Source organism: Rhipicephalus sanguineus, chromosome 3, assembly GCF_013339695.2.
Source record: "Rhipicephalus sanguineus isolate Rsan-2018 chromosome 3, BIME_Rsan_1.4, whole genome shotgun sequence".
Lineage (NCBI taxonomy): Eukaryota > Metazoa > Arthropoda > Arachnida > Ixodida > Ixodidae > Rhipicephalus > Rhipicephalus sanguineus.
The window spans coordinates 22,376,116-22,448,204 of record NC_051178.1 but is presented as its reverse complement, the minus strand read 5'-3'; the positions used below and the strand labels follow the sequence as shown (position 1 = coordinate 22,448,204).

General features: G+C 47.0%; 4 protein-coding genes across 4 annotated transcripts; 3 read left to right on the top strand and 1 right to left on the bottom strand.

Moving 5' to 3' along the window:
• Positions 1 to 43,594: 43,594 nt before the first annotated feature.
• On the bottom strand, positions 43,595 to 45,503 carry LOC125757790 (uncharacterized). The gene is made up of 2 exons (XM_049413947.1): positions 44,446 to 45,503; positions 43,595 to 43,613 (listed from the first exon to the last, which is right to left on the bottom strand). Exons 1-2 carry the CDS (start codon positions 45,501 to 45,503, stop codon positions 43,595 to 43,597), a joined length of 1,077 nt encoding a protein of 358 aa, XP_049269904.1.
• A 2,214-nt stretch (positions 45,504 to 47,717) lies between these two features.
• LOC125757789 (far upstream element-binding protein 2-like) lies at positions 47,718 to 48,380 on the top strand. Its single transcript, XM_049413946.1, has one exon. It carries the CDS (start codon positions 47,865 to 47,867, stop codon positions 48,378 to 48,380), a length of 516 nt encoding a protein of 171 aa, XP_049269903.1. The 5' UTR covers positions 47,718 to 47,864.
• LOC119385316 (probable ATP-dependent RNA helicase DDX43) lies at positions 48,287 to 50,303 on the top strand. The gene is made up of 2 exons (XM_049413151.1): positions 48,287 to 49,775; positions 49,818 to 50,303. The coding sequence occupies exons 1-2, from the start codon at positions 48,419 to 48,421 to the stop codon at positions 49,850 to 49,852; spliced, it is 1,392 nt and encodes a 463-aa protein (XP_049269108.1). The 5' UTR covers positions 48,287 to 48,418; the 3' UTR covers positions 49,853 to 50,303.
• A 13,907-nt stretch (positions 50,304 to 64,210) lies between these two features.
• Positions 64,211 to 65,146, top strand: LOC119385314 (glycerophosphodiester phosphodiesterase 1). Its single transcript, XM_037652780.1, has one exon. It carries the CDS (start codon positions 64,211 to 64,213, stop codon positions 65,144 to 65,146), a length of 936 nt encoding a protein of 311 aa, XP_037508708.1.
• Positions 65,147 to 72,089: the final 6,943 nt, after the last annotated feature.

The following is a 72,089-nucleotide window of genomic DNA, read 5'->3' as shown; positions in this document are numbered from 1 at the left end:
GTCAACATTATGCAACAAGAACTATGGCGGTAATATTGCGCTGAGCGTCTTGGGTACAATGCGCAAGTATTTCTTCCTGTCCTGTTGTGCCGGAAATCGTAAGATACCGTGCTAAACACGCGGCTTGTGTTGAATATCATGCCTGCACACACACAGAAATACACTGCAGCGTCAGGGGCACTTTCAAAAGCAGGAGATTTGGACATGCGTCTTTTAAAGCCGGGCTGAAACCAGTGTTCCGGCAAATGAAGCAGTACAACTGCAGTTTGAGTAGCTCAACCCGCGTGAGCTTTCCTTAGATCTCACGCAGGTTTGGTTTGTGTGCCATATGAGTGCACCTAATTATTTGTAGGCCATTAGAAAAGACGCTTGTGCGCAGCAATGATGGCGCTGATTGGAAATTACCGGTGCATTCTCGTCGCATCATATGGGCGAATGCTGGCAGTTGACAGCTTCTACACTTCACAATGAAAAATTTCTTATCTTAGCCCTCTGGGCGTCGTTGTCACGCGCAAGTGGAGCTCGCCCGCAATCGAAGCAGCACTGATGTAATGTGCTGTCTTTGAGCCCCCCGCTAGCGCATTGTGCCGACCCCGTGCGCCTCGATCGCCAGGAAGAGCTCTTCATGTGGTAGCCATGGTCACAGCCCGGGCATTGTTGCTCGCGCCAGCCAAGCTTCCCCCACCCCGGCGTCTAGGTGTCCTGGTGTCGCACTAGCATACGTCGTTGCCTCACGCCCTTCCTTGCTGGCCGCCATTGACGACCTTCGGACCTCCTCTATCACTCTAAGCACGGTAACGTTTACTAAAGGAGCACATTTTCACAAACGTATGCACCTGTCAAATAGAAGTTATCCAGTAACCTTGCAAAATTAACCTTTATTAAAGGTACACAAGTTTTGCAGGGTATGCCAATAACCTTTAGCACCGGTTGACAACATCGAGCGTGCTCACTTAAAACTGTAGGTTACGTTGTACAGTACATGGTATACCGTTTACACAAAACGGCTTGCAGAAGATTTTATACGGCCACCGCTCTGCGCCTCTTCTTTCGACGCATTCCAGGAGGTTAAGCTCGTCGCATGCTTTGATCAGCCAGGTGTACCGCAGCAACGGAAGCACAGCTTTCCACTCCTTCGCGCTTTTTCTCGCTCTTTCTTGCACTTATTTCTGCGGTTTTATTACGCCGTTTATAGACTATGTTACGTAAGGCATATGGGCGCCGCCATCATCGGCTGTTTGTTAAAAGAATGTTTCCCTATTTTTTGTATATCTGACGCGATCTGATAATGTCAAGAAACGCCGAATGTACCAACCCGACAGTTTTCATGGGTATACGCCCACCGTAACACTGTTCGCTTAGTTGTTCAACATAAAACAGGGTAAGGTTAACAGCCCAGCATGGCGCCACCGAAACCCGTCCGTAAAATGCTAGCAAATGCGAACCTTTGCGGAAGACGTCACATGGCAGGCACTTCTCAGAACACACGCGCTGGTACATTGAAATAATTAGGCACGCGGCTTCCTATAGAACGTGACAATACTGGTGCAAGAGGTCAAACACGTTCCTTTCGCTCGTTACAACAGGTACCCAAAATCAGCCGTTGTTTCGTGCATATACCTCTTAAAGGAGAAGACGCAGTGGACATCCGTAGAGGTCAAACAGGGGTCTATCCAAATTTGTTGCGATTGCACAAAATTTTTCCGACGTTGTATGGGCGCGATTGTCCGTGGTGTCGCGACTCGCCACAAACCCTCTATCATATCTCATGGGATTGCAGTAAAAGGCCAAATAACCTCAACTGTCTACAGCATAAGTACAACATAGAAAACTCTTTGGAGCAATGGGAGGCCCTCCTCGCTAGCTCGGACCCGGAGGTGCAACTATCGCTTCTGGATCGGATCATGTCCGGCTGGTGGCACAAGGCAGTGGAGCCTTGGACATAGGGCCCCACCCATCTAGCTCCTAGACCCCTTCCCTTTCCCTCAATAAAAGTTATTGTTCTTATAAATGCGACGCAAACTACTATGTGCCTGATCTCGCTTATGGCTTTCATAAAAGCGATAGGGAGGGGAGCGGATGGGGAGAATGTCTGATGCGCTCGGTAGCAGGAACGACTCAGCGAGTGAGTGTGCGGCGCGCGCAGCGCAAGGAAAGGGAGACCGGTGGGAGAGGGGCGCGAGCGGTGATGCAGCGAGGGCCTTTCACGGCGGCGACGGAACGCCCCGCGCGGCGTTCGGCGCGCGCAGCGTTTCATTGTCTTTTTGCGCCGGCGCCGGGTGGGGAGACCGTCTGCCACTACCTTCGACAAAGCGCGCAATGCGCTAGAATGATGGTTGTCATTTCACAATCCATGATAAAGGTGGTGAAAGTGAAGACGACCACTATAGCCACTTCTGCACAGAGCTTATTTCTTTTAACCTCCAATATCAGGTGCGCTAGAACCAAAGCGCTACAGGCCTAAACATTTCCGATTAAATCACCGGCCACTGCAACCTAAAGCGATGCTTAATAAAAGAGCCCTTCGACAGCGCAGAGGAGTGCGGGCCTAAGGAGCTTCGCTTCCAAAAAAAAGAAAAACGGCAGATCCCACGCCTTTTGGGAAGCGGTTTCATGCGAATCAGTGAGCGAGTAGTTCTACGCTGCATTTTGGAGACGCGAGCGTCTCGGTGTGCGCGGTCGCATGCTACCTTGGCTCCTGCAATTTTTCTTTTTATTGCGATAGCAATTATGTGGACAGTCTCGAAGGTTTTTTGCCATCGCCTTCACCGTCATGTCCGTCTTGTATGAAGTCCAAATTGATAAAATCCCCTCGCGCATCGTATGTTCTACCGCGGGTAAAAGCGCGCGAGCGGGAGCGACGAACGCGGCCGAAGCAGAGATCAAACGAGCCGGGCCATTTCCGTCACACGGAGGGTCCATGCGATAACATCATTCCGCTCGGGAGGCCTGCCGTCAAAGCAGACAGGAAACGCCCCGCCGTCTTTAACGAGCATGAAAAGACGCATGCACCCTCCGTCGCTTGGAGGATGCATTCGCTCTGAGGGGTGGGGCGAGGAAGTGTCGCGCGAGCAGCAACTTTGAACTTTGAATCTAAGGGCGTAGTCGCGATCGCTGGCGCGCATGCTATCTCGACAGCCATCACAGCGGGCGACTCGTATACCCTTCCACGTGCTGCGCTCTCAACGCGAAGTGACTATGCCGAGAGCATCTCTCCCTGAAGCGGCCGTATTCTCTTACACCAGCATTTTGTAGTTACGCGATATTGGATACAAAACAGTTATTCGCAGTTCGCAAAATTGCGAATTTGCGAAAATCTCCAGTTCGCTCACACTGAGACGCAATTCACACCACGTGGTGCTGCAATCAAAAATCACCTTTGAACCTCAATCGAAAGCAAAGAAATAGTTCTTACATGGAAACTTTTATAATTACAATTTCTGCTTTAGCGATGAAAATACTTTTTTGAAGTTCCCGATTCACGGTTATGGACAACTTGAATGACGAAACAACAAAATGATAAGATAGCCATGAAGTTCGCTGTTAGGATTACTGTATCGCGGACGCGCGCAAATACAACACCAAAAGCGAATATCAAGGGTCGGAACGTCTATGTTTTAGCGAGGGATGCAATGCGTAATTCTTAAACATCCACATCATTGTACCAAGAGATCATCCGAATCTAACAGATGTCGCACAAAATTAATAATGCCTGTTAATCACCAGCTCTTCTTCCTTATCTCTTTAGGGCTGACCAAAAATTGAACGAGGCAACGCTGGTGGTCAGCGTTTTGTCGTTATAATGTTGGTAAACTCTGAGCCACCTCTAAAAGATACTGTTTTCTGTTTTTTCTTGGAATGAAGGAAACGGACACCTCTTTCCACGGGCACCGCAACTGTCGTGCTCTAAGCAGACATGTACCAGAATTATTCTAAAGCTCCAGCGCGTGCATTGAGGAAAGGCCTGCCGGCCATATGACATCCTCTGTGAAAGTTCTCATCACTATGTGTACTTAGTTGTCCGCTGCGTAACAAAGCCGCAGAAAGAAGTACGAAAAATTAGGCGTGCACAGCAAGAAGCACTAAAGGTAAAGCCGCGCTTACGTTGCTAGGCGACACTCTGCTGGGCCAATTATGCACGGAGCGACTGGTCCGGAATGTGCCACAGAAGAAAGATCGAAAGAAAAAAGAGGCAACTAACCTTTGTTAGACGACACCAGGGTTGGTTGAACAAGGGTATAGCGATTATACTGAGTCGAGCCCTCTGCAAATGATGGGTAATCATAATAGCCTTTTTCATAATAGTGACGTTTTTTTTTTCGTTTTTTTTTCAAGAAGAGCCAACTTCAGAAACCGAAACTGGGCTGAATCTCACGGAAGCGTTAAGCACGCCTAAGTATCTTAAGCTTCTAAAGCAGTTGGAATCAAAATGGTGTAATTCCTGATTGTAACGTTAAATCAAAAAGGCAGTTTCTAATAAAAAATCGGCCATATGCTGGATCTGTTTCACTCAAACTGAGCCACATACATTAAACCAGAGTTGCGTCAACAATCGTGACGAAACCAACCAACATGGTCTCATTCAATTTGTTTCATTTGTGCCCTAGTTGCTTTGGTATCGTGTTTACGTTTCACAAATATTTTTCTAGCCCTTTCAGCCCTGGATTTTTTTTATTTTTGTCGGAGACCTTTTTTGTGCGTGTATTCCTAATAGTTAAGACCTCAGAAGACAACAAACGAAACAAAATTACACCATCTCCCCCTAAAGGGAACCATGTGGGGATGCGAAGGAGCGCATGGGTCGAAGTTCCGTTCATCACGGGCACCTTGCCCGATGTTAACGCGTCCTTGCAAGTGGAGCATACCATGGATGCACTGTAGTTGCTGTTGCTGTTACTCGTCTCGAACTATTGTTGGAACACGCCACGCGGGTTCATCGCACATCTGCGAAATCTCGTTCTCCGACGTCATCACGTGATTGCTGAGAGACTGTAAGGGGGAGAGGCCACAGCGTCTTACCCAGCCCCTTACGCAGGCCCGAACGTGCTAGCGCGTGCCAGCACTCATGGTTTTGTCTGCGTCACGCCGAGCTAGGACAGCATAGGGCAGTCCGGGCCCCTAAAGTGCTCTGCACGTATCATGATCAAGGCGGTCGAAGAACAAGAGGAAGAAGACTTCTCCTTGGCGCGAGCGCGCGCTGCGCCACTGCTGCAGCGCAAGTAGGCGCATGCGCAGTGGAGCGCGGATGCCACCGCAAGACGCAGCCTCGAGCAAAAGTTGCTTCGCATCTAAAATTGAGCCAATGGTGCAAGTAATAATGAATTCACAGACATGACGTCAAAGTAGGTCATCCGGGCTCAGTGGTTGTGAATTGAGAAAAATCGTGTCTTTATCCCTGCTATTCGGTAGAGCACACAAAATGTGAAGCAAAGACTTAATTGGCAGTGTGATACTCCTTGAAACAGCTTCGTCACGTCGTCCAGAAATTGGCGCTTACCCGCCCAGCTGACCCGTCTCGGCGTCACCCATGATTTCTGTCAAGCTTCTTCTTCTTCTTTGCGGCTCCCAGCTCCGAAAACTTGTCGCAATTTTGATGTCAGTTGCAGTGGGGGTCATTGAAGAATTATTCCCCCAAAAATCAGCACTGTTGGTTTACTTTCCGAGGCGCTAGGGGAAATATTGTCTGGTAGTTGCCATTGACACCGCCAGGGCGGAAAGGGATGGGGCGTGTTGGCAATTACTGAAGGACATGGTCCTGTAGGGCAAAACTCGAATGTAAAGAGCGAGAGGCCAACTATCCTACTTTCTTGCCTTTCAGTGTTTCTTTTCGAATTTAGCGCTACAGTATCATGTCCCTGTTTCGCTCCAACACAGTATATTTGAAATAAAAGACATATGAAATAACGTATTGGGAACCGATCTATTCCTTGAAGGAGAAGAAGTGATCCAATACGGCGCGGCGTAAAACAAGCTCAGAATAAGAAGAGCCGGAGCACTTTTCAAGGCCTTCCATAGAGGGCAAGAACAAGCAACCCAGTCCAGAATAGTCCGCCTTTTGCCAGGAAGTACCACTGGGTGATTCCAGGAGAGATAGAACATGCCTGTCCGGTCGATATCTTTGTTTTCCATGGGTTTTTTTTATGTTGTGTGGGCACATTCATAGTGCACGAAACCGAAAATCTTATTTCCAAAAAACGCTCCCAGCGTGCCCAAAAAAATATTTCAAAGTGGCGGCGCGGGCGTCCTGATTTTGCTCACTGCAATGTTTTCGGATTTGACGGCCGAATTTAACGCGAACTATAAAGAATGTGTCGAAAATTTTTGCTGCTGGTTTTAATAGGTATTACTGTGAATTACATCCAGGCTTTTTTTATACTGTCCTCAAAAGGAAGAAAATGTGTAGAAATGGCAAACACGGGCGCAATCAACTAAGTGTCCTAAGTTTGAGGCGCGTTGGCGCCTCTCCTATTTCACACAGAGACTTCAAAACAGTGTCAAGTATAGAAAAGGGCATTTGCAACGTTTATAAGGAAGATTGTTTAACTACGGGCAGCGCAAAAAAAAAAAGAAAATAGGTAATGACGCGAGTTTTTTCAAACAAGCTCATTTCCGAAAAATAAAATTTAAAATAACCACAGCCTCAATTTTAACGACAAATTTTTATCGATGAGCGCTTGTCAGTGAAAACACGGTGTTAATATCTTATGTCCTCATTTGCTTTGTTCACGAGATTTAACGGACCACAATGATTCTTGCTTTGTGTGCTCACTTCAGTGCGATTGATGGTTGTCATCAGCTTGCATTGCACGTAAATCTACGGTTTTATTTATTTTCCTGAAGCAAATTTTTGCTGTGGTGTCTTGTCAAGAAAAATATATTCTCAAAATTTTTTTGTGTCTAGCTTGTGTGGAGGTGGCCTGCTTCCGCTCTCTAAAGGGCTAACGCCTACGCAGTTTGCAGCTTACAACCTCAACTTACCCCGCCATTATTCGCTAATCAGAAGCGCGCCTGACACCGCGAGCACACGGTTCAGGTGACTTTGACAAAACATGGCTGATCCCTCTGTCATAGGAATCGGTATAACACGAAAGTGAACCGTGTCTTCACTGAGGTAGTTGAGCGTCTGTTGTGCATTCTTTCGCCCCAAGGGCGAAGGAATGAATGCTACAGCAACAAATTGTAATGCCACGCGAAGAACGGCAAGAAGCTCGAAACTTGCAACCCGCTGCTCAAACGGAAAGGACACACGGAACAAACATACACACGATGAGAGCGAACTGTCACATTTGTAACTTATTTCTGCGTGAGCACCGCGCTCCATTCGCAAAAGCGGCCGCTGCAGTGGGCCAAGTGACCTTCGTGCTCTCAACACAAGACGTACGAACCACCGCGATCACGAGATAAGCGCACGCACGAGCGACCACGCCCTGTAGAGGCGGCCGCTCGTCCCAACGGCGGCGACTTTTAAAGCGCGCTCCTCGAGCCCTTTGCGCCATCGCGCTACTGATGACAAAAACACGCTGTAACACGGATCTCTGAGTATCGCCACCGGCAAATGGTGTATATAAATAGCTGCCGTTAGCACTGCGAAGAGCCTGCCGTTCATGGCCGAATCGTTTCGCGCTGCGGAGCGAGGGGTCGTGAGTTCAATTCCCGGTGACGGAACTTTGTCTTCTGGTTTTTTTTCTTTGCCCACTGTCATTCTTTATATTTTACAACGTCATATTCGTGACGTCAGTGGAGCCGTGGTGGACCCCGGCATAAAACACTTTCGTGTTAAAACTCGCCTTGCACACCTAACAAAGCATCTATATGCAGCGACAGGCCAGCTTAATCTGTAACTAAATGCCACAATCAGCAGGCGCGCTGTTATGCAATTGCTTTCTCACTGCCTGCTTGCTTCGCTTCCATTACGTGCATTGTACGCTGTAACCATCTTCCCCATTCGACGCACACTGCGCCTAAACAACATTTGCAAAAAGTTAGCTCAGTCATTTCCGAGCCGTTTATTTCGCTTTCCGCTGTCACATGTTTTCGGCGTCATAGATAACGTCTTCCTGTATCATCTCGACCTTTACCTCAGCGTTTCAGCAGCCAGAAGACGTGCGGTGCGCCATGATTAAGGCATAAGTGGCCGAAGCTGCCCAATTGATGATCTTTTGTCGGCACTTTACTAATGTGCTTTCCCACGTCGAGAACAGCAGAGGCCACTGATGGCGCCAGACGGACATTATTTTGTCAATGAGTGTGGCCTACAAATTGATTATCACAGCCCAAAGTGCATAGACACCCTGGATCATAAAATGCGAAACCGTGAGCAGTTCTGGAAACACATTCAGGACAGCAGCGCAGAAGTGAGAGAATGTGTGCAGTGCTGTTCAGTAGAAACGTTTAGACTTGGTCTAGCTGTTCACTAGACGCGATGCGTGCGGCCTATGGCTAGGTCCGAGTATTATGTGCTGATTATTTACGCGTTCGCGAAACGAAAATTGCTGAGAAAAACATTTTCGTTGCGTAAATATTTTTCTCGCTGCTGTTTTGTTGTTGCCTTTCTCCAAAAGTTACTGCCATAGGCTGAGGTTCTTCGCGATACTTGCGAGGTCTGCTGGCATTGCTTTGCGCTCCTCAAGGAAAACCTGTCTACATCTAGAGCCGCGATGAGGTAGACCAAGCATTTGTTCAGGAAGAGAAAGCGATTTATATCTTGAGCAGGCGCGCCCAGCTTTCCTCTGATGCTTGTAGGCGAGGTTGTAGGCTGCCAACTGTGCACAGGTTAGACCTTGAGAGGATGGTAGCAGCCCACCCCCGCACACGCTAGACCCAAATAAAATCTGAGAATACATTTTTCTTCATGAAAAGCCACCAGAGCAAAGTTCTGCTGCAGCAATAATATTAAAACTGTAGATTTACGCTCAATGCAAGCTGATAACAACCATCAAAGGCACTGAAGTGAGCGCACACAACAAGGTTCATTTTGACCCTGAAATCTCGTGAATAAAGAAATTAGGACGTATGTTATTAAAGCTGTGCCTTCATTGACATAAGCGCTCTTCGATAGAAAATTGTCGTGAAAATTGAGACCGCAGCTTTTTTTATTTCACTTTTTGAAAATGAATTTTTTTGAAAAACTCGCTTCAATAACTATTCTTTTCTCTTTTTTTTTCGCTGCCCGTAGCAAAACGTTCTTCCTTATGTTTCAAATGCCCTTTCCTATACTTGACACTGTTTTGAAGTCTCTGTGTGAAATAGGGGAGGCGCCAACGCGCCTCAAACTTAGGACACTTAGTTGATTGCGGCCGTGTTTGCCAATTTTTCACATTTTCTTCCTTTTGAGGACGGCATAAAAAAAACATGTAAGTAATACACAGTAATGCGTATTGAAACCAGCAAAAAAGATTTTCGACACATCGTTTATAGTTCGCCTTAAATTCGGCCGTGAAATTCGGAAAGATTGCACTGAGCAAAACCACGACGCCCCCACCGCCACCTTCAAATATTTTCTTGGCGCGCTGAGAGCGTTTCTTGAAAATAAAATTTTCGGTTCTGTGCACTTTGAATGCGTCCACATCACATATAAAACACCCAGGCAAAACCAAAATATCCACCAGACAGGCATGTTCGATTTCTCTTGGAATCACCCCAATCGCTCTTCAAGTGTAGTTATCACCATTACGTCCATGCGACGAAGGACGGCACCGATGGAAGCACAAGGATGACGTTAATTTTATCACAACACATTGCTATACCGTAAGTCGGATCGTTTTATTCTTCTTTTATGAGCTAATTCAAGACCAAATGAAATGTTCCAGTCTCTAGGAGTAAAACACAAATCTTACACCTGAATACCGACGATTGTGGGCTACATAGAAATTAGCCGCAATATAGATTTGAGGTACTTAGTGGACAGGAACACACTGGCAAAAAATTGTTCGAGCACACCCGACCATATTGCCAGTAGCAAAAAAGTGCGTTTTTCTCAATTTCAGTTAAAGTGCACTTGGCTCTTTTTGTTAGAAAACGCCACAATTATACTCATGTGTGCGTCATAGCATAACTGCTGGTGCGTACGCATAAGCAGGACGATGAAACGCAGAGGGACTCCAAAGAAAGCGTGGTTGTTATTCCTTCACTTTTGTTGTTGAAGCTGTGCGCAGTATGTGTGCAGTTCTGCAATGCTACTACCTCACTCAGACCACTCACTCAGCCATACATAAACTACGTATCGCATTACATGAACAACTCTTCTAGCTTTTTCCTCTGCTGAAATCCAAATGTCATTTCCTTATTTTGTTGACTGACGTGCTCTTCATTTTTCAACAGGTAACTCTGGCATAGTTTAGAAAACTGAAGCATCTGCCTGCACTATCACATGTAATTGTATTTGAAATGTATTAGATTTTTCTTTGTTTATGCGTGGTGTAAAAAATTAAACTGATAGCGGAGACAGCGTTTGCAATATAGGGGCAATGTTCGACTTCCCTTGGCAGGCGCAGTAGAACACGGCCTATGAAGGCGTACAAGGCAGTGTAAATAAACGAAATTTGTTCATGATTGATGCAGCGCTAAAGACGACGACTAAGACTAAAGGAACACAGAGTGCACAGGACGGGCCCAGGGTGCACTCTGTGTTCCTTTAGTCTGAGTCTTCGTCTCTAGCGCTGCATCAATCATGAATGCATTCCAACTAGCCCAACTTTCCTTTCTAAACGAAATTTGGTTATGTCAAGGAAATCTTCAAAAAGAAAACCACATGAAGCATTGTGCGAAATCCCTGGGCATAAGGAATTGTCTGAAATTGATAGAATATTGACGATTCAAAAAGAATTCGTATTTTATTGCTTTCACGCCTTCACAGCAGAAGACGTTAAATTGAGCGCGATAGTCATCAATGCACATATCAGTTAATAATTGCCTTGACAAATATTGAATCAGGGACTGGTCCCGCTGGCTGAAAGCCGCCGGTATTCAAAGCATGCCTCTTTGCAATCACCTGTAGTTATTACAAGTTTTGAGAAGCAGAGTCGGGATCTGCTGTCAAATCTCATTCTTGCTGCACGTGCAATCATGTTTGCTCAGTCAATATGCCACTTGTTAATTCCGCAATTTTATTGCTGTCCAGTGGATCCTGAAAGGAGAGAGCCGCAATTTTACACTATCGCAACGGTTAAGGCCGCGCTGCCCAAAACTGCTGATAACATGCAATGACTTACTTTACCCCACCCCCACCCTTTCCCCTAAAAACAAAAAAGAAATGGTGTCACTTGACCAATACTTAAGCGCTCCTCAAAAGCTAGTACATTCGTCTGTCCAACACGTTTAGCGGAAGACAAAAACTGTGAATTGAAAAGGCACACTTATCCCCCAGTTTACTTCTCTTCAGCAGACGAGCCAGCAGTACAATAATGGCAGTGGCGCTTTAGTAGCAGAAACACGACACCAGGTGATTATTTATTTATTTATTTCAGAAGTACTGCCAGCCTCTCACATGAGGCCCTAGGCAGGAGTGGGTGACACAAAAAAGGAAACAGCCATGGGAATACAACAGGAGAAGGAATCATATCACTACGTGCTACACCATCTAGGATTGATTAGTGCATCAAATTGAAACATAAACAATTGTAGTGAAGGTTACACAATCGTAGTGATTTACACGTACAGAAAAAAGTAGAAAAAGAACAAAACAACCTAAAAAATGACAACAGCCATCTGTTAATGCGCAACTAAAAACAAAGATCATATAACGGTTAAAAAATCAGCAAGATTTCATTATGCAACGCATTGATATAAAGAAGTGCTAATAAGTGGAACATAAATTGCTGGCTGTTCCGGATGCCTGATGGAATAATAGAGGGCGAAGCGCAAAGAAAGATGAAAGTCAAGTAGGTTGCTCGTGTTTAAGTTTTCCCATGAACGATTGAACAGTTTCGCAGTTTATCAGATCCGCAAAAAGGGCATTCAAACTAGTGACAGTGCGCGGAAAAAATGAGTTTCTAAAGGCTTTTGTTTTACAGGAATACTCCTTCAGTTTTTTTTGGATGCTCGAAACGAGTTGATCGGCGGTGAACCGTTTCTATGTACGCGTCCTTGTTTATGCGCAGCTTCTCGTGGTAAAGTAGAAACATGTACTTCAATCGATCGTGTTGCCGTCTTGCCTGCAATGTATCTAGTTGAGCTTTTTTTAGCAGTTCACTGGGTGACGTAAGAGCACTGTGGCGATTATAAACAAACCGGATTGCTTTTCTTTGAATCATTTCAAGTGTTTAATATTTACTTGGCTGTGAGGGTCCCAAACCACAGACGAGTTCTCGAGGATCGGACGGATAAAAGTTTTATAAGCAAATAATTTCAATTTTGGGGCAGATTTGACCAAAGAACGTCTGAGAAATGCTAATTTCTCTAAAGGTTTCCTTTCAATGTAGGCAACATGCTCATTCCACTTAAAATCTGCACTTATAACGACCTCCAAATGTTTATAAGTGTTAACAAACGATAGTTTTTTTATCATTGATGGCATATGAGTGTTGCAAAGGAAGTCGCTTGCGCGTTACGGTCATAGCTACCGTTTTCTTTTCATTAACCTTCATTTGCCGCACTGCACACCAAGAAGATATTTTCGTTAACGTTGCGTTTAAAAGAACCTGGTCGTCTGTACTACATATTTCCTGATAAAGAATGCAATCATCTGGAAATAACCTAATAGTAACCGGGATATCATGGGCAATGTCGTCTAGAAAAACTAAAAAAAGAAGTGGCACAAGCGCTGAGCCCTGAGGGATTCCCGATTTCACCGGTCGTCAATCGGAGTGGACGTTATCGATACAAACTATTTGGTTTCGACAAGAAAGGTAGGCCTCAATCCATGAAATTTATGTATCGTTTTTCAATATAGTTTAAGTTTCGCGCGAAGTTTTCGATGCGACACGCGATCAAATGCTTTTTTGAAGTCTAAGAAAATTATGTCAATCTGGCCTTGCTTATCTAGAATAGCTGCAATGTCATGAATGGTTTTCAACAGTTCAGTGACGGTTGAGAATCCTTTTTGAAAGCCGTGTTGTCGGTCATTGAAAAACAGAGAGATGCTTGAATATAATATGTTCTAACACCTTCGCGCATGAGCAAGGCAGAGAAATCGGTCTAAGGCGAAGACGAGAGAAGTGTTAGGCGATTTGGCTATAGGGATAATTTTTCCAAATTTTCAGTCATCTGCAAGCAAGCGCTGTGACAGTGAATTGTGAGAAATGATGCACAAAAACTTCGAGCACCATTCAGCATACCTCACAAGGAACGCCATAGGTATGCTATCAATACCAGGCGTCTTTCTGGGATCTATGTTAAGAAGTAGAGACAAGATTCCTTCCTCAAATATTGCAAGGTCACTTATTGCTGGGATATCATAAACCGTTTTTGAACATGGCCTTCTACCATCGTCATCAGTAAACAGTGAACAAAAAAAACGCGTTAAATGATTCTGCGATAGTTTTTTGTTAGTAACTATAGCCCCATTTACACATATACTATGAAAACGCTTCTTTTCCGGGGCAAAATGCTGCCAGAATTTCGCTGGGGGCGACAGCAAGAAGTTTTCTAAAGCGACGTTATTGTACTGATCTTTTGCTTTCTTCATGCTGTCTTTTAATTCTTTGCACACGTTGCTGAGTTTATGCATGGTCGTCGGAGTGGGGTTCTGACAATGCTGTTTTCTTATCTTCTTTGCTTTACGCCCCAAGCGAAGAACTGGCATAGTAATCCATGGGCTCAAATTTTTATTAGTTTCACTTTTTCTGGAACGAAATCGAGAACGTACTACAACACACGGTTTTTGAAGAAACACCAAAGGCTGTTAACAGTACAAGTGCTACATTCAGAAAGTAAAGGGAATCGAGAAAAATGGAAGTCTAATGTGTCCAGTATTTCTACGCCTTTCGCGCGCGAGAAGACAGACACCACGCGTTCTTCCCTCTTGCCTCTTGGAACTTCGTCAAGGTTAACGCTCATGTAAACGAATTTGTGATAGGATATTCCGTCAAGCACATTGGTGTCCGCCACACGACGCAGCACGCTGTTGCTAACGGAAAAAAGATCCAGAGTTGTAGCAGTAGTATTCTGCATGCGGGTTGGTTGTTTAACTAGTTGAGTTAAATCATGAAAAAGGACTATATCGACTAAGCGTTTCGCTGCATTTGAAGACGGTACAGGAAAGTCAGTATGCCATATAACTGAAGGGACGTTGAAATCACCGCCAACTATAATATTACTAGAGCATCCGCGGACCATGCAAAAAAATTCATTAAACTTATCAAAGAATGCTTCGGCTGTGCCTGGGTGGCGGTAAAATGCGCCGACTATGAACTTAAGATCGCCTGAGTCTCCCTCGCCGATTACGCATTCAAGAGCTGGTATATCGGCTAATCTTTCAACTTGTAAGGTTTCCTTAATATGATTGCTACTCTGCCGCCTCGACTGCTCCTATCTTTGCGATAGGTGCGGTAACCCTGGGGCGTGATCTCATCTTCACTAACGTCGGTGTGAAGCCAGGTTTCAGTAATTATCAAAAGATGAGGGTGATACGTTAACACAACACTGTCTAAATCATCGCTTTTTGCTAGAATACTACGGGCGTTAATAATAAAGCATCGGAAAAGTCCCCCGTTCTTGTCGTTTCATTTGTTGCGAGTTAGAAACAAAAATGTTACAATTTACATTTTTCAGTGACCATACTTAGCATTTCACGTGGCTCTTGAATATGTCCGTGCCCAATTGTTTTCCTCAAGGGGCATCATCCACTTGGCAGTTCATAGCTGCATCGAACGTAAGGCAAATCTGCGCCTGCAAGTTTACAGGCTGCCTGATAGGAGATCCTCAAAGCATTCCTGAGGCGGGATGTATGCTGTAAATAGTTTCAACTCAAAGCACTTAATATGACAAGAAACCTTTCATTTCTGCTGTCCACGCACCTTTCAACATTCCGCAACTGACTGTTGCATAGTATGTATACCAAATCATCATTTCTAACCACAATAGCAGGGCACTTGCACGCTAGAAATGAACAAAAACAAAACAAATTTATTGCCGAAAAAAATTAATTCTTATCGCCAGAAAACTAAGAACATCGAAAGACATACTAACCACACTGACCACGTCCACCTTTGGACTCCTGTTTTGCACGCTTGCTGGCATTCATGTTATCTGAAAAAATGTTAAGCCACAGCATATAGCTCATTGCATACTATCTAAGGAAAAATCGAGTATTTAGGGAGTATTCATGCTACACAACATAATCACAATCTGGCTTGCTCGCGGTTACGTTCTTGAAAACGCGGTCTCGTCACTTTCATGTCAAGAATGCTATGTCACGCTGATGACGCGCGCGACCTTCATGACCGGGAAGTGCCGGAAACGCGATGATAACGCGAGGAAAATACGCGAGATGGATGACGATTACAGTTGTGTGGCTGGAATACTCACCAAATGCGCGATTTTTATTGCGTTAGCAATTATACAGACAGTCTCGACGGATTTTTGCCGTCGCTGTTGCCGTCGCCGTCACCGTCATGTCGCTCCTGTATGAAGTACAAATTGATAAGATCCCGCCGCGCATCGTATGTTCTACCGCGGGTAAAAGCGCCGAGAGCGGGGGCAACGAGCGCGCCCGAAGCAGAGATCAAACGAGCCTGCCCGTTTCTGTCGCTCGCAGGGTGCATGCGGTAACATCACCCCGCTCGCGAGGCCTGCCGTCGAAGCAGAGAGGAAGCGCCCGTCCGTTTTTAACGTCCATGAAAAGACGCCAAGTGGGGGGGGGGGGGTGTTGCGCGAACAGCGACTTTGAATTTATGGGCGCGACGCGATCTCTGGCGCACGCGCTAACTCGAGAGCCATCACAGCGGGCGGCTCGTATACCCTTCTGCGTGCTTCGCTCTCAACGCGAATTGACCATGCGGACAGAGCATCTCACCCTGGAGCGCCCGTATTCCCTTACACCAGCGTTTTGTAGTTACGCGAAATCGGATAAAAAACAGTTAGCTACCAGCCAGGGGCGTAGCCAAGGGGGGGTTTGGGGAGGTTCAACCCCCCCCCCCCGAAATTTATCAGTTTTGCTTGCGTATATATACACGCGCACATACAAACGCATGCACGAACATACATATTGTATGGTTGAACCCCCCCCCCCCGAAAAAAATTTCTGGCTACGCCCCTGCTACCAGCCTCACTTCTTATAACACTACAATTTGTTGCTGTCGCATTCGTTGCTTCGCCCTTGCGGTGAAACTGACTTTTTCTTAGAGTGTAACATATCACCCTCAGTTGTCCCGTTTCGACATCGACGCAGTCAGACGTACTAGAAGGACGCAAAGCAAATACTGCCCATACCAAAACATTGCATAAACGCATGACATAATTTACTTTTCTGATACGACCCATCTCTCACAGTAGAGTAAGTATAAGCATAGATTCAGGCAAACGCGCGACATAAACGCATATACACAAGCAAATAAGATATCTAAGAGAGAATATTGCTACCTCTAGGTCGCATTTGCTACTGTCTTCGGCAAACGTAACAACAGATGCAACACGCTCGATCACTGCAGTCTCACACAGGCGAAGGCGGCAGTGCGGCCATACAGCACACTGAACATGTCTCTGTTGCGTTGCCTCGTGGCTGATTTGCGGCGACTCGCGGACATTCACGAGCGTCTTTGCTTACTGCATCACCAGTTAAACACCACTCAAGTACAAAACACGATTAGACTGCGCAGGCCATCAAAACGTGGAGCGTCAAACATGGATAAATTGATGAAACAAAGAGCAGCAAAAGCACAACTTCAACAACCGCACCAACCACCTCGCATTCGAATGCTCTTTCCGGCGTACACCTCAAGCTGTGCAACACCGAGAAGAGATGACGGCGTTCCTGGTTCGATGAAGTTGAAGGGGCGCCTGGCGGTCGCCACGTTTGTGACTCACCGCGGGCTCGCACATCTCTCTATGCGCTCTCAATGGAGCAGCTGTCGCACGCTCTCTAGTGAACTTAGCGACATCTTTTTCTCCTCTATTACAAATTGATACATGTTAAGCTTGTTTGGTGCTATGTTGTGACCTGACGTTAGCTGTATATTACGGCCTGTTTTTTATCGCTGAAAATATTCCAGACAAGACGACAGGGAAATTATGATAAATGTTATTGTGACTCAGAAAATATTTTTCTCACCCCACGGAATGGTACTTCGATCTCATCGTTACTTTCATTTGGTCGGTTGTCGTGCGCTCAGAGATCGTTCTCGTGTCGCCTTTTACCACCTGTATGCTCTGCTCCGCTATTAGCGAAGCTTCACGGGGCAAATCAGTTATGCCCGCGGCTTAAAAGCAAAACAGGCACAAAAACAACTTAAGGAGACGTTTAGCACAAACATTTCACTAACATAAGCAGCTATTTTGTTGTTGTGCTTTTGATTGCACATGACCATGATTAGAGTGTATAACCTCTTTGTGACGCGGAAATCAAGAAAACACGCAGATAAAATTCTTGTAACAGCCACGTAAATTATCAATTATAAGTTACTAGCCGTTTGATGTTGTCGTAAACGCTACCGTGATTAGATTGTACATGCAGACTTGTCACAGGACTGGCAAATCATACATGTGCGCACAAGCACTTCAATGTGACTATCCATGCACGGCACCAATAGGACTCTCTCAGGCGAGCTTTGGTTCGACTAATGCAAGATTCATAAAAAGACGTGTCATAGTCGCTGGCACGAGAATCCTGTCACCCCGGCACAGAATATCATTCAGTTCGCACGTGAAAGGAAGCCAGCAGATCTTTTGACAAAGATTTTTTTGTCAGGCCAAGAAGTAGTCGTGAAGTGCTTAACTTGAGATAGCGGGGTCGTTGGCACTTGCTCCTTGAAGCGCTTGCATAGTACGGAGTTCTTTGAAACATCCAACGGAGTTCTTTGATTGTTTAGATGATGGCGCCTTGGTTATCGTCTCAATGGTTGACATAAGTGGGAATAACCCTCTAGCATTGACAACATGACCTAGAAAAGTCAGCTCTGCGACGTCAAAAAATTACACATAATCTCCCTCTACGGGCAACCATGGTAGGATGCGAAAGCATCGCGGTGGGTGCGCATCGAGTTTCCGTTTCTCTTATGTGACTTATGAGACGGTTGTTGTCGAGGCGCTTGAATTACCGCTTGCCGACGTTGACGTTTACGTTTGGTTTCCCGAGCTTTCTTCTGATCCGCGGCGGTGGCGCTGCCGCTGCAACTAGCGCCGACGTTGACGTGGTTCACTGCGTTTCGCACACCGTTGCACAGAGAGAGAATGACGGAAGCACAGCGAACGCGCGCTTTCGCAGCCTCGCAGCTTCGAGATTCGCTTGCCGGAGTTGTCCTTTACGCTGAGCTTCGCGAGCGTTCTTAGCGCCGTTGCGAAGGAAAGTGCAACGGGAGCGAGCGCGCTTCGCATTATATACGAGCGCACAGCTGTGGCGGAGAGAGAGAGAGAGAAACGGGAGAGGAGAAACGAAGCGGAGGCATCGCTCACGCCACCTCCTCCCCCCTCCTTGCGCTCACGCGAGGAGGGGGCGGGTGGAGAGTTGGCGCATGCGCAGTATGGGTGCGCACGCCGCAGAACGGACACGGCCCCGAGAATAGGTCGCTTTCGCAGCTAAAACACATCTGTGGTTGAGCTTGAGGCCCGCATCAGAGAGCCGTTCGAAACAGCGGGAGAATTCCCCAAATGATCCTCTCAGAAGGTCCATACACAGTTATGTCATCAATGTAGAATAGTAGGCATTTGCATCCTTTTAGGATCATATGCATCATCTTTTGAAATGCTGAGGGCGCTGATGCCAGTCCGAAGCAAACCCTCTTGAAGAGAAAGAGTCTGTCATGACTTCTAAACGTAGTAAGATTACGGCTCTCTGGACTGAGTGCTAACTGGTGGTACGCTCAAGCCAAACCAAGCTTCGAGAATCGCTGTGCGCTAGCTAAGCTGTTCAGGAGTTCTTCCGCTTGTGGCAGAGAAAAACTCTCTCCTGCTACAGCTTTGTTTGGCTCCCATAGGAAACGCACATGCGTGTCGAGCCATCTTTCTTCCTGGCTACTACAATGGGTGACACCCACTCTGACGAGTCGACACGCTCAGTGATGACCTGGTCTTCTAGCTGTTGTACTTCTGCCGAGACGTGTTCGCGAATGACAAGTGGTAGTCGCCTTAGCTTGCTGGCCACTGGTTGAACAGAAGCGCGAACATTACTTTGTGACAGAAACCTTTAATGGTTCCTAGCTCTTCTGAAATTAGGTGCTCGAATTCGGAGCTCAACTCCGTAGGTAGGTTAGGCATTTCTTGTATCATCAGAAAGACTTAAGCGGTGACCCTTTAATCATCATGTCCAGAGCCGCGATACCATCACGTCGAAGTGAATGGTTGTTCCTCCAGGCACAACGTACAGTAAGACGGAAGTGCATCGACCATGAAATGAGGCCGCAGCAATGAAACATCCTGGGATAGGAATTGCTGACTTGGAATAATCGAGGCGCTGAACGGAAGTAGATGTCAGGGGTCACACTTCAGAAGAATTATCGTTGGCAAAGGCCTTCAGCCAGGGTTCGAACCGGCGATCCAGTGTAGGTCAAGAATGACACATAAATTCCTTCAATTTCCAACTCTGCGTAAATTTTCCTCCTTACGGCTCCAGATTTGACACACGCTAGGTGATCGTCTGGGTCAGGTGTATCGTTATCCTCCGCGGCATGCCGAAAATTTTTCTCGAACTTGCGTAGCGATTTGCACACCTTTCTCAAATGGCCAATTTTTCACATTTACGACACCTATGTGCTTTGCCCTTGCACTGAGAGCTATTTGCAAGGTGTTCCGCAGAGCCACAATGGTAACAGTCTTGCTCTTTGAAATACCTAATGGCGCCGTAGTCGGCAGTGACGACGTATATAACAAATAGACTGCTGTTGACACTTCTCGGACGACTGACTGTGGCTGGGGCGGCGCAGCCTCAACCAGCCCAAGTGCTTCCTCTCCTCAGTCAGAACATCAGTGCTTTCGATGGCTCCGAGGACGCTGCTTTTGCGCCTGAATGAATCGGCAACATTCGTCGAACGTCGACACTTCACTCATCGCATTCTGCCTGTACGCTAAAAACTGCCAAGGCCCTGTTGGCTGGAGATGCTAGGGACCGGTGTTGGTCGAGACGCTCCGAAAGCACATCGTGGGGAGAGTTCGAGAAACGTTTCCGTTGAACCTTCGTAACAAAAACTCGAGTGGCGGAACGATGGCGCAGGATGCAAGAGCGCGTTCAGCAGCGAAACTAAAGCATGACCGCCTACTTCCATTCGGAGGTGCGTCTTTGCCGCGAAGTTAACTTTGATTTTAACGATACCCGAGAGCAAGCTCTCACAGGTGTAAGGTCTCGCGAACAGTGCACCATGCTCCTTAGAAGGCCATATGACGAAGACAACGGTCCACTTCACGACATCCTGGAGTTCCACCGCATCCAACGAGAACGGCGAGAACTTTTGCGATCACGCCACCAAATTACTGTGTCGTCATCGGGTTTGGAGCGCAGCCTGCCGGTTTCCATGACAAGAGGAATGACCACCGACGCAAACAAAGGAACAGATAAATGCCTTGGCTTGCCGCCCTTCTACCAACACGGTGAACGCAATTGCTACAACTGTAACGTCTACGGCCACATGGCACGTGACATTCTGGCAACTGATAATACGCTGCGAATCTGCAAATATTTGTTGTCAACACAACTGTACCACTGCACAACTGCAAATCTTTGTTGTCGCGTAACGAGTTTTACGTCGTCGGAGAAGCGCTTCATTGCTCCGAGGCTGGACATGTGTTGCTCAAGGAACTAATTTCGAACGATGACTTCGCTCTCGAAGGTCTTGGTGGACAGTCCTTGTTGGACCGTCCACCAAGAGAGAGAGAGAGAGCGCAAGGCATCGTCTATAAAATCAAATGTTCCGACTGCCAGGACGAATGCATAGGCGAAACAAAAGACTTCAACGAAAGAATTAAACAGCACAAAGACGACGTCAGGACGTTCCCAAGACAACGGAACTCACTTGCAGAGCACTGGGAAGATGCCGACCATAAGATTGCCTTCGAAAAAACCGAAATCCTAATAGAGGCTAACCAACAAAACGGCTGTTACTGGAGTCGTGTTTCATCCAAAACACCGGAAACAACTTGAACAGTTGCGAAGGAGACCTGTCGCCAGTATACATTCACGGACTAACCACAGTAAGAAAACCAATGCAAACACGGTCGCGAGTGGTGAACTAAACCGTCCCCAGCCACCCCCAGCCCGTCAATCCCACGCCGTCGCAGAAACCACAACCCCCTCAACACACCCACACCCAAAGACGCGCCTTCCCTTCTACTCCCCAGCTGGTTCGTGAAAGAAGGTAAAGGTTGCACCTCGACACCTCACTGTTACTCCCCCTCAAGAAGTAATCAAGTTCATTGCAAAACGTCCGGAAATAAACCATTTTTTTTTTGTTGTAGCCGTTTGAAAGTCTTTACTACAACATCAATGTCATGGAGTGGAAGGAGTCTGCCTAACGCATGGAATATTGCCTTGCAGAAACGTAGAATCGCGCCAGGCATCAAAACATGTGAATTGCCCAACGAGTGGGTGTTTTAAAGGCCGAGCCATCACAAAGCGCTCAGACATATTTAATCATCATCATCAGGAAAAACACCAAAAAAGCGAACAGCTCCGTAGGATCGCGTGTTGCCTTAGGGACGCGTAGCGCGCCCTTCGCTGATTCGCAAAAGGGATAATTACGGCGTAGTGCGCACGTAACAACTGTACTTGCAGTAGGCATTCTGTAGGACACTTTGAAACGGCCGATGTTACGGGCACAGTCGTTCGTTTCCTTATGGCACGTTTGAGGCATGCATCGAGAACCAAAGCGAGGCTAGCAATTGAGAAGGCGATGCGCACGAGGCCCGATTAAAGGGACTGTCTACCGCTCGGAAAAATTTCTCTGATTGTGGTGAAAATGAGAAGATCGTTCGTCACATCGGCGGCAGTGAGCATGCTTTTGCCCCATAAAAAAGGAATTATATTTTTAATTTCATGTTGAAAATTGTGAAAGAATGACGGCTAGCGTCACCCAACGGCGATATGGTTCAATCCACTGGTAGGACAAGAAATCCTCGAAAGTAGACTCATTTTGCTAAAAACAAACATGTGTAACTCGAAATTGTATTTTACGCACTTGAGGCACCTTTCGGTTGCGTCAGAGAATAATTTTGCATGCGAGGCACCGGCGACGGCAGATTACCGCGAGGCACTAGCTATGCATTTGTCTAATGCGTCTTCAAATATAAAGCTACAGCATCCATAGAATCATAGAAATATAAAGCTACAGCGTCCAGTTTTAAGCACGTGTTGCTCCTATGGATAATTATTATTCTGTGAAATAACGGAACTAGGAAACATTTTATTAACATTGATCCAACAGAACAGCAGTGCGCGTAGCGCGTTACCCGCCGCAAATGCTCCATTATTCGATTCTTTTATACGTATGAGTAAGAAGATTAGACAAATCTGCGGAATGTTTCTCATGAATTTCCATGCATCATATTCGCTTGCTTATCTTTTTGTTTAGTATTTTCAAGACGTATAAAACGACCACAATGCAACTTCTGACTGGCATTATTTCGTATCTTGAGGCAGTGATATCCTAATTGTGCAGTATTTTAACTTCTTTATAATGCAGGTAACGGTGTACCTGCTTTGTTTTTTATTAAAAACAAGGGTTCATTTTTATTTGAAATGCCGCGCTAAAAGGATGAATGTCACAAACATATACAAGACGACCTCTGACAAAGTGATGGGATAACAGAAACTTTTCAAATAGGCATATCGGGGAATATACCCGTCGTAACTGTATAGTTCCCTGGTTTCAGCCAGAGCTTAATATCTGTGGGAGGTAAAGGTGTAACTACATTGCACAACAAAAAAAAGATAAATTCGCTTTAACTTAATTGAAAATTTGTTGCTACCTAGACGTACACGTGTAAATTTTGACAAACGCAAGTCTTTAGCGGTGCTGTTTCAGACATGTCCCATTTTCTTATCTTGGTGGCAAAAAGCACTGCTGGGCACTGACTGACGGCGGGCCTGCAGATGTGCGGCTTCTTCGAAAGAGGAGGCGGCTCCACGCTGAGAAAGAAAACCGGAGAACAGCGGAAAAAAAGAAAAAAAGAAGTTTCCCCCTCCCCACCGCATGTTTTTTTTTGCTTCTTTTTTTAAATGTGCTTTTCACTCCACGCTCTACACTGTAGAGCAGCGCGGTTCCTTTTAGTTGGCGCCTAGGCTGATCCTCTTCTTTCCCGCACTTTTCCACCTCCTGCGCTTTATTTTTCACAGCACGAGTCTTCAGTGGATTGCCATTGCTATGTGCTCGTTCTAACAATCTTGAAAGAATATTTCTTGATCTTACATTGCGGCCACGCCTTTTGGCGAGTTTTTTTCACATAGCATATATGGTATTTCCGTTTGCCTGACTTATCCGTCAGCGAAAGATAAGAACTTTTACTCATTACATTGCGCAAATTACATAATAAAGGACTAGCTGTTAGAACAAAACACTGCGTCTCTCTATCCACAGATGTTTGGGTGTGCAGCGCTGCTCGGGCAGCACGCAAAAATTTTCATGCTTCATGTTGTCTGTATACAGACGATGCTTCTTTTAGATTATACAGAATAGTTTTTAATGGCCGGTTTAGTTCAGAAATGACATAAATGTATTATGTGCGCTCGGTTTAATGCAAGCGGGTGAAATTACTTGCATGAAAAAGCAAAATAAATAATCGCCTATCTAAATAAAGTTCATTTATGACCTTAAAATTACACTGCCTTACCTACTGCAACTGACTAACTGTAGCCACTGAGTTTGCAATAATTGGAATGAAATCTTACGTTCATCTTTGTTGAAACAGCACTCACGAGACGACGACGAAGTAAAAAAGGCACGATTTAATATTTTGCCATAAGATTACGATTTAATATTTATGCCATCAAATTTGAGGTAGAAGTTCACTGTTGCTTCAGTCACGTTTATTTTTGTAAGAATCCGTTTTAAGCATCGAACAACGACAAAAGCCTAGTTTAACGCCCATTTATATAAATACTGTCGCACACTTGGCGAATGATGGTCTCGAAAAAATCTTTAAAAGTAGATACGCACGCCTGGAGAAACCATGCACGAATGTAATGGCTCGCTATTATTTTTGTTTAGTCAATAATGTATTTGGATTGTTCGCACAAATAATCTCTACCACTTGGTGTAATCAGCTCAAGGACCACAAGTATGTTGTGTGTCACAGGTGATTTTTGTAATGTTTAGAAAATCACACTGTAGGAGTTGTTTACACTTCCTGCAGTGTATTTTATGCTGCCCTAAAATAATACACGCTGTTCGAATCCTCTGTCGTCAACCAAGGCCGGCACGACGTGTTGCCGACTTATCGCCCCGATAAGCGTTTGGCGTGCTCAGCGTTCACTCGGCCACCAACGGTGGTGCGAATCGTGCAGCCGACCAACTGCCGACAAGCGTTTGGCGCGCTCGGCGTTCACTCGGCCACCGACGGTGGCGCGAATCGTGCAGCCGATCTAGTGCCGACGTAGCTGGCAGCGCACCTCCGGCCGACGCTTTTCGGATGCCTGGTGGCCAGTGAAGTCGGCTGCCGACTATTTCCCAGTGATCAGCCAATCGTCGGCAGTCGGCCAGCGTTGCTTGGGAGATGACCAGGCCAGATTATTTGTAGCTTGTTTACGTCTTCTAAAAACTTTAGTACTGTTTTATAATCAAAAAGTGGTTCATTGCTAAGAAAAAATGCCGGATGAAGAGGGATGTGTTCACGGTATGCGAGGTGAAAGTACTTTTTACATTGGGTTTCTATTTCGGGGCACTGGATGAGAATATGAAGGACTGTAAAGGTGTCGCCACACCCGTCACATCTCGGGGGATCATTTCCATTAAGTAGATACGAGTACGTTCCATAGGTATGTTCAATCCTTAACGTGCAAAGAAGTACTTCCTTATACCTTGTTGCTTTCTCGAATATCCAGTTCCCTATCCTTGGCTTGACTGTGTGTAGGTTATTTGACACTTCACTCTTCCAATTCCTTTGGTAACATTTTCGCAACTCTTGACGCAGAAAAGCTTCAGGTCAGTGGGAGGGATAGCTATTTTTGTGTCAGCGTATTCAAAGTTTACTGAGGTGGCGCTTTCGTCTGCAGCTACATTGCCTTTTATGCCTTTGTGGCCAGGTACCCAGCATATTATAACGACTTGGCCGCCCATATATGCTGAGCATAGCAAGCCGTATAATTCATTGCAGATTGGGTTCTTATGTTTTCGTAGGCTCATTAGAGCTCTAACGACGCTCAATGAGTCCGTGAGCACAATTGCTTTCGTAACATTAATTTGCTTTATATACTTAACCGCCGTGAGGATCGCATATGCTTCCGCTGTAACTATACTTGTATGTGGATTCAGTGCACCAGACATGGAAAACGATGATCCAAGTGCTGCGTAAGCAACACCAGCATGTGATTTAGAAGCGTCTGTGTAAAATTCTGCGCATGAATACTTGTCCTGGAGCTCTAGGAAGTGTGAACGTATGTGAGTCTCAGGTGCTCGTTTTGATATTTCTATAAAAGAAATGTCGCACTGGATAGTCTGCCATTCTCACGGCGGTGGAAGCCGAGTGGGGGCCATTAGGACATTGTCTAGAAGAGAGACACCCGTTTCCTCTGCCACTGCTTTCAAACGGAGAGACAGTGGACGTCTAGTAGCTGGTTTGTTGCAGAACAGCCTGGCCGTGGATACGTCCTCAATAACTAAGTTACATGGATGATGTACATCTGATTTTACTTTGAAGGCATATGAAAGGCTTAAGTATGTTCTTTGTAAATGTAGAGACCATTCATTAGATTCGACGTACAGGCTTTGTACCGGACTAGTCCTGAAGGCGCCTGTAGCGAGTCGGATACCCATGTGATGAACAGGGTCTAATATTTTCAGTATACTAGGCGTAGCAGAGTTATAGACTGTAGCTCCGTAGTCAAGGCGCGACCGTACGAGACATTTGTATAAGCTCAAAAGGCACCTTCTGTCACTTCCCCAAGACGTGCGGGACAAGAGCTTCCGCAGATTCATCGTCTTAAGGCACTTTCCTCTTAAATATTTCAAGTGTGAAATAAAAGTCAATTTCGAGTCTAAAATGAGCCCCAAGAATTTATGTTCACGGCTCACAGATAGCCTTTCACCATGTAGATTGATTTCAGGGCTTTGTAGCATGCCTCTTTTGTTTCTGAAGAGGACGCACGTACTTTTTTGAGGATTTAGTTTGAAACCGTTCTCATCTGCCCACTTAGACAGTTTGTTTAAGCCAAGCTGTATTTGTCGCTCGCAGGTAGTGAGATTACATGACTTGTAACCTATTTGGATGTCATCCACATATACATAATAAAACATCGTGCTTGGCATTACACTATGGAGCGAGTTCATATTTATAAATAAATAAATAAATAATAAAACATCGTGCTTGGCATTACACTATGGAGCGAGTTCATTTTCACAATAGAGTGCAGCTGCGTACACTACTCTGTGGTACACCCGCTTCTTGCGTAAATGGACGAGACAGGACATTACTGACTCTAACACGGAACGTGTGGTGAGACAAATAACTACTAATCACGTTTAGCATGTTGCCTTGGATTCCCATTTCTGCCAGATCACGGAGAATTCCAAAACGCCAGGTTGTGTCATATGCTTTCTCCATATCTAAAAACACCGATAAGAAGAACTGGCTGTGCACGAAGGCATCGCGAATAGTAGTCTCAATGCGAACAAGGTGATCTGTTGTGGATCTACCTTCCCTGAAGCCACATTGTAATGGGTCTAATAGATTGTTTATTTCAAGAAAATAGAGCAGGCGCCGATTAATCATTTTCTCAAAGAGTTTGCATAGGCAACTTGTCAAAGCTATAGGCCTGTAACTACTGGCGGAGGACGGGTCCTTGCCATCTTTTAGAATAGGAATTATTATTGCTTCTTTCCAGGCAGTCGGAATGTAGCCGGCAGAGAACATAGAGTTAAAAAGCGACAGTATTGTTTTGTGGGTTTCAGGGTGTAAGTGGCAGATCATCTCGTAGACTATTCGGTCCTTTCCAGGGGCTGATTTATTACAGCACTTTAGTGCAATCTGTAGCTCCGCCATGTTGAATGGGCGGTTATAAGGTTCATTTTTATCTCCCTTCCGGTGGAGAGGCAACCGCTCCACTTTTCGCTGGTACCTCAAGAATGTGTCCGAGTAATGAGATGAACGAGAAATGTGTTCAAAATGTGCCCCTAACAAATCAGCCTGATCTTCTTGAGTGTCGCCCTGCGTATCTACTAGTGGTAGATGATAGGTTTCTCGACCTTTATCTTGTTTACCCTGTTCCAGGCCTTTCTTTCGTCGGTATACGAATTTATGCTGGAGACATATCTTTGCCAGCCTTCTCTTTTGGCACGCTGGCGCGTTCTCCTACCTTCTGATTTTATGTTCTTGAAGCTGATTAAGTTTTCGGCTGTTGCAGAGTCGTGAAAAACATTCCAAGCCTTGTTTTGTTTTCTGCGAGCATCCTTACATTCATCATTCCACCAGGGAGTGCGTCGTTTTAAAGGTGATCCGTTGGTTTCGCGGATACAGATTGAGGCCATATCAACGATAAACGTCGTCAAATGTACAACTGCATCATCAATGGGAAGTTCCGAGATGGCATCCCAGGTCATGTGAGTGAGTTCTTTATATCGCTTCCAGTCGGCTGACTCCGACTTTCCAATGGGGAACGCGTGGAGAGCACTGGTCGTCTTTTGTTAACGTTATGATAATGGGAAAATGGTCACTGCCATATGTGCTTTTAATCACGTTCCACTGTAGATATGAAACGAGTGTACTTGATGCAATGGTTAAATCGATAGATGAGGATGTATTGTTTGCCATACTAAAGAAAGTAGGCTCCTTCCTATTCAGTAAACATGCACCTGTAGAAAAGAGGAAGCTTTCTACTAGACGCCCTCTGGCATCACAACGGCTATCTCCCCACAGCGTGTTGTGAGCATTCAAATCTCCTACGACCACATAAGGTTCGGGTAGTTCACACATTAAACTTTCAAATTCTGTTTTTAACAGAGTATAGTTCGGGGGGATGTATATCAATGCAATAGTGATCAACTTGTTAAAAAGTACTGCGCGGACCGCCACGGCCTCTAGGGACGTTTTTAGTTGCAGATGCCGGCAAGCGACTCGCTTATCTACGATTATTGCCACACCGCCCGACGAAGTCAGGGCGTTATCGCGGTCTTTGCGGTAAATGGCATAGTGCCGGAGAAAGTTCTTGTGAGAAGAATTAAGGTGCGTTTCTTGGACGGACAGCACCCTTGGACTGAACTTATAGAGGAGCTCCTTAATGTCATCTAGGTTGTGGAGCAAGCCTCAAACATTCCACTGAAGTATTTGGGTATCCATTTTGACGTGTTTTATGCTGGGCGTCTAAGGAAGGTGGATTAACAAGACCTTTCGCTCACGACACCTTTTCAGGCCCCGTGATGCGGAGTTTTTCTTTCTTACTGCGCTCGAGTGAGCTTCGACGTTCCTTGGGCGTCTGAGACGCCGCAGCAGAGCTAGAGGTATCCATCACTTCTGAGGTGGTGGATAGCGCCCGCTCAGCGGGCACATTTCCGAGTTTTTCGGGCCCTACTGCCGAAGCAGTGGCCCTGGGTCCGGCAGACGTGGGAGCCTGCTGGCCTTCATTGGCAAGGGGCGGAACAGCACTTGCTGCTCCAACCGGGGGCGCGGATGGCTTGACTGCAGTCACACTATGTGTGGCCGTTGCAGCCGCCGAAAGATGTGGAGCTGCGGAAGGAGAGGACTGGTTGTGCAGGGAAAAACTGTAGGAAGGAGAGGACTGGTTGTGCAGGGAAAAACGCTTACGTGCCTCTTGGAAAGATAGGTTGAATTTAACTTTGAGTTCTATGATTTGTTTCTCTTTTTTCCACGAGGGACATGATCTCGAGTAGGCGGGATGGTCTCCTTCACACTTGGCACAGCGGGTTGTTGAAGTGCAAGTGTCAGATGAGTGGTCGTTGGACGCACACTTTGCGCAAGTGGCACGCCCTCTGCAGCCCTGTGACCCATGTCCAAATCGTTGGCACTTGAAACATCGGCGGGGATTAGGTATGTACAGTCGGACCCGAAGTTTGCAGTAGCCAGTTTCGATTGACTCGGGTAAATCACTGGTTCCAAAAGTAATAACTATGTGTTTGGTAGGGATTTGCTTATCGTCTCGCCTTATCATTATTCTTTGAACCTTGACAACGTTGTGCTCTTGCCATCCTTCCAGTAATTCCCTTTCCCTGAGTTCAAGGAGATCATCTTCTGAAATGACGCCACGTCCTGTGTTCATTGACCTGTGTGGGCCAACTGAAAGAGGAATATCGCCAAAAGCCACAAGTTTCGATAGTCTGTCGTATTGGGGCTTGTCGCGAAGCTCGAGAAGGAGATCGCCGCTTCCCATCTTCGTTATTTTATAGCCTGGACCGATCGCTTCCGTGAGAGACTTTGACACGAGGAATGGTGAAATAGTTCGGACGGTTTTCGTTTCGTGCTGACTGTGTATCACATGGTATTTGGGGAAAGACTGCTTAGGCTGGGCAAAAGTGAACGGTTCATCGGTGCGCCACCTTTTGAGGCGGCGATCAGGAAGTGCGGGAAAAGTGTTTGCCATATAAACATTCGGATTTTAGCGGCGATAGTGGCCACCCACCATCGAGCCCAACAAGGGGACGCTGCAAGGTAGAACACTTGAAGTCGCCAGCCATGCATCGCCGCTATAACCAAATATAACTACCCAAGGTTTGGCAACTACACAAGGTTAACCCTCGCCGCCATGAAGAACGGAAGTAGATGGAAGAGAGGAGAGGACAGGAAAGATTAAAAGTGAGAAAGAAATACGAAGATGAGGGGAGAGAGAGACGGGAAAAGGCGACTGCCGGTTTCCGCTGGGTGGGTCAGCCCAGGGGTGCCGTCTACGTGAAGCCGGGGCCAAAGGGGTGTGTTGCGTCTGCCGGGGGCCTTAAAGGTCCAATCACCCGGCGTCGGCTCAACCCCCAGGATCCCCTTTTCCCCGGACACGGCAAAGCCACGCACGGCTAGGCGTGGGAGGGGGTCGAAAGCCCCCCGTTAGCTCGGGTCCGTGGTGTCGCTACACACCAAACGCCTGCTTGCGCAGACGCCCCTGCGGGGTGCCACTATTAACTAGTGTTAAGGATCAGGCAAGTTGGCTTATCTTCCTCCAACTGGTACAACACAACAAGCAAAAGAAAGAAAGGGCCAAGCTGGCCAAAAGGAGGAATAGAGCGCCAACTTCTGACAGACTTTTAGCAGATTGGATCAAATATAACACACGTAAGCATCAAGCAATATCATCCAAACATTATGCAGTCTTTTCTTCTCTTTTCGTTTTATGGTATTAATTCTTTTGACATGTACCTATATATTTCATGCAATCTCTGAAAAAAGCTGGTTGGAAGTCGGTGCTCCCATCCCTCTTTCAGATGTTTCTTCATTTTCATTGTTGTGCTGTACCAGTTAAGAAAGTCTGTCACTGCATGTACTCAAAGGTTGCAAAGCAATTGGTAGCAACAGAGCAGAAATTGGCTTCATGGACTTAACTGTATCTAGTCATACAATAAAAGTACAGATTGCACTCTTGGAGTGGTTGTATACACATGGCCCCCAGTATTATTCTGCAAGGCACTGTTTAGTCCGTGCAATATCTGGATAGCTTTCACACGCTAGTTGCACAAGCCTGTTATGAACGGTCCAAAATACCAACACATGCTCTATGGAAAATTAGATTGCTAATAAACGATTGTACTTTCATCATTACAAGGTATCTCAGTTGACAGGTGATGCGAGGCAATGAAATTAATGTACTGTTTTGAGACACTATTGTGAGAAATGGCACAACGTAATTCAGTCAATAGAGGGACCGTTTACTCCTCTCGTTTCATGAAGCAACAATTGGATTATCGAAAGGGCATCAGTTGCCATATGATTACACTTCACAACAACGTCCAACGAAGTTATAATAAAAAAGCCAAGCACACCAGTGAGAAATACACAAGAAGCTTACCGACACAGCTGAAAGTAAATCAGCGATTCGTATGCAATGCGCGATGAGCCCACAAACATGCATGCTACTCTTCATTTGCAAATAATTGCGCAAACATCTTCATCGACACCACGGATAGATCGCACGTGGAGTTTCCGGATGCGATCGCTACGGGGTGCCTCCAAGATATCGTGGTCTTGGCACGCAAAACCTCACAATGAAGTTCTCGTTTTGGCCTAGAACACTGTCGTAAGCACGCACGTTGCGCGGCAACCCGCGAACCACTTGGTGAAAGCGTAACATCGACCATGCTTTCAATTTTCCCGGGCTGCCGATTACACGATACAAACATATACGACCGGTTTCTGTAAACGTCAGTACGCATCAAAATAAAACGTGTTATCATGGCCGCTGGATCAAAACGTACGCATTGATCCAGCGGCGAGACCTCGTTCATATACCAGGAGAGCACGGCCGCTGGATCAAAAAGATCCAGCGGCCGTGCCAGGAGCTACTTGATTGGCGAACACAAACAAATCAAATGCAGGAACAGGCGCCGCGTCCAAGCGACATTAAAAAAAGCAAACACGACAAGTGCACTTGCGCGCCAATTGCAAACGCCTGTCACAGCACAGCTGACGCAACTGTTTAATTGTAACACTTACGCGAAAATGTAATACTGCAAAAGTTGTTGGCTGGAATATTTTCAGGGGCAAGACCCTGTAGGGTTACAAGGAGACAAGGAGAGCGCTGAGACGGGGCACCCAGTCCGGCGAAAGTTTTCCGGCGGTGCTGTGCTACGACGCACGCAGGAAAGCTCATCCACACTGCGTTGGCAATATCTTACCACATTTAGACAGCACACTTCTTCCGCAAAATCTTTTTCACACGGATATCCACGTAATTGCACACAGCTGTCATGAAGAAAGAGTCGCGAGACAGTTCGTGAAAAGCAGTTGCTCAGTAGCGTCATCCGAGACATAAATTATACATCCACGAGAAAACCGCGGTTTGGAAGCCAGTAACACAAACGAAAAGAAATTGCGGATGTTTTTCTTCTCTTCGTGACGAGCGTTTTCCAGCAGCTCGCTAACCAAATGAATCCATAGAGGTAAAACCATTATAAGAAGACCCATCGTATGCATTGGTAACTTCTGTGTCACAAAAGCAGAACGCATCAAATGTGAGCAACGGTATGCTGTTATTGATTCATATGTATGGCCAATTTGCGGCTTTGCAGATTCAACACCCTCTAGAAAATTCTAGAGGGTGTTGGCGGATTTGGGGTGTCTCAGCCAAATTAAAAAGGAAATTAAACAAAAGCACGAAATCAAGAGTCACACAGCGCCGGCACCATGACCTTCCACCACACATCTAGGCGAGAAAAGTTGTAGCGCCACCTACACAGAGCAATAAAAAACAATTATTTCATCTATGTTTCATTTATATGTCTTTTGTAATAGGCTGCTAGAGGCGCGCAGATCGACAGGTGTCCTGATATCTTTTAATGCACTATGAAGCACCTACTCTGTTTCGAAGCGCACATCCTCGTGCTAGTACAGGTGAGCACATCCTCGTGCTAGTACAGGTGAGTACAGGACACGACGCTCTTCGTGGCCTGTACTCACCTCACTTTATGTACCAGGTGCTGATCGGATTCCTTGCGGTCACGGCGAATTTCGTCGCGACTACGCCTCTTGGTGACGTCGAGCCATGGCAGATGTTGGAACGTTCTTCGCTGAATTCATCTGGTTATCGGACTGAGCAGCGTGTGATTCCGACAAATCTGCACCCGGTCATCGAGGGATACATGGCTAACATGGCTAAGCATCGTGGGACGGTTCCGTTTCCGCTCTACCGTGGCTATAAAGGCGGCCCACCCTGCCTGCGACAACTGGGACACGACGCTCTTCGTGGCCTGTACTCACCTCACTTAATGTACCAGGTGCTGATCGGGTCCCTTGCGGTCACGGCGAATTTCATCGCGACTACGCCTCTTGGTGACGTCGAGCCATGGCAGATGTTGGAACGTTCTTCGCTGAATTCATCTGGTTGTCGGACTGAGCAGCGTGTGATTCCGACAAATCTGCACCCGGTCATCGAGGGATACATGGCTAACATGGCTAAGCATCGTGGGACGGTTCCGTTTCCGCTCTACCGTGGCTATAAAGGCCCCCACCCTGCCTGCGACAACTGGGACACGACGCTCTTCGTGGCCTGTACTCACCTCACTTTATGTACCAGGTTGGTTACATGAAACACTCGCTCTGTTACCGGTCGAATAACGTCTTGCTTATAAGAGTGTCGTGCCCCATCAACAAGCGCTTAGTGTGTCATTGTGCGTATTGCTTTTGGTTGGGTATGTTGTCCGGAATGGAATGCGCGGCCTTTGACGTGTGTCTCTTGTTTCGCGATGGGCTATTACTTCTGTGTGGGGATGTGGAACTAAACCCTGGTCCGATGACAAAATCCGAAGCTGAACATGTTGAAAAAGTCACACAGGTGCTCGCGCAGCTACAGGCAGACCAGGCAACTGTTTTGTCCAAACTAACCGCCATTGAAACGAGCCAAATAGAACTTGAAAAGAAAATTGACAGCGTGATAGTGAAGACTACTGTGATTGAAAACCGTATTTCACAAGTTGAGGATTCAGAGCGGAAGCTTGCGGCTAGAATTGACGACCTCGAAAATAGGAGCCGGAGGCTAAATCTGGTCTTTTTTGGCATCCACGACAATGAGCCGAAAGAAACATGGCAAAATTCTGAACAACTAGTCAAAAGGGTATGCCAAAACAACCTTGGCATTGATGACATACTTATAGAAAGGGCGCATCGGGTGGGAGCATACCGGGAGGGGAATAATCGGCCTATTGTAGCGAACTTTTCGAGTTGGAAAGCACGTGAAACTGTGTTACAGAACGCTAACAAACTTAAAGGCACGGGTCTCGGCGTTTCGGAAGATTTCAGTCACGCAGTCCGAGAAAAACGGCGTCTTCTCTGGGATTTCACTAAAGAAAAACGTCAAAGCAAAGAATTCCGTGTGCGTCTAAAATATGATAATGCGATCATAAATGGGGACACATATGTATGGGACTTTAACACAAGGCAACTAGTTTTACTGAGAGCGCCTGCGCGTTCTCATGGCGGGGAATGACATGCGCAAGATAAAACCTCTCGAAGCCGCAACAAAGGCTCGGTTGGGCTCAAAGAATTTTCAGTGCTCCTAGTAAACTGCAGAAGCATAAAGAATAAAAGAGATGATTTTGCCTCTCTGGTTGCAACTGTACAGCCACATGTCGTACTAGGCACCGAGTCCTGGTTAGATAACAGTATCGCTAACATCGAAGTGTTCCCACCAGGGTTTATAGTCTTCCGCAAAGATAGACACCGGTACGGCGGGGGCGTTTTTATTTTAATATCAAATGGCTTGCCTAGTGAAGAACTTCATTTTGAAACCGATACAGAATCAGTATGGTCTCGAGTGCACTTCCCAAAGGGGCATAAACTCGTATTTGGATCCTTCTACCGCCCACCCGATAGTAATGAAATTCCGATTCAAAATCTTGCTGACATCTTATCAGTGCTCTCTGATACTGTCTTTTTGGGTGGTGATTTTAACCTCCCAGATATAACTTGGACTAGCGATGGCGCAATAACTAACAAATCACGAATTAATACAAGTTTTAAAGAACTACTTATGTTAAACAATTTAACCCAATATGTTCTCGTTCCTACTAGACAACAAGCTACATTAGATCTTGTCCTTTGTAATGACCCCAGCGTTGTAACCAAGGTATCAACGCAGCCTGGACTAAGTGACCTTGAGGCAGTCGTTACAAATTTAAACATTTCAGTGGTCCCGACGCGGGTGCAAATCCCACGGCGAGTATTCTTGTACGAGAAAGGTAACTTTGACGCCATTCAAGCAGAATTAGTAACATACTTGCCAATTTTCCAGCGTCTGTCAGAAAGTAGTGATGCAGAGCATTTGTGGTCCACCTTTCGCAGTAAATTATTAGAAGTACTAGAGAAATATATTCCTACAAAATGCCTGCGGCAAAAGAAAAAAGATAAACCGTGGTTTAATTCTGAAGTGCGCAAGTTGATACGGAGAGCAAGAAGCGCGCACAAAAATTTCTGTAGCAATAACACTTCACTTAACCGCCGGAACTTAACTGATGCAAACAGGATGCTAAAGCTAAAAATCAAGGAAACAAAACGATCATTTTTTGCCCAATTAAACACAGACCTGAAAAAAAAAACCCTAAAGCCTTCTGGAAATATGTAAAAACAAGCAGAAGTGATGACACTTCCATTCCAGCTCTAAAAAAATCCGATGGAACTACTACAACGACAGACGCTGAAAAGGTTGAAATGTTTAATCATTACTTTAAATCGGTGTTTTCTGACGGTATAATCACCGGCACAGCTGCATCCCTTTTTTCCAATGTTAGCCCCGCCGACGGGATGCCTGAAATAACCATAGATGTAAACGGTATTGACTGTCCCTTGCGGGAGCTGGACACCTCAAAAGCTATCGGTCCTGATAGAATTCCATCATATTGCCACGCCCACTTCTTGTCTTGTTTTGATGTATTCGGGTTTGACCGGCAGGGACGGTTATCAACGCTCGACGCTGTCCGCGAAGCATTGTTCGAGAAGCTTCACGTCTATAGTAGATCGTTCTGTTAAGATTGCGCCCCGCACGCGAACGTTCCAGCTTTGTCTAGAGATAACGCCGCTACCAGCGATATTGCTGGAAAGTTCGATACCGCCTGTATAAAAGCCGACGCGATTGACCGCTTGTCAGTTGATCGACGGACGACGCCCTGTTCGCCGCTATATTTGTACAGCGTGTATTGCTGTAGTTATAGTTCTCATTTTCCGGCCACAAGTTCGGCCAAATAAACAGTTTCATCCTGCAAACGCCGACTGCTGTCTTCATCGACGTCACGACCACGTGACATCTGGTGGATGTGCTGCTTCGCTCATGTTCCGGTCGCCCCCGTCAGGCCGTGAACCCAGTCCGGGCCGCAACGAAGACATCGACGCCTACCCCGAACAGCGAGCAAGCCGCAGGACACAAGGACTACCTCCAGAATACCAGCCTTTACCCGACAAGACCAGGAAGACCCCGACCATGACCAACACAACAGCGACAATGACAGCAACCATGCCGCTTGCACCCGTGCTGCTACAGCGCCCAAAGGAACCACCGACCTTTCACGGATCATCTGCTGAAGACCCGGAAAGTTGGCTGGAGAAGTACGACCGCGTCGCCATTTTTAACGAATGGACCGATGAAGACAAGTTAAGACACGTCTACTTCGCCTTGGAGGACTCTGCCCGAACTTGGTTCGAGAACCAAGAGCGAAGCCTCACGACGTGGGACATTTTTCGCACAAGATTCCTTGCCACATTCACGAGTGTCGTCCGCAAGGAGAGGGCCGAAGCTCTGCTGGAAACCCGTGTGCAGCTTCCAAACGAGAACGTGGTGCTGTACGCGGAAGAGATGAGCAGACTGTTCCGACACGCCGACCCAGCCATGCCAGAGGACAAGAAATTCCGCTTGCTCATGCGAGGGGTAAAGCAAGAGCTCTTCGCTGGGCTAATGCGGAACCCACCGTCGACAGTCCAAGAGTTCGTCTCAGAGGCGACGACGATTGAGAAGACGTTGGAAATGCGCAACCGGCAGTATAATCGCCGATCGATTCAAGACAACCCAGTTGTTCATGCTGTCGGCTCCGACGACCTGCGCGAAACGATCCGAGCGATCGTGCGGGAAGAACTACGCAAGTTCTTACCCTCACCACAGCCTGAAGTTGCGTCGATCGCTGACATCGTCCGAGAGGAAATCCAGCAGTCTCTGGGCACCCCCGAGTCAGCGCAGCCGCAGCTGCAAGCAGTAACCTATGCTGCTGCAGCCCGACGCAACGCCCCCACTCCTCGCCCAAGTCAAGACGCCGCGCCGCCTCAACAGTTCCGCCGCCAGGCACCACCGCCGCCGCCACCGACGTCACACCGCCCGCCAGCCGGCCAACGATACACGCCGAGGAAGACCGACGTTTGGCGCGCCCCTGACCACCGCCCACTCTGTAACCATTGCGGAGAAGCTGGCCACACTTACCGCCGCTGCCAGTACCGACAGATGGGACTGCGTGGATTCGCCATCGACGCGCCGCGTCCACAGCGAGGGGAAAGACCACGTGACATCGCCGACTACCTCGCGGGAACGCAATGGACGCCCCGACAACCTTCCCGTTCGCCGTCGCCAGGCCGCTACGTCTCTCCCCAACGCCGACCATACACTGGCCCAACTCGGGGCCGGTCACCTAGCCCGTATCCGGAAAACTAAGGGCAGCAACCGATGGAGGTGCGGTTGCTGTACGACGAAATACCGAAGATCCTCCGCCGCCGACGACAACGCCGCAACGACATCTAAAGAACACGCCGCAAGCCGAACGAAGCCCTGACGTCGAAACTTCACGGCCCGAAGAAGACCTGACGACACAACGACGAAGCAGCGGGACAAACCGACGTAGCCGTGATCCGACGCCGCGACCAAATCGAAACGGTAGGCGACGAACGAGTGACCTCGACGTTCTCATCGACGGCCACAACGTCACCGCTCTCGTCGATACTGGAGCCGACTATTCCGTCATCAGTGGACCGTTCGCGACGAAGCTGAAGAAAGTCAAGACCGCCTGGGAAGGCCCCGAAATCCGCACAGCGGGAGGTCACCTAGTAACGCCGGCAGGAATCTGCACAGCGAGGGTCTCCATCAACAACCGGATTTATCCCGCAAGCTTTGTAGTCCTTCAGCATTGCTCCCGAGATGTCATCCTTGGTATGGACTTCTTAGGCCTTCATGGTGCAGTCATCGACCTCAGATCGAAGTCGATAACACTATCTACAGAAAAAGCATTACCGCGGTACACGCCGCCAGGGAAGCATGCCTTGAATGTGCTGGAAGACCAAGTCACCATTCCCCCTCGCTCCAGCGTCATCATTTCCGTCGGCTCTCAGAAAGTAGCAGACCTGGAAGGCGTCATTGAAGGCGACCAGCACCAGTTGATTAACCGCGAGATTTGCGTCGCAAGAGGAATAGCAGAGTTGCGGGGAGGCAAAGCAACAGTGATGCTCACAAATTTTAGCAACGAGTATAAGCACGTAAACAAAGGCACGACAGTCGCCTACATCGAAGAAATCACGGCTACGTCGATGGCTTTCGCCATCGCCGATTCTTCCGAGCCAACACCGACGAACCAAGCTTCTCAACCAGTTTTCGACGTTAATCCTAGCCTTCCGAAGCATAAACAGGAACAGCTCAAAACCCTGCTCTTGAAATACAGGGACTGCTTTTCGTCATCGTCAAGAATCCGCCAGACCCCAGTCGCAAAACATCGCATCATAACAGAGGAAAATGCCAGGCCACTCCGGCAGAGCCCGTACAGAGTTTCAACGCGAGAACGCGAATCTATAAAGAAACAAGTCGACGAAATGCTACGCGACGACATCATCCAGCCGTCGAAGAGTCCATGGGCGTCACCCGTGGTGTTAGTGAAGAAGAAAGACGGAACCCTACGCTTCTGCGTCGATTATCGCCGCCTGAACAAAATCACGAAGAAGGACGTCTACCCTCTCCCACGGATAGACGACACCCTGGATCGACTCTACAACGCGAGGTACTTTTCGTCGATGGACCTCAAGACCGGCTATTGGCAAATCGAAGTCGACGAGAGAGACCGAGAGAAGACTGCCTTTATAACACCAGACGGCCTCTTCGAGTTCAAGGTTATGCCCTTTGGTCTTTGCTCGGCACCTGCGACGTTCCAGCGCGTTATGGACACCGTGCTGGCTGGACTGAAGTGGCAGACTTGCCTTGTGTACTTGGACGACGTCATTGTGTTTGCCTCAAGCTTCGACGAACACCTCCGGCGCCTTGACACTGTACTACAAGCAATCAAGACTTCTGGCCTCACCTTGAAGCCTGAAAAGTGCCGCTTTGCATACGAGGAGCTGCTGTTTTTGGGTCACGTGATCAGCAAGGGTGGTGTTCGCCCAGACCCGCGGAAAACAGCTGCCATCGCTGCCTTCCCGCCCCCCACCGACACGAAAGCCGTACGCCGTTTTCTCAGCGTGTGCGCCTACTACAGGCGCTTTGTCAAGGATTTTTCTCGAATCGCCGAACCGCTAACTCACCTCACGAAGACCGACGTGCCATTCAAGTGGGAAACGGCGCAAATCGAAGCAATTGAAGAACTGAAACGACGCCTTCAGATGCCTCCTAAACTAGCACATTTCGACGAATACGCCGATACGGAAACCCACACCGACGCAAGCAGCGTAGGACTCGGCGCCGTCCTTGTGCAGAAGACTGACGGGCAGGAAAGGGTCATCAGTTTTGCTTGCCGGTCGCTATCAAAGGCAGAAACGAACTATTCCACAACAGAAAAGGAGTGCCTAGCGATCATCTGGGCTGCATCCAAGTTTCGCCCCTACCTCTACGGCAGGCCCTTCAAAGTTGTGAGCGACCACCACGCATTGTGTTGGCTAGCTAAATTGAAGGACCCTTCAGGTTGCCTCGCACGGTGGAGCCTACGACTTCAAGAATTCGACATTACCGTCGTTTACAAGTCCGGAAGGAAACACTCCGACGCTGACTGCCTGTCTCGCGCCCCCGTCGACCCACCGCCGCAGGACGACAAGGAGGACGACTCCTTCTTGGGAATCATAAGTGCCGACGACTTCGCCGAACGACAGCGAACGGATCCAGAACTCAGGGGCCTTGTGGAATACCTCGAGGGCAGGACCACCGTTGTTCCGAAGGTATTCACGCGGGGACTGCCGTCATTTTTCTTGCGCAACGGTGTTCTCCTAAAGAAGAACTTCTCACCGCTTCGAGCCGATAGCCTTCTCGTGGTACCCTCGACATTGCGGCCAGAGGTCCTCCAGGCTCTGCACGACGACCCGACGGCTGGACACCTGGGTGTTTCTCGCACGCTAGCAAGAATACAGGAGAAGTACTACTGGCCGCGCCTTTCCGCCGACGTCACTCGTTACGTGAAGACCTGCCGGGACTGTCAGCGACGCAAGACACCGCCCACTAGGCCAGCCGGACTTCTGCAGCCTATCGAGCCACCTCGACGGCCGTTCCAGCAAATCGGGATGGACTTACTGGGTCCGTTCCCGACGTCCAATACCGGAAACAAATGGATCGTCGTAGCTACAGACTACCTCACCCGCTACGCCGAGACGAGGGCCCTGCCTAGAGGCAGTGCCGCCGAGGCAGCGAAGTTCTTCGTTGAGAACATCGTCCTGCGTCATGGCGCCCCAGAAGTTCTCATCACCGACAGAGGTACGGCGTTTACTGCTGACCTAACTCAGGCAATACTGAGATACAGCCAAACAAGCCACCGCCGGACCACAGCGTACCACCCACAGACAAATGGCCTGACCGAGCGGCTAAACAAGACCATCGCCGACATGTTGGCCATGTATGTCGACGTCGAACACAAGACGTGGGATGCCATCCTTCCGTATGTGACCTTCGCATACAACACGGCCGTCCAAGAAACGACGCAGATGACTCCGTACAAGTTGGTCTACGGAAGGAGCCCGGCGACGACGCTCGACGCCATGCTACCCAACGTCACCGACGAAGAAAACCTCGATGCCGCCGCTTACTTACAACGTGCCGAAGAAGCTCGACAGCTCGCCCGCCTGCGCATCAAGACCCAGCAGCACACCGACAGCAGTCGCTACAATCTTCGACGACGCTTCGCGGAATACCAGCCCGGCGACTGTGTTTGGGTCTGGACGCCGATACGCCGACGTGGGCTTAGCGAAAAACTCCTTCGGCGATACTTCGGGCCATACAAGGTTCTTCGACGCCTCGGCGCTCTTGACTACGAGGTGATCCCGGACGGCATTACGAACTCCCAGCGACGCCGCGCACGACCTGAAGTCGTCCATGTCGTGCGCCTTAAGCCGTTTTTTGCGCGTTAGCGAACCTCGGGACTCTATTTTTCTTCCTTTGTTATTGTAATTTATTTTTGTATGCACTTGTTTTTTTTTCTCTCTTCTATGTTCTTTCACAAGCATCGGGACGATGCTTTTTCAGAGGGGGGCAATGCCACGCCCACTTCTTGTCTTGTTTTGATGTATTCGGGTTTGACCGGCAGGGACGGTTATCAACGCTCGACGCTGTCCGCGAAGCATTGTTCGAGAAGCTTCACGTCTATAGTAGATCGTTCTGTTAAGATTGCGCCCCGCACGCGAACGTTCCAGCTTTGTCTAGAGATAACGCCGCCACCAGCGATATTGCTGGAAAGTTCGATACCGCCTGTATAAAAGCCGACGCGATTGACCGCTTGTCAGTTGATCGACGGACGACGCCCTGTTCGCCGCTATATTTGTACAGCGTGTATTGCTGTAGTTATAGTTCTCATTTTCCGGCCACAAGTTCGGCCAAATAAACAGTTTCATCCTGCAAACGCCGACTGCTGTCTTCATCGACGTCACGACCACGTGACAATATATGCTAAAGAAATGTCATGGTATTATCGCACAGTATCTATGTATTCTATTTCAAATGTCTTATAAGACTGGGTTGGTTCCACAGTACTGGAAAATCGCGGCTGTTAATCCTATCTTTAAATCAGGAGACAGAAGACTGGTGGAAAACTACAGACCCATTTCCTTAACGTCGGTATCTTGCAAGATTTTTGAGCACATAAGATACAGTCAATTATTTAAATACCTCGAATCAATCAGCTTTTTTACTGCGTCACAGCACGGATTTCGTAACGGTCACTCATGCAAGACTCAATTAGTTGAATTTCAACACTATATAGGTAAATCCCTTGACAATAATAAACACGTCGACGCACTCTTCCTCGATTTCAGGAAGGCGTTCGACACAGTATGTCACCGCCTGCTAAATACTAAGTTAAAGGGCTTAAACATACACAATAAAACCGAAAACCGAAAAAGATGACTGCGTCGTCTACAGAGAAATTAATTCTATATCAGATATAACAATCGTGCAGAGCGACCTTGATAAAATAGTAAATTGGTGTCAGCGGTGGTAGATGAGCTTGAATATTAGTAAGTGTAATCACATCCGCTTTTCAAACAAGAAATTGGAACGTCAAACAAAATACACAATTGAAGGCACAACGATAAACACAGTCCCAGAGTGCAAATACCTCGGGGTGTACTTTACGCCGAAACTAAAATGGAACGAACATATCCAACACACAATATCTAAAGCAAGTAAAATGTTGTTTTTTATTCGCAGAAATTTCAAATCAGCGTCCAAAGATGTCAAAGAAACACTATACTTTTTACATGTTAGATCTATTTTAGATTACGCCTCTATGATCTGGGACCCTTATCAGGACTATTTGATAAAAGCAATAGAAAAGCTTCAAAATCAGGCTGCACGATTCGTCTCCAGTAATTACTGCCTTTTTCAAAGTGTCACTGAATAAAAAGCATTGCTGGGCTGGGAAACTTTAACAGCTAGAAGAAAAAACTTAAGGCTCAAATTTTTCCACCGTATTTTTATAATCAAACAGACATTAACAGCCGCACCTACTTGTCGGAACCATCCTACGTCTCGACTAGGCACGACCACTCCAAGAAAGTACGCGCATACAGTTGCAACACAAATCATTTTTCCAGATCTTTTTTTCCACAAACTGCACGAGATTGGAACCTGTTACCGGAAGACTACGTTTCTGTACCTGATAATCATAATTTTTTTTCCCGATTGTGTTTACAAAAATGTATAATTGTGCTAGTTTTTGTTTCAACTTTATGTTACCTTTGAACATGCTAATTTATTGTCCTTTCACTTGTTTATCTTGATGTTAACCTTGTTTCATATATTTTTGTTGCTTATTTTCACTGTAAAACATGTAGCATATGATCATACAGATGTCTCCCCTGCGATGACGCCTTTGAGGCAACGCAGGTATCCTGTAAATAAATAAATAAAATAAATAAATAAAAATAGTCCCTTCTCTGCTTGGTCACGTGCGATGTTCTAACGAATATGATTGGATAGGCGGATGAATACCACATTTTGATTCGTCCCATTCATTGACACGGGTGGACGCTGATGCTTTTTATCATTGAAAAAGTTACACCAACCAACGAATTATAAAAGTAAAAACTTCTTTTACTTTAAAAAACCCGACGTTTCGGATCCAACTCGGATCCTTCCTCAGGGGTGACTGTGGCGCGCCAGAGAGCAACAGAGTTTGAAAAGGAAGGAAAGAGCCTTCCTCTCTTTAGGTCGGGGGGTCACGCTTGGTTTGAATGACGTGCCGTAGTCCATTGAAATACACACTCGGCAGCGCACCTGCAGACCGGTTCATGTTGCCGGGTGTGGCCTGAATGTGCCAGGATTCCACAAAAAGTCGTTTGAGATAATTTGCCTCGAAGTCGACGACGCGGGAGTTGTCAAAGGCGATGCGGTGGTCGTTCACCTCGCTATGCTCAGCTAGCGCACTCCTTTGTCTGTCGAACTTGCGGACGTCGTTTCTGTGTTGTCGCAGCCTTTCTGGGAAGTTCTTCGTTTCCCCCACGTATGAAGCGCCACAATCCGCACAAGGAATAGAATAAATCACTCCTTGCGCTTTTTCCTTGGGCGGTCTGTCTTTTGGGCGCGGGAAGAAGCGGCCGAGTGTGGAAGTTGGCTTGTGCGCAACTTTTATGTCCTGCTCCGACAAAACGCGTGTGAGCGCTTCGCTGGTGCCCTTAACGTAGGGAATGCAGACGCGGACAGGCCTGGGAAGCGACGAGTCAGAGTCCTCTTGAAGGGGTCTGTGGGGGCGGGCGTGGCCGCGTGCAACCCTCCCAATGAAAGCTTTGGAGTAGCCGTTCTTTAGAAGGTCGCATCTGATCTTCCGTTCTTCATCCGTCCGCTTATCATCCGACGAACAAACCCTCCGTGCACATGTGAGTAGTGACGATACCACCGCTGATGTATGGTGGAAAGGGTGGTTGGAGCCAGCGTCGAGGTAGCGACCGGTGTGGGTTGGCTTTCGGTATACCGAGAATTGCAGCAAACCACCCATCTTTTCCACGAGGACATCAAGGAATGGCAAGCAGTTTTTTTCCTGTTCCACGGTGAACTGGATGGCCGGCTCAATAGAGTTCAGATGGGCTGTGAAGGCGTCTACGGCAGAAGTTTTTAGGATACAGAAACAGTCGTCGACATACCGCAAAAATATTTTTGGGGTGATGCCGGCCGTCTGCAGTGCTCTTCCCTCCACTGCCTCCATCACGAGGTTTGCTGCCGTTACAGACACAGATGCCCCCATTGCAGTACCAGTTAGCGGTTTGTAGTATTCTCCGTTGACGGAGAAGTACGTGCTGCTGAGACAAAAGTTGAAAAGGCGGCTCAGCTCGTCGACGCTCAGGCCTGTTCTTGCCTCGAGGTTTTCGTCACACTCCAGCACTTCACGCGCTGTGGTCACTGCTAATTGGACAGGTATGCTTGTGAAGAGGGAGACTACGTCGAATGACACGAGGCATTCATCTTCGCAAATCGGTATCGGGGAAAGAATCTCAACAAAATGGCTGCTATTTTTCACGTGCGTCGGCGTGTTTCCCACGAGAGGGGCCAGAATTCTGTGTAAGAAGTTCGACAGGGCTCGAAGTGGCCAAGATGTGAAATCCACAATCGGCCTCAAGGGAACACCGGGCTTGTGGGTCATGGGAAGCCCATAGAATCGGGGAGCACTACCGTTTTTGCACATCAAACGAAGGTGCAGATCTCTGGCATCCGGGTGTTTCACGAATATGTCTCCTAGGAGCTTGTTGAGGTCTCTCTGTACCTGCGCTGTAGGGTCCTTCTTAAGTTTGCTGTAAGTGCCACTAACAAGGTGGTCTTGGACCTTGCGGTCGTAGTCTCGCCGGTCAAGGACGAAAGTAGCGTTCCCTTTGTCCGCAGGCAAGATTACAATTGTGGGGTCCTCGCGCAGCTCTCGCAGGGCTCGGTTTTCCTCCGGGGACAGATTGCACGGCTGTTTCTTCATTAGGCCATGTGCCAGGATGCCAATCGCTTTCAGCCTCACTGATTCCCGGACGTTGGTGTCAAGATGACGGATCCCGTCCTCCACGGCTGCCGCGATCCTCGCCAAGGGAGGTCGACCACCTGACATATTGAAGTGGTGGCCTTTAGCAAGGACGCTAATCTCAGGTGGCGACAACTTCCTGGACGAGAGGTTGGAAACAAACTCCGAGGCTTTGGAGCTCGGTGACCGCTTCGGCCGCATCAGAGCTGAGAGCTTCTTATTCTGAGAGATGCGCTGTTCCTCCGCTGCGCTTGAGGCGACCGAGCTCGCGAAAGGACGGGATCCGTCATCTTGACACCAACGTCCGGGAATCAGTGAGGCTGAAAGCGATTGGCATCCTGGCACATGGCCTAATGAAGAAACAGCCGTCCAATCTGTCCCCGGAGGAAAACCGAGCCCTGCGAGAGCTGCGCGAGGACCCCACAATTGTGATCTTCCCTGCGGACAAAGGAAACGCTACTGTCGTCCTTGACCGGCGAGACTACGACCGCAAGGTCCAAGACCACCTTGTTAGTGGCACTTACAGCAAACTTAAGAAGGACCCTAGAGCGCAGGTACAGAGAGACCTCAACAAGCTCCTAGGAGACGTATTCGTGAAACACCCGGATGCCAGAGCTCTGCACCTTCGTTTGATGTGCAGAAACGGTAGTGCTCCCGGATTCTATGGGCTTCCCAAGACCCACAAGCCCGGTGTTCCCTTGAGGCCGATTGTGGATTTCACATCTTCGCCACTTCGAGCCCTGTCGAGCTTCTTACACGGGATTCTGGCCCCTCTCGTGGGAAACACGCTGACGCACGTGAAAAATAGCAGCCATTTTGTTGAGATTCTTTCCCCGATACCGATTTGCGAAGATGAATGCCTCGTGTAATTCGACGTAGTCTCCCTCTTCACAAGCATACCTGTCCAATTAGCAGTGACCACAGCGCGTGAAGTGCTGGAGTGTGACGAAAACCTCGAGGCAACAACAGGCCTGAGCGTCGACGAGCTGAGCCGCCTTTTGAACTTTTGTCTCAGCAGCACGTACTTCTCCGTCAACAGAGAATACTACAAACAGCTAACTGGTACTGCAATGGGGGCATCTGTGTCTGTAACGGCAGCAAACCTCGTGATGGAAGCAGTGGAGGGAAGAGCACTGCAGACGGCCGGCATCACCCCAAAAATATTTTTGCGGTATGTCGACGACTGTTTCTGTATCCTAAAAACTTCTGCCGTAGACGCCTTCACAGCCCATCTGAACTCTATTGAGCCGGCCATCCAGTTCACCGTGGAACGGGAAAAAAACAACTGCTTGCCATTCCTCGATGTCCTCGTGGAAGAGATGGGTGGTTTGCTGCAATTCTCGGTATACCGTAAGCCAACCCACACCGGTCGCTACCTCGACGCTGGCTCCAACCACCCTTTCCACCATACATCAGCGGTGGTATCGTCACTACTCACACGTGCACGGAGGGTTTGTTCGTCGGATGATAAGCGGACGGATGAAGAACGGAAGATCAGATGCGACCTTGTAAAGAACGGCTACTCCAAAGCTTCCATTGGGAGGGTTGCACGCCGCCACGCCCGCCCCCACAGACCCCTTCAAGAGGACTCTGACTCGTCGCTTCCCAGGCCTGTCCGCGTCTGCATTCCCTACGTTAAGGGCACCAGCGAAGCGCTCACACGCGTTTTGTCGGAGCAGGACATAAAAGTTGCGCACAAGCCAACTTCCACACTCGGCCGCTTCTTCCCGCGCCCAAAAGACAGACCGCCCAAGGAAAAAGCGCAAGGAGTGATTTATTCTATTCCTTGTGCGGATTGTGGCGCTTCATACGTGGGGGAAACGAAGAACTTCCCAGAAAGGCTGCGACAACACAGAAACGACGTCCGCAAGTTCGACAGACAAAGGAGTGCGCTAGCTGAGCATAGCGAGGTGAACGACCACCGCATCGCCTTTGACAACTCCCGCGTCGTCGACTTCGAGGCAAATTATCTCAAACGACTTTTTGTGGAATCCTGGCACATTCACGCAACACCCGGCAACGTGAACCGGTCTGCAGGTGCGCTGCCGAGTGTGTATTTCAATGGACTACGGCACGTCATTCAAACCAAGCGTGACCCCCCGACCTAAAGAGAGGAAGGCTCTTCCCTTCCTTTTTAAACTCTGTTGCTCTCTGGCGCGCCACAGTCACCCCTGAGGAAGGATCCGAGTTGGATCCGAAACGTCGGGTTTTTTAAAGTAAAAGAAGTTTTTACTTTTATAATTCGTTGGTTGGTGTAACTTTTTCAATGATATTTTCTTCCCAACCAGACAGAACGCTGTCAAATGTTCACCTTTAAGCTGATGCTTTTTGTAGCGCGCGCCGGCGTTCCCTTGCGGCTCGTTACCTTTTTTTCGTTCGTCCACTTGAGCGAGTTCTGCGCCTACCAGGACGCAAGTGTTGAAGGCATTTTCTGGAACTTTATGCCAAGTTCTGCCTAGCTTGAACGGGCTTACTGCCGACCGCAAAGTCACCCTCGTTTGACAAGCTCCACCGCAGTGATCTTGACCATAGTTCGAGCCGCAGAACGCCGCGTCCCCGGTTATGAACGCCGCTTCGACAAATGGCGATTACGAATGGATCGAGGAAGAGTACGTTCCTCCTCCTTCGCAGATGCCTTCGGAACCCAGGTGTTACGGCGAACGAAACAGCGGCGGTGAAGCATCCGCAGGTCGGGGCCGTGGCCGGGGCAGTTGTGACAGACCCAATGCACCACGCCGTGATTCTGAAGAGTTCATGGTGCCGGTCAAAGACATCGCTAGAATCATTGCCAGAGGTGGCTCCAGGATCCGTGAACTCCAGGATTCCTGCGGTGCGCGCATCTGGATCAAGAAGGACGACGGAGATAACAATTACTTCGAAACCAAGGTCGAGGTCTCGGGTCCCGAAGAGGCGCGTCGCAAAGCTCGCGAGCTCATCGACGCCATCGTCAATCCGCCCGAAGAACCAGCGTGCACCAAAAAAAAAGCGAAGAACCGCTGCCTCTGCTCGACTGGGCCAAGCTGCTTGCCAAGGGCGACGAAGAGACGAAGAAGCGTTGGGCCTCTCTCGCGCCGATAGTGAAAAACTTTTACGTTGAAGATCCTCGAGTTGCCTGCATGCCCACGGCGGAGGCGGCAGCCTTCAGGACAGAAAACAATAACATAGTCGTCAAGTATTTGGGCCCGGGAGGCGAGCCGCCATCAGACGTGGCAACCAATCCCGTGAGAACGTTTGAGGAGGCGTTTTCGAACTACCCGGAAATCTTGGACGAGATCTACAAGAACAAGTTCGAGAAGCCGTCCCCGATTCAGAGTCAGGCGGGGCCGATACTGCTTCAAGGTCATGACCTGATCGGGATCGCGCAGACGGGTACGGGAAAGACGCTGTCATTCCTGCTGCCGGCCATGATTCACATCGACAGCCAGCCCGTTCCGAGGGAGGAGAGGAAAGGTCCTTCCTGCCTGATTTTCGCTCCGACGCGCGAGCTTGCTCAGCAAATCGAGCGCGAAGCGAAGAAGTACAACTACCGAGGCATCAGGTGTGTGTGCGTCTACGGGAGCGGCAGTCGCAGGGAGCAGATGCAGACCGTCAACCTCGGCGTCGAGATTGTCATCGCAACTCCCGGACGCCTCAACGACCTCGTCATGAACAAGATCATTGATCTGAACTTCGTCACTTTTCTGGTGCTGGACGAAGCGGATCGCATGCTGGACATGGGCTTAGAGATACAGATCAAGAAGGTGATGCTGGACATCAGGCCTGACCGGCAGACGGTCATGACCAGTGCAACCTGGCCAGAAGGTGTGCCTCGCCTTTCTGACCAGTACATGACAAACCCGTTCCAGGTGTTCATCGGTACCATGGACCTAGCCGCAGTGCACACAGTGACCCAGAAGGTCATCCTCTGCGAGGAGGAGGAGGAGAAGAGAGACCAGCTTCTGGCATTCTTCGACTCTATGCTACCCGACGACAAGGTGATAGTCTTCGTCGACAGGAAGGCAACGGTGGACCACCTGACGAGCGACTTTGTCCTAGCTGGCATCAACTGCGATTCCATTCATGGGTCTAGGGAACAGTGCGACCACGAACAAGCATTGGAGGATCTACGGAGTGGCCGAGTGCGCACCTTGATTGCCACAGATGTCGCTGCACGGGGGTTGGACATCAAAGACTTGACGCACATCTTCAACTACGACTTCCCTCGCAACGTGGAAGAGTACGTCCACCGTGTCGGCCGCACGGGTCGAGCTGGCCGTACAGGAGTGGCCATCACGCTCATAACTCGTGGCAACTGGAGGCAGGCCCGTGAGCTGATCAGTATCCTGGAGGAGGCCAGCCAAGAGGTCCCAACCGAACTCTACGCGATGGCCGACCGTTTCGACGCCTGGAAGGAGCGACGTGCCGAGGAAGAGCGCAGCTTTGGCGTTGACCGAGGTAGCCGTGGCGGTGGATTCCGCCAAGGAGGAAGAGGTGGTGGCGGTGGAGGTGGAGGTTGGGGTGGCAGTGGTGGTGGAGGTTGGGGTGGCGGGGGTGGTCGCAACCGTTGGTGAAAGAACAGTAGCTGTGATTTGGTTGCGATAAGTTCATTGTAAATCAGCGTCATGCAGCATGTGCCATCACACCACTGTGCAATGTTGTTTTCTATTTGTCTTTACAGTTATGTTTTTTACGTGCAAGTGACAATAAACATTTGATGCACCTTGTATGCCTCTTTAGCCTCTTTATTAGGTCAGAGTTCTACATAGGCTCGGAAGAAAGCTCACCATGCTCACTGATTCATAGCTTGTGGTTGTTTGTGCCACCATGTGCCATTTTGTGCGTGGAGAGAGTGCATTGTGGTTTCTATTTCAGAAAAAAAGTTTGGTGTTAAACTAACATAAGGCCTCTTCAAAAGGCAAGTTTTAATCAAAAATGGAGCCACTTGTGAGCGATGATCGGTAAGGGTTGCAGTGTAATGTAAAAATAGTTTGAGCTCCTTATAAATTTAAGGTAATGGTTTAGCTACCAGGTCAAGCCTATGGATGAAGGACCAATAAATGCATGCCATATTCAAGACTAGTTCAGTTGTTTCTTTGCCTGGTACTTTATCACTTTGTGTATTGCACTGATAATTGAGCCTACCTGTGTGACAGGTTACAAGAGTCGGCCTGAACCTGAAGGTAATGGTGGGACTGACCCTTAACTGTAAACGCAAACTGTTGAAAAAGCGCCCACCCAAAGCATTTGCGGTTGTGGGAATGTAATGCGACTGTGTAAGTTTTAGTGACCTTGTGTGCATAGCTCCTGGTTCAAAGTAAGAAATTGTGCTATTGTTTTCATACATTTGTGATGGTTTAACATAAAGATATGTACTTGTTGCAAGAGCTGCTGTGTACCAAAACTGAAGGTACGTGCATAACTTGCGGCCATGTTGCATGTGTGGTGCATAGCATTCATGCTCATGTACAGTGGTCGGTAGCATCAACATAATTGTGCAAATCTGAATTCTCCTCTATGCTTACACCTTGTGAAAACTTGTGCCTTCCTCAGCTGTCAAGCTGCTGTTGTCATTCTACATAGGAACAATATTGCGAAAAAAATCCACGCATATCTGTGAAGTGAATGATGATGAAAGGGCGAAGCTCTGGGGATCGGTCACCGTGAATCTCCTGTTTGTTGTTTTTGCCGTTTTGCCGCCGCTTCTCGCGCCCTCGCCTCCGGAGTAGTAGCTTGTCGTCGGCGTTCCCGTGGAGCCACCACTTGCCGCGCCTTACGTTCGTTTTCATCCATGGCAGAAAGAGAACGTGTGGTATAGAACGCGCTTACATACGCATTCGCACTGCAGCGTTCTCTCCTGTATTTAAAGTGACAAAGAGTCGATTGCAAAGCTCGGTCCTAAGGTCCATAATGTGCACGTTGAAGTCGCCGACTAGTATAAAGGGTTTGTGTTTGTGGGTGCCTTGTATTGTACTGTGAAAATTACTATTGTTGTTCGTCTATTGTAAACTTTTTTTGATTCACATACATATGTTTCGACTGTAGCAATGGTTTTCTAATCACCATGACAGCGGACAGTGAGCGTTGACGACAAAGCTAGGTCCTAAGGTCTATAATTTCTGCGTTGAAATCGCCGACTGGTATAAAGGGTTTGTGCTTCTAGGTGTTTTATATTGTTCTGTCGCAATTATGATACGCCTTGTGCACCGCAGCGCTCCTAGCGGACTCCATGCAAAACTCGCCGGACACGGGACCTGCCTTGACCCTAAGGTGCTTCGCCCCTCAAAGGAGGTTCGTACGTACGAGTAACCTCGAGTAGTCAAATTGCACAGCCATATGTGATAGCTACGCCAAACATTGCCAAGTGGCGAAACCTGCTACATCCTGCTGCATTATGATAAAGATCTCGTAACTTGCGCCGAGACGTCGTTTTTGCAGTCGTTCGAAGGAAACAGACGGCAGGTGCTAGAGGTCTATATTTACGTTATTACTGTAATTTCGAGTAGCCATAAAAATAGGCAGGTGAGTGCTATGTAGGCACTACCCTGGGTAATTCTGGGTAATCACAGTTTTCTGATTGACCATACTGTGAGATTGTGTTAATAGGTTCAACAAAATAGTTTCTAACTGTTGTGGATCAAGTTAGAAAAAACCTATAATTGGTGCAGGTACAAGTTTTTGTAGGATGACACTCTTATTAATATTTTTGTACTAATTACAGTCAGCACTATGTGGATGTAGAATACATGTTAAAGAGGCAGGGCGTGCAATCGCGGACACGGTATTTGTGGTGTCTTGACTTCTCTCTTGTGTCCGTGTTTGCACACCCTGTCTCTTTAACATAAATGCTTACCACCAAGCTCAGCTCTCAGTTATTTTGAGGATGTAGAATAGACCGTTTCATTTTAGTTTGTTTTAAAGAAATTATAGTACTGTTGTAGTTTACCACTGGAAGAGTTCATGCAGGGTGCTTAAGTTTTAATTTCATACAGTGGGCAGACTTTGCCAACACAGGCTGCAGTGTACCGTGAAATTATGCTGAGAAAGCATGGTGTCCCAGTCTCCCGGTATATCTTGTTTGGGCTTCCTGACCATGGCAACAGTACGTATTAAAGAGCTTGTCAAGAGTGAATACGTAGCGTCATATTAGCGCAAATTTTGTGGAGCACAGATTAGATCTCAGGCACAAAGGACCAGCTACTAAACTCCGTTTGTTAACCGCCCAGGAACCAGGATTCCATCGCTTCTGTCCACATAGCATGACAGCAGGTACTTCTCCACAGAACGAAGGTCTAGGTTGTACTGAAAGCACAAGCGTAATCAGATTTGTTCATTTGGATAGTAAGTAGAACGCATGAAAATTTAGACGGCTACGTGTTCCAGTATTGTAACTAAAGCATCAAGGAAAGCCAGATTTGTTTACAAATATGAAGTGTATTCTGGGGAAGTGTTAGGTGGCCCGTGGTCATGGAACATAAGAAACTTAAGACTGTCCACAGGAAACCAAAGAGTGATGACCTAATTTCATCTTCAGGAGTACTCCAAATAAACATGGATGCATGTGTGCATAAAGCAATTTCGTTAAACATGTACAACTGCTCCAGCCTGGAGTCTCAAATATTTGCTTTCAAAAATGTGGCAGATGACTGCTCCAAAAGGTTGTTATGCTGCTCCGGAAGCTGCGCCGAGATGGCTTTGGTCATTCATATCACTGCAAAGCACATTCTCCGAGGAGTTGAACTGCCATGGAGGGTGAGAGGCTTTCCATAACAGCAGAGGCACAATAGGCTTCCATGTGTGTGCGACACTACAAGAAATTATTGCCAGTTGTGATGATTTAATGTAGCCAACAGGAGGCCCTCAGTAGCGCAGCTTTATGGGCAATCACTCGCAAGCATATGAATTTCTCGCTGTGCTTCACTGATATGTCTTCACATATTTTCACGTAGTGATTGAAAATATGTCTTCACAGATGAATTTTGTCATTATTTTCCTCGGAGAATCTCGGCAATGACATCTCTAAAATGCAAGGTGAAATAAGCTGATGTGTCTAGCATGTAGTTTATAACGAGAAAGTTTTTACTTTCAGCAGAAATTCTTCATGAGCTATGAAATAGGGCAGATGTGTTCATTTATGTTTAGTTCTCTAATCATTGGCGCAGGAATTGCGTTACAGCGATATATAAAATAGGATGTCATTCGAACAACAAAAAGCTAAGTAGTAAGTTTGTGCATGCACATGGTATGGAAAGGCAGAACCGTGAAACACAGGCACGAGAAGAATCGGGAGATAGCGGTGTAGCTACTGAGCGGCACATCAGGCAAGGTGCCCTCCCGCCTTCCTCTCCATCTGGAGAACCGTTAGATATGTAGTGTAGAACAACGCAAGGCAACATCGCCTGCCTAGTCAGCAAGGTGCCCCCCCTTCCCTGGCAAAAAATTCTTCGCAGCTGGGAGATCGAGGCAATGCAATTGCGTCACGTGGCTGAGCAATCAATAGTTAATGGCAACTTTCCGTGGCAATGGATGTAATAAGGAAGTACAGCAACAATGCGCAAGTAAGAGCATTCCTTGAAAGCTCCCACATTCTCGTTTGCATCAGTTTGTGTCGGAGGAGAAAAAGTCTAGCATTTCATTTATAGCAGCCAATTAAGTGAAAGTGCCCTACTGTGTCCTAAATTTGACTTATTGTTCTATTTTCCTCTTCTGTGTCAAGTTAATATGCAGAACTTTTGAACGAGGAAATGGCTGAGATTCAGTATCCAGGGAGCATCATGTGACAGTGTCGAAGCGTAGTCACAAGAAATATGAAAGAAAGGCTCGGGGGGAAGTCTGCTCTCACTACATCACAGCTGTGCGGCAGTTTGTAGCTACTGAGCGTGACAACATTGCAGGGAAGATAGGATTTCCACGTATGAGGGCATCACTAAAACCTACCATGAACTAAAAATAGTCTTGAAAGATCCCAAAACCATGTATGACCTACATCCGGTGAGTTGACGCAAAGGCGGTGCAGTAGAGAAGCTCGGAGAGGTGATGCATCAGGGATGTTGGGCTTGCCAAGACTAGCTGCTTGACATCATAATGCCCCCTAAATTGTTTGTTTTTTTCTTCGTATATGAGTTCAAAGTTCTGCCAGACTTCTTTGCATAGTGACACATTCGCAAACGTTATGCCCCTGATGTTCTCTGGTATATTGCACATTAGTTTAACTATTAAATAACACTGCTGTCGGAGCAGTTTGTACTGTGCTCATGATGAACCACGACATGAGAACTTTCAGTATCACAGCTGGTATGTGCAATTTCTCAAGATAACAATGTCATGTCGCTACAAATCTGGCCACTAAAAGTGATGTCGGCTATGATGTAAACGTACAAGTCGATGTTATGCTGATGGGACATGAATAGAAGACGATGGTGGAAACAATGGTATGTGCACCACTTATCTCCAAGTTGTCACATTTCGAACCATGAGCACTGTATGTGACCAGATAATACCAACGAAGCATTCACGACGTGTGCGCTTGTTTATAGACTCCTTAGCCCTGGCCTTATTTTGTGCACAAAACAGTTACGACTAGCACATTAGGGTGTGTATGTGCAAGCGAAAAAAGATGTACAGGGGTGGTCAAAAGTTTCCAGACTGCTATCTCACGTGATCGTGAGGCAGCGTGGCCCGGGAAATTTTGACTGCACCCCCCTCCCCCACCCCTTCTCATGCACTGGGCACTGTCAATGCCAAGTGTTCCTTATTAAGCTCGTCTTGGCATGTCACACCACAGTACTTTAATACGAGCTTACATTGGAAGAGTAAATGAACTGCAATAATCTTATTAAGCTTGTTTTGCGCATGTCACACCACAGTATTTTAATACAAGCTTTCATTGGACCTTAGCGTAGGTGGACTGCAATAATCTACGCTTCTTTTTTTCACAACTATTTTTCTTGTACGCTTCTTATTTGATCAAGGTTTCTGAAGCAAATTAAAAAACAAGGAAGTGTGAGGAATGAGGATAAACATGTTAAAATTTGACTTGTGTTGAAATGCCAAATTGGACAGATCTGGCACATCCTGCTTGCAAATAAATGATGCTGTAGTTTAAATATGCATGGTGTTGTGTGCTACATGCATGCTTTTTTGAACTGTCGAGGAGCTTCAGAAGATTATTCAAGAGTTTGCAAGAGTTCTTCGAGTGGCACTGGAGTGGTGTGTGGGTTTTACAGCAGTATTGCTTTTTATTATCATACAATATTTGAATCTGGGATCATCTAAATACATGTTGGAGCTGGGAGTTTGTAGCTACCACTTGAGCCGTGAAGATCGTAACATTTTTTTATGCATCTTTGTGAAGTTGTAAAACCACTCACACAAGTTAACTACTTTGCAGATACTGGTGGCCATGCACTGTGAGTGCTTAACCAGCTGTTATATTAATCTGGTTTATTTACTATACAAAATGTGTGGCAGTGAAAGAACTTACAAACGACACTTGCTGCTGCTCATGTTCACTTGCAAGCTGCATTAGGTGATCATATCACTAAAGCTGACAGTGAGCAGGCTGTTCAAGCAGAAAACATGCACTCCTCATGTGTCAAATGAACTTGTCTTGGGTTTGAGGCTGATTGAAATGCAGGTTGTTGTATAGATTTGCTTGTGTGCGTAATTTTGTCCACTAGGCTGTTAGGGACACCACATTTGTAACATGCAAGCAAAACACAACTTCTTATGGCATAATGTTTGAAGTACTTCATGGCCGAAAGAAAAGAAAAGTTGGTCTGCACCATTGGGCATACGCCATTTTAGAATAGAAGAGTAGTCTGAAGGCTCTCAGTTCAAATTTTAGGTTGCAATGTGCACTTCAAAACGCATGAAGTGTTTTCCTTGAGAGCATATCACCTTGTCTGTGTCACAACTTTCCATTCCGTACATTCTGTTTTCACACTGACGAGCGTTCATGAACCCTTCTCTGAATCGTATCAATTTGTACTCTTCAATACAGCTGCAATGGGTAGCAGTCTTTAAAAAAATTATGACATCTCTGTGTGATAGTCTCCTAATTTGCACTATCCGAGTAATTTGCTTCGTTAAGTACTGAATGCTGCGTTAGTGGGAGTGCAAGGTATAAACGGCATTTCCATCAAGTCTGCTCACTTCTTTTGGGCCATTACTGTGGTGGCCACTGTGTGCCGCTGCGAATGTTTTTGGCAACCTAGACCGCACGAGTCACCGTGACCCTTATGGTATAGTATATTTAAATGGATGTTGTAATACTGCGTGTAGTTGTGAGAGCCATAGGTTTCATTGTCAGTGCTGTGCAGGTTGAACAAAGCCACTTATTTTTTTCCACTGATTGTAGGAGCGGAACCATGCAAGTTGGTGAGGATACAGGTCAGTGCGTGAACCTTTTCCTTATCTGCTGCTGTTGCAAGATGGAAAGGCAGGCTAGTTGGTGTGAATCCATTTTTCATCTAAATATGCGCGCTAAATGACGACAACACAACGACTACACGAGGACCAGTGCAGACCACAACTTTATTTATAACACTGTTGTTGTCGTGTGGATGGAAACAGTTATTACTGCGGTCAGTGCATGGCCACCTCCTCATTGTGGAGAGAGTGAAAGAGAAGGTCTGAGAAAGGCAGGGAGGTCCGTAGGGTTCATTCCACCCTGAGGGTAAGAAAGTGGGGAAAAGAAAAACATGCAACATGAGCTGTATGTTAAAACAAACATTGGTTTGCGAGAAGGAGCACTGTAGATGCACAGAAGGACCACCATTGGTAAATGAGCCTAACATTTTTTTTCAAGAACTGCAGTGGAACAAAAATAGCATTATTCGGCTTCAATGGATGCAGGGTCTTCTTCTTCTTGACCCTTTAGGAACTGGTGTGTACTATATATTGCTGACCTGGCATTACGGTGAGATGATGAGGCCTTTGAACAATCTTGAAAAGTAGCACACAACAAAGGCATAGTTCCTAGTTATTCCTTTTTACGTTTTCTCAGGCAGGGAGCCTGCGTCCTCTTTCTCTCATCACGTAATATTTCAGACTATGGGGCTGAGTGAGAACTCCATTGCCTCCCTGTAAGTAAAGTGATGCCACCTGGCAGATAATGCATGTCATAGCAAGAATCAGGGGAACTCTTTAAACGTGGAAGTAGTCACGCTAGACTGTGAGGTTCCTTGTGGGAAGACGCTGGGATGAGTAGATGGGTGCTTTCAATATGTGTTTGTGGGTGCTTTCTGATGGCATGGCTGTCCTCCTTGAATTTCCAGCCCTGCCATAAGTCAGACATTACACTGCCCAGTAAGCGTAACATTACGGGCTTAATATTAAGTTAGACAGACTATAGTTCTCCTTTGATTTCAATGATATTCCAGACGAGACATTGAATGCATGAATGAGGTAGCATTCCCGAGGTTTGTGGTCATAACTGGTGCGAAATCCGGAGTCGAGTACCGTTCCATTGAGGTTGTTATAAACGAGTGACCTGGCATGCTTACATGTTTCAAGAGTGGAAGGCTTGATTAGGATTTTGCATGTGATCTCTGTGATTGTTGAGAGGATTCTGAAAGGTACATGTTTCAGTCTGTCCTTTATGTTGCACTTGAATGCGGCATGTGCCACATTCAAGGAGGTACACTACGTCAGGTGAATCGTAATTGAAACTTCCTTTAAGTGTGAATATAAGCCGGTTAGCTGTGCTGGTGGCATTCATTGAAGGTGCTGTACGATGACAAACTCTGCAATGTTGTTTGTTGTGGCGGCTGCAACCAGTCAGGTTAGAGCTGGTGATATAAAAAAGCAGATGTAAGTATGTCTGCGATGTTTTTGGAGCGTCTCTATGCAACACAAGGTGGCTGAGGATAAGCTGAGCAACCTCGTGGCTCAGCTTAGCCTGAGCTCAGCTGGCACCTTATTCGTGCACCCACATCTCCTTATATCATACCAATAAAAGAAAAGCGTTTTGTGAAAGTTATATAACACGTCAGGACATTCACATGACTGCTACATCCGGTCAAGTCAAGTCAAGTTTATTAAATAGCTCAGTTGAGTTACATGGTTAGCATATTACAGCAGGAGGTCCCAAAGTTTCAGAGAAACTCATGGGGGACATCCTATCGCTACATGAATAGGGTAATTACAAAAAATACAGCAAAAGTATACGCACGTGGGAGCAATAATGAACAAGCTTGATTAACAATAAGATTAATACATAACATAATGGTTATACTCACTATTGAAAAAATGACATGAAAATAATCAAAAGCACGTGATAAAACAAGAATAACCAAAAGCAAGATTAATGAACAGCACAACATGACAAATTCAACTCGTTTCATTATCAGTTGTATCAGTTGTACAGAAGCAAATGTTAAATACGAAAATAGCTCAGAAATATTCAGAGCTGTTAACAGTTAATTACACTATTCAGGTGAGTTGTATACTTCCTGAACAAAATATTCCTTGCTGCGCGAGAAAAATATTCCTTGCTGCGCGGGAAAAGAAGATTATTGCACTGGGGAAACTGGGTAATATTGCTATTAGTTAAGTGATGATGATCAATGCATGCGATGAAAATGTCATGCGTGATGATCCTATAGGCAAGTATGGACAGTTTATGACAAAATAATTGTCTTAATGGGAGCATGTTAAGCTGAGGAAACAAGCTACAGGACAAATAAAATGGGCTAAAAGTCGTTAGTCTAACTACTTGATTCTGAAGCTGCTGCAAACGTTCAATGTACGTGAAATATGTGTTGGCCCTAGATGATACACAACACGAAATATGGCTATGAATACAGGGAAAATACAAAGGACGTATGATGTGAGGCGGAAAAGAGGTTCGTGTCTTGATGATAACGTGGATTCCAAATGCAATTTTTTTAAAGAGTTATGCGGCATGTTTATGAAATTTTAGTTCACTGTATAATATGACGCCAAGAAACCGCGCTTCACTGGAAATGTTTGTGACGTAATTACCGATGTGAAGGGAAGGTGATATGTCAAGTGTAATTCGCGCAGAATAGAACACCATAAAGACAGCTTAAGTAGCATTGATTTGCAGCCGATTGTCTTGGCACCGTAAAGTTATGTTACTTAAATCTGTGTTAAGGTCTGGCTGGAGTGTAGAAACTGATTAAGTTGATGTAAAGATGGTTGTGTCGTCAGCATAAAGTATGCACTTGGTCATTGTAAGAGCATTCACTCACACTCATGTGAAAGGCAACGTGTTCGACTGGTTTATAGCGACCTTCCGCTAAAAATAGCTTCAAAGATTTTAAAAAATGTTGTCTGTCTTGCGATTCAATTCCACTATGGCTAGTTCTTTTTTTGTTTGAATCTTGTTTTAATATGACAAATCGAATGTATTGTACACGTAGAGTAGCACAGCAGTGATCTTAAGAATTTTTCTATACTAAGAAAACAACTGCAGGCAGCTGAAATTATGTGTGAAATGGTGACTCTTGCCACACAGGATGCTCATTAAGCATGTATGATGAAAGAGGTTGTGTAGATTGTAAAACTAAATTGTTATGATCCATCTTGTAACAACCTGTAGCACCTGCAGATAATAGTGCAGAAGACAACGTGCCGGTATCCGACAGTAATGACCAAGTGCCTTCTTATTGCAAACCTTAGGTATGAAGCGCATGTCTTAGCCAATGGAAAAATTTATGCAGTTGCACTTAACATGAAAGCTGTAAATAGTGCGGAACAGTGATTCGCCTGCCCTGCAGCGACACTCGCGTTAATGGGCAAGGACGCGCTGGCGCTCCAAACAGGCAGCCTGTTGGCGTCCATGGCGGGAAAGGAAACCTTCATTTGTGATGTGCCGTGGCACCCTCTCCCCTCCTCCTTCCCTTCCTCCTCACCCTCACGTCACTCTTCCTCACACTCTCTGCCCTTTTCCACCCCCTTGCTACACTGTAATATACACAGCTATGCTATGTTCTACTTTACCTCTCCTCCTTTCCCCCTCCTCACTCTCACATCACTCCTCCTCACCCTCACTTCCCTTTCCCGCCCCTTTGCTATACTCTACTATACATGGCTATGCTATGTTCTACCCTCCTGTGTCCTCCTTTCCCTTCTCACTTTTCTTTCCCACCCTTTGCTATACTGCACTGCACAAGGCTATGCTATGCTTTACCCTCCCCCTCCTCATTTCCTTCCTCTTCACCATCACATTTCTCCTCCTCATCCTCCCGTTTTCCACCCCCTTGTTATGCTATACTATACACAGCTATGCTATGCTCTAACCTCTTCCTCCTCCTTTCCGTCCTCCTCAACCTCACTTCCCTTTCTCACCCATTGCTATACTATACTACACATGGCTATGCTATACTGTGCTGGCTATGCTTCGCTGTACCTTCTCACCCTCGCATCACTCCTCACTATCACTTCCCTTTCCCGCCCCCTTGCTATACTTAGTCTTAATGGCATGCTATACATGGTTGTGACTGCGTGACGCCATACATGGCTGTGCTGTGCTTTACCCACTCCCCTCCTCCTTTCCTTCCTGCCCCTCACTTGCCTTTCTCGTGCCCTTACTATACCATACTTACATGGCTATGCTATATTACATGGTTTTGCCTGCGTGACGCCATGCATGGATGAGCTATGCTTTACCCTCTCTATTCTTCCTACCCTCACTTCCCTTTCCCACGCCCTACTATACTATACTATACATTGTTATGCTATACATGGCTACGCTATACATGCTTTTGCCTGTGTAACGCCAAGCGACGTGAGATGACGACGACAGCACACGACAGCCCGGGCCCCTAAAGGGCTCCGCGCTTAAAGGGGCCCTGCAAGACTTTTTCAGTATGGTCAGAAAACGACGCCGATCGGTATAGTCGAGGCTCCTGAGAACACGCGAGCCAATCATCATAGTGGAGCACGCGGCCTGGAGTTTACAATTCTCAAAGTCAGCTAGAAATAGCTCCCTCTTCTCTCGACAAATGATGCCATGTACCCAAATTTTTGCGCCATATAACCAAAGTCCACGGTCGCTGGGTGACTTGAGCATGGTGAGCTGCATAGTTACCGTGGTCGCCGCAGGATGCCGCCACGTGGCCGCTTGCTCGCTCGCAATCGCACTGAAAGCTGCGCGTTCGAAGAAAAAGTGAAAAGAAAATGCTCAGGGTCATGATGCGCGCTCACGAAGGGACGCATCTTCTTACCTCATTATCATCGGCCTCGCTGCGTAATTTTCAGCGCGCTCGCTGGTACGAAAGGAGAGAGAAAGCGCTTGAAGCATGCGATATACCTCTCCAACTCCGCTCGTACTTGTCGTATTCCAAACATTTTTGTGCCAGTCGATTCGTGAGGCAATAAGCTGTTTCAATGTAATCATTAGATGATTACTTGGAAAAGTGTTGCAGGGCCCTTTTAAAAGGGGTTACTCTTTTCAAAATCACATGTTGCTTGTGCAGCCGCACTGTCCTCTTTAGCAAAAGTGTGCTTCATTTTTTGCGGCAAAGCAAGACTTTTATTAAACGCGAAGCATTCCTTCGCGAACGAAATACACTTTGACCGTTTCGATCTATCCATCTATATTTCTTACTACAGAAAGGTAGTATATGAGCGCTGTGGCTTTATAGTAATAATTAGGGGTGTGCGAATATCAAATTTTTCGAATACGAATCGAATACGAATATCGAATCGAATATCAGAGGAAAAATGCCTCAACAGTAACGATATTTTAACATGTAGCTATTTTTGAAGAAACAAAACATTAACAGCCTGACTGGCAACACAACATACACTGCTATCTCCAGAACACAATGTCCAGGCTAGCACAATGCACATCACAACACAAGCAAATATCACGGCACAATGAAAGTAATGACTACATGTTATCATGAAGAAATATGAGTTGCTCCACATGATGAGGCAGCAGGCGCTCCCTTGTAACAGAGACTCCCCCCCCCCCCCCCTGCCGCTGAAAAGGCACGCTCGCTTGAACAGAAGTGGCTGGTATAGGGAGGTACGTACATGGGGCAAAGCTTTGCCAGACTGGGGTATCGAAGGTCCCTACAGTCCGCCACCAGTCACGTGGGTCACTGTCTTTCTTCAGAAGTGGTCCCGCATAGTGAACGAGTGGTAGTGCGGCACGTTACGGCCGCATAATATTGAAAATGTACGGTTACATGATCGCCAACAGCACTGCACGTCGGATATGCACCAGCAATAAATCATACGTATTGGGGCGCTCGTCGCAGGCAGATATCCTGCCTCCGTGTACTTGCGATGTTTATCGCTCCTCTCGGCAACGTTTTTAGCGATACGAACGGAGCAGAAATGTGGAAGACGAGTTATTTTATGCATGATAATCGAATCGCATATTCGAATTTTTCGAATATTCGAAGTTATCGAATATTCGAAACTTTTCGAATACACGATTTTCGAATCGAATACGAATATTTCGAATGTAATATTCGACGAATATTCGAACCTTTCGAATATTCGCACACCCCTAGTAATAATGTTAAAATTTAATTTTAATTCAAGAGCAAAGAAGGCGGGAAACATAAAGAAAAGCGTTTGCGCCTGGCTAGGCGTTGTTAAACCAGATATGGTCGACAGAGTACAATACTACAGTAAACTAGAAGTTGTAACAATACTCCTGCAGCATACAAGTTATATCACATCAGTCTTGTGAATACGATAAACAACAAAACGGTAGTGGTATTTTAACACGATAGCGTTAAAGGGACACTAAAGGCAAATAATTAATGTCAGAGTGAAAGCTAAACGTATGACAACGTATAAAACGGCATTATTATCAACAGCCGTACCTTACTTACCGAGAAATTAAGCTAAATGTATCACACGATAAGCGCCGCGAGTGGGACATTTTGGAAGTCATCCGATGACGTCACAGAGTCCGACTACAATTAATCACTAGTAATCAAACCAGCTGCAATAAAAAAAGAACCTTCCGTGCATCAAGAGACTTAATAAAATGCTGCTTGTTCGTTTCTGTTTGATTCATGAAAAAAAAAAAAAAACTTCTTTGGCGTTGCCATGGGGAACGGCGCGCGTGGTTCAAAAGTTCCGTTTTCGCTGAACTGCGCTTCGCCCGGCGCCCTGCTTCGCTCACGCGGTCGCGTCTCAGTGGTAGTTTCGGTATCGCGTATTGCCGCGTGTGTTTTGCACGCTCGTGAAAGTCGCTCTGACAGAAAGTTCGACAAAATGCCACATGCATGTGATGTTGCCGGATGCCCGAATAGTGCACGCCGCTAGTCCACGCCGCCGCGCAGTAAAGGCGGGCAACGTTGGGCACGGCAACAGTGACGTGAGGAAGACCGCTTTCAGGCGGGTGATTTGAAGTGCGCGAACGCGATGCGGACCACTAAAACGTGACGTTTCTTCTGGATTTTTTTCTTGCCTGGCAACTGTTCTTTTAAGGAAAAAGAACTTTTTGTTTCATTTCGTCAACTTGGCGTAACACTAGCTTCAACAGCCATTCCCTCACTTGGAACGTGGTCACTAAGATTATGTGAAGAGAGGATTTTCTTGCCTCTTGAAACCTTATCAGGGACACAAAAAAGTTATATCTTGCTAAATATCAGGACACTATACTTCGGCCGTAACTACAATATAATGCAGCTACACTGATTTTAACTTATTAAACCCAGTTGTAAAATCACCTCACGCAACGGGTATGATCCACTGATAAGGAGCGAGACCAAGAATGTGCCCCTATAGATCCAAGAATCATCTGGAATCAACATCGTCATCCCATCCTCACGTGAGAAGAGCCGATCTATGCCTTGAATACATTGCAGGTGTAAGCGACGGTTGACAAGGCGAACTAGAGCCGTAGAGGAGCCAACGAGCTGTCTAGAAGCCATCGACAAACGTCGCCGGAGCATCCACACGTCCTTTGTGTCGCGTCTGTCCTGCGAAAATACATCATGGTGTACCTGTTCCTCGCCATAATCGTCGCCGCCGTTTCCAGCTCCGTCATTAAGCGGCTTTCCATACCGCAGGTCGACAACGACGTGGCCTCGGAGGTGATCCTCGGAGTAAAGCACGACGACGGTTCAGGGCTGCCACCCATCTTTGTAGACCGGGGCGGCGCCCTCGACGCGCCCGAGTACACCTTGGCGGCATTCCGCGAGGCGAAGAACAAAGGCGCCTTTGGAGTCGTGTTCGAGTTATCCTTCACGTGGGACAACTTCGCCGTCATCTTCCACGGCGACACCCTCGAGCGCACCACCAACGGCAGAGGCCGGATGGCTGACATCAGGTTCGACGATCTCCGCCTACTCGACGCCGCGCACAGACACCCGTTGGCGCAACGCTACCGAGGCGAACGCGTACCAACACTCGAAGAAGGCGTCGAAGAGTGCCTTCAGCTAGGCATGCGAATCATCATACACGTAAGAAAGTACGATGCTCGCATTGTTGGTGTCATAGACCAGATGTTCCGCGAGAGACCCGAACTGTATCTGCGGGCGCTGGTCGCCTCGGTCTACCCTGACATTGTGTACGAACTGCGCCTTCGAAATCCACAGATCGTGACGGCACTGACTTGGAAGCCCGGGCTTCTGGCCTACGAGGACACGAACAACACGCTGCGGCGCTTCGAGTCACATGCCGCTACTTTGATGGCCACCGTCGCCGACTGGCTTTTCGAGAAGGTCCTTCACGTCGGCCTGTTGCCTTACGTCACCGGTGTGTCGGCTGTCGTGATTAGCTCGAACGTACTGAGCACAGAGTACGTACGCACCTGGCGTAGCCATGGTGTGCACGTGATTGCCTGTACGTCGAACCGGCCGGGCGAGGAGAACTTCCTCCGTGATGTACTTCGAGTTCCCATAATTACCGATACCATGCGTCACGAATAACAATAATTAGCACGCTCGCTGGTCATGTTTTCGTGGTCGAACCTCAGGTGCTAGTATAAGGCATTTTATGGCGCGCGATGTTATTTTGTGGTTTATAGCACTTCATTCTTAATCGTAAACCGCGTTTACCAGCCCAAATACAGAAGGTTTTGCTCGATTAGTTGTTGTTTATTCGTTTACTCACATCTAATCGCTGCAGTGTGTCACATTCCAAAGGTTTTACCCTGGTTTCTGTTGTATGTGCCCCGTGTATATTGGGGCAGCTACGCAATGCGAAGACTGAGGAAACAGCGGGGCTGGTGGGCTTCCCCTCATCCTTTCCCTCCTACTCGGCCTCATTTCCCTTTCCCACCACTTGCTATGCTATACTATACAAAACTATGATATCCTTTGCCATCTCCCCTGCTCCTTTCCGTCCTCCTGACACTCATACCACCCCTCTTCACCTTCACTTCTATTTCCCACCCATTTGCTATAATATACTATAGAAGGCTGTTCATGACAGCCAGCGCAAACGGAACACGGGCGAGAAAAAGAAACGACGACACAGGCGCTGTCTAACAACTGAATGTTTATTAGAAAAAACACCAAGGAAGTATATGGGTAAGAAAGATTGACAACAAAACCGTGCCCCCCTCCCTCCCGAACATAGCCGACAACCACAGCAATAATATCATGCGTAGAATATCAGAACTGCGCACGTTCCAGGAAAGCCACTTCCTCACTCACGCACGTGTCTATATTGTTTATCATTTCGAACGCCTCCGCGATTTCCTGGGTACGCTATGCTATGCTATGCCATGTTTTACTCTTTTCCCTCCTCCTTTCTCTTCTCCTGACCCTCCCATTACTTCTCCTGACCCTCACTTCCCTTGCTCACCCCCTTGCTATAATATACTATACCAGGGGTTTCAAGTTCATCTCAGCTAGCGCGCCGCAGTCCCGAAATTTAGCCCAACAAGGGCCGGGACGCTGAAGAACTCGACCAATGCTGATCGGCCTTGTTGGTGCTCACTAACGAGTGTATGTTCCAAATTAATGGAGCACATTCTTCATTCACATATTGCGAAGTTTCTTAGCTCTGTTAATTTCTTTCATCCCAGTCAGCATGGCTTCCAGAAGGGCCTTTCCTGTGACACTCAACTGGCTCTCTTCATCAATGACATGAGTTCTAGCCTTGATACTAACACCCCCGTTGACGCGCTATTTTTGGACTTTGAAAAAGCTTTTGATAAAGTATCCCATAACCGCCTATTCCTAAAGCTCTCTCGCCTAAACCTTCATTATCTTGTGTTTCACTGGATACGTAATTTTCTGTCTAACCGTCAGCAATTTGTCTACGCTAACGAACACTCCTCTTCTCTCACACCTGTTACATCCGGGGTTCCTCAGGGAACAGTCCTCGGACCCCTGCTCTTTCTCATATACATTAAAAACCTTCCAACTAACATTTGTTCCGGGATTCGATTGTTTGCAGACGACTGCGTGCTATACCGCCCTATTAACAATAATGACGATGTTTTATCCCTACAATCTGACCTCAGTCATATTGAAGATTGGTGCCGCAAGTGGCTCATGTCATTAAACGCATCAAAAACCTCCCTTCTCACTTTTCATCGAAAGAAGTCATACCCTGCTCGCGATTATATAATAAGTGGCTCTTTAATATCCGCTGTTAACACCTACAAGTATTTAGGAATTAATCTCACTTCTGACCTATCATGGCACACCCACATAACCAGCATAACAAATTCTGCTAATCGCGTTCTTGGTTTCCTGCGACGTAATATCCGATTAGCACCCCCCTCAGTCAAACTTCTAACCTACTGCTCCTTAGTAAGACCGAAGCTCGAATATGCAAGTGCCCTGTGGGACCCATACCAACATAATCACATTACCATGCTTGAATCAGTACAGAACCGTGCCGTACGTTTCATTTTTTCGGACTATTCCTACAACTCCAGCTCATCGAAACTCAAATCCCAAGCCAACCTTCCCAGCCTTATATCACGCCGTCGAGTCGCTCGCCTTTCTCTCTTTCATAAGTTCTTTCACAAGCCACCCCAAGCCGATCTCATTGCTCCCGCACATCGCCACTCAAGCCGGATCAACCACGAAAAGACCGTATACCCACCTCGAGCTCACACTGTCTCCCATGCGTCCTCATTCTTCATTCAGACATCAAGGGACTGGAATGACCTTCCCACCAAGGCAGTGCTTCATTCCGACCTAGCCATCTTCAAACGCATCATAGAAGAACTGTTTTTGTAGATATGCCCACCCCTCATGTAAAACCCCTTCCTTTAGGGGCCTTTGAGGTATCATAAATAAAAATAAATAAATAAGTAAATAATAGTACAGCTCTTGAAGGATGGGGACAGAGGAAAAAGCGCTCGTGTTGTGTTCTTCCTGCGTCCCCGTCCTTCAAGCGATTTGCTGTTACAGTAAGAAAGTCGGAGCGGGGAGCGGGGGGGGGGGAGGCGGGGGGCTTAAGATATGCCACTTAACGCTGCCATTTCAAATGACTTTCATATATCTCGTATATGGGTCATATCCTACAATTGAAAACTCGATATCGACCTTCTTTTATTTTTATGATGTTACTACACGACCAGACAGGCTTTCGTCAAAACCTCGACTTCGTGGGACATATCCGCAGGGGACTTGACATAGGTTTCGAAGAAGGTATCGATACCGATCTGCAGAATGACTAAAATTCTGAAATACAGTTTTTGTTCTAAGGTGATGTTTCAATTTTTGTTCTACGGCGACTATTTCAACACATAGTGGCCGTATGGAGTGCCTCAAAAAATGCTTGAGACCAATCCCGTCTCTGTAGCTCCCCCAACAAGGCGTTATTAATCGTAATAAGTAGAGAAAATAATGCGAATACCATTTAGCACAGTCAGAAAAGTTCATTCCTTGTGAAGCCGCGGGCCGCTGTCGAAAAGTTCGCGGGCCGCGTGTATGAGACCTCTGTATTATACACATGGCTATGCTATGCTTTATTTACCATCTCTCCCTCCTCCGTTCCTTCCTGCTTACCTTCGCATCACTCCTCCTGACCCTCACTTTCCTCCCCCCCCCCCCCTTGCTACACCATACTATGCTCCTTTCATGGCTTTGAGTGCCTTGGCGTGGTTAGGATGGGCTGCCCCTCTCTTAACGTGGCTCCTCCTCGTTCAATCAGTCAATACAGGGCGACAACAGAGTTTTGTATAAGCGTCAAAAGCTCCGCTGTTAAAATTGATCTTATGCCTTTGTACGGTCTACGCACATATGTATTTATATACACACATATGTATTTACGTATAGACTATTCACTCGTCCATAATCAACAGCTGCACCGTTTCGCCATCCAAAGGTTGGTCACAGCAACAGTGGCAAGGGAAAAGAAAAAAGAGGCAGCACACTTTTGCGAATTCTTCACTGAACTCATTTACTATGACAGCGGCCCTTTTCCTTGCTAAGGCCAAAGCCTTAGATCTCTATGCTGGCGCTGGCGTTGTCTAGGAGTTCGAGTGAGCTTACGAAAAGGCCGACGTCGCTGAAGATGCTCAGCGCAGCGCGCAGCCGGTTTCTTCGCTGTCGGTGGTACGTCGCAGCGAAAGCGATGTTAGCGAAAGCTAGTGCGCGCTCTGCTCACTTGCGTCACATATTCGGAGCGGCGGTCGTTGTGGCGGCGGCGCGGCGATGAGGCGAGCGATGCAGGAGCGTCCGCACCGTGTGTACCATAGAGTCTGTGCTAACTCTATGGTATGTGCAGTGCTTTATGTGAGTATACATGTTTTGTATAATGCCGTCTTTCAGTATTCTGTACGTTTCGTCCGTAACGGCGTTGCATGCGCAACAACGCCGCATTTCGCGTGGTGCGGGGTGCGCAGGAGCAAAAGTTCTATGCTCGCGCGGTGAAGTACAACAAATAACAACTGATGACAAGCCTATAATGACCACCGATAGAGAAAAAAAAAATGTGTGCCAGTAACCTTTCGCCACGACGATCACCGATCAAGACAATAGGTGAGTCCGTACCTTCAAAATTCTCTGTCAATTCTGGGTCGTATGCTTATCAGCTTCACTGTTCATGCACCTTCACAGAATGAAATGGTTCATTAATTTTTTATTCTTTTACAGCTGTTCATTTTACAGTGCCTAATTTGCCATAAAACACAGCCCTTGTGGCTTGTGCACACCGTAAGTTCTTGTTTCCAAGCATTAGCTAATCTAAAACGCGTCATATTCCCAAAGAACCGTGAAAATGAAATATTCCATTCCGAACACTTATGGCTTTTCATTCAAGAACTATTCAGACCGTATACTGTGTATGCTAGCACTTGAGAAGTGTTAAATATTCGAAATATTTAAGGCCTTGCTACATGTTAAGATGGCTTACGGCACATAGCACGCCCAGACTTTCATATCTTGACGTTAGTGGCGACATTATCTGCTAAAAGAGAGCTCTATCGATGGCCACGGAAAACTTGGTTCTGAAGAGTAGCCCTAACAAGCCTTCTCTACAGCTTCAGTATCGTGACGCTGTATGATAGGACACACAACACGAATACGTGTGCAGCACACTTTCTCTGTGCTTATGCGGCGCTGCAAAATGCGTTAACCCAGTTATTTGTGTTCGAAACCTAGCAATCTTATCCTGCAGCAAGACGGTAGCTTTGTATTCGCCCACCGTGTGAAACCCTCACCGTCTTCGTTCCAGATATCTTAAAAACCTTGCAGCTAAAGCCATTTTCTTGAAAGCGTGATATGTTCGTCGTAACAGAGCACCAAAATAAAAACAATTTCGAGTAGATTGGCCACAAAAAGGTTGAAAAGTCGTACCCTTTTACTATAATTGTCATTATTTTGCTGTAAATATTATTTATACAGTGACAGAAATGTTTTACGTTATACGGCCGCAGCACTTAGGTCTTCGACGTCACCACCAGCAGCAGTCGTGTTCGAGGCTTTAGCTTCGTCAAGTTCTTTTTCGGAAGACAAGCCGTCGTCAGTAACCGACGGGACCTCGCCACCTGACGACGTGCCTCTCTTATCCACAAACATCGTCGTCTCGTGCAGAGCGCGCCCATACGACGGCCAGGGCGCAGCGGTCGCGGTCATGTAGGTCGTCCTCTCCAAGGCGGCCATCATCTGGCTCGACTTAGAGAGGAAGAAGATGAGCGCGATGGTGATCGCAGTGAGCGACGCCAGCCTGCAGAACACGCACGGCCTCGTCATCTCCTCGTTCCCGTGCTCGTACAAGGACTCGCGCATGTACGCGGGCGTCAACATGCTCGCGCCTTCCCGATGATCCTGCAGAGAAGTGCACGTGAGCGTGAAGGTTTTCGTGCCATTGGTTCATAAGACGAAGTTCCAACTCGCAAAGCTTCCCGTTCGTAGTTGCTGTTTGTCACTGGTTGGACGACTTATTCAATGATAGATCCAGCATCAAGACTGAATTACACTTTCCCTACTGCACATTTTCAGCGTGAATGATTCTTGTGAACACGGGCTCAGATCACGCTTCGTTGATCCAAGTGACCAACTGCCACATCGGCTGGCGTTGTGCTCAAACCACTGATTCCGCAAGTAATAATCACAAACTTGTCACAGCGGGGTAAGGAATGTGAAAAATAAGGACCAAAACAGGAAGAACAAGAGTGCCATCCCTTTGGGCGTTTTGTCCCATTCTTACCATGCTTTAACAAGCTTGAAAATGCAGTACAAGTTGACCCAATCTTCAACGCTATCCAATAGCATGCACTTGGGGAGACGTTGAATGAACAAGCACACTAATGAGAATTTCTGTTCCTATTCGCGGGCAATGCACGTCGAGAAACGGGCATCAACTCCTGAAAAAGTACTCTAACGAATTCCCTTTTCACGAAGTAGCCGAGACTAAACCCGTACAGAGTGACGACGCTATTGAGCACAATCTCTTCGTGGACAAAGAGCAATCACCACACTGATGTGCGGGTTTTCGAACAGGCTGTGATAGACAAGCAAGCACATGAATGCCCTTCCAGCATTTTGATGTTTCTAAATACGGAATATGCAGCATGGAAAAGCTCGTAGTTTGCCAAAGCATGTTCTTATGCCATTGCTTTCAGTTGCTTTCAAGCCATTGCTTTCATTCACAAACTTCGCGCTGATTTGATCCGCACTTCAAGAGTTGTACAACATTTAAACGTACCTAAAAGAAATTGATCATATCGGCCTCGGTTACGAAAGCACTCTTCGAAGACTGTATTCTGACTGGAATATTCGACATAAAAAAGACGTGCAGGCGCACGCGTAATCAATAGTAAATTTGCCATCTTTGAATTCCGTATCATGGACGCTCCAGTAAAGTGCCTTCCCACATCAAAACAGGATTATTAATGAATGAGGTACCAATACACTGAAATGTTGATTCACTGGTTTCCTCTGAAAGTAACATAATTCTGGCTTATCGCAAATTTCTGATACGCCATGACATAATCTGCAGCTCATACGCGACAACTGCTAAGTCATGGTTTTCTGCCTAGCTACAAGCAAACTCGTTCACCCCACTTGCTAGCCTCAGACTCCTGTTCGCAGCTAACATTTTTGTTATAACATTTGGTACTTTGTTTAGGCAGTCAGACTCTTTCTGCACCTTTAATCTATGGCATCTATGAAAGTGTCTCGCTTGTGTGGAGATGCTGTGCTAGGTAAATTGAGGAAGTCTATTCATCCAGCCATGGACCATCGCCGATATCATGATACATGACACAAGAAAACAGAAATAGGTACACTTAAGAACATTTGTTGTATTATTTGCTTTATTTCACTAGAAACAAAAAACTGAGGCACCTGATTTATGCATGTAATATATTAAATGTAGCTTCGTCAGAATATAAGGTTACTGAGTGAATTTAATAAAAGTGCAGCATCACTGCTTCCTCGTAAGCAACTATTGTTATGAAGA

Excerpts from the sequence above, each read along its gene's own strand:
- LOC125757790 (XM_049413947.1), bottom strand. The coding sequence starts at position 45,503 with ATGCGGCCGAAGCGGTCACCGAGCTCCAAAGCCTCGGAGTTTGTTTCC.
- LOC125757789 (XM_049413946.1), top strand. The coding sequence starts at position 47,865 with ATGAACGCCGCTTCGACAAATGGCGATTACGAATGGATCGAGGAAGAG.
- LOC119385316 (XM_049413151.1), top strand. The coding sequence starts at position 48,419 with ATGCCCACGGCGGAGGCGGCAGCCTTCAGGACAGAAAACAATAACATA. Across the intron at positions 49,776-49,817 it reads CCGCCAAGGAGGAAGAGGTG|GTTGGGGTGGCGGGGGTGGT; the intron begins GTGGCGGTGGAG and ends GTGGTGGTGGAG.
- LOC119385314 (XM_037652780.1), top strand. The coding sequence starts at position 64,211 with ATGGTGTACCTGTTCCTCGCCATAATCGTCGCCGCCGTTTCCAGCTCC.